Source organism: Castanea sativa, chromosome 11 (assembly GCF_040712315.1).
Source record: "Castanea sativa cultivar Marrone di Chiusa Pesio chromosome 11, ASM4071231v1".
NCBI lineage: Eukaryota > Viridiplantae > Streptophyta > Magnoliopsida > Fagales > Fagaceae > Castanea > Castanea sativa.
Window position 1 is genome coordinate 17,579,966 of NC_134023.1, and position 50,797 is coordinate 17,630,762.

General features: G+C 36.8%; 1 protein-coding gene and 1 pseudogene across 1 annotated transcript; one reads left to right on the top strand and one right to left on the bottom strand.

Moving 5' to 3' along the window:
• The first annotated feature begins 6,777 nt into the window (after positions 1 to 6,777).
• LOC142616164 (putative glutathione S-transferase parC) lies at positions 6,778 to 27,410 on the top strand (annotated as a pseudogene).
• On the bottom strand, positions 13,935 to 16,952 carry LOC142617294 (serine/arginine-rich splicing factor SR30-like; the record flags this gene model as incomplete). Its single annotated transcript, XM_075790078.1, has 8 exons — positions 13,935 to 14,148; positions 14,249 to 14,379; positions 14,460 to 14,516; positions 14,679 to 14,728; positions 15,307 to 15,502; positions 15,616 to 15,690; positions 15,825 to 15,890; positions 16,803 to 16,952. Coding segments are annotated over 8 exons (810 nt in total), but the record flags the coding sequence as incomplete, so codon positions are not given.
• Positions 27,411 to 50,797: the final 23,387 nt, after the last annotated feature.

Sequence of the window (50,797 nt, forward strand, 5' to 3'; positions counted from 1 at the left end):
TCGCATCGTTCAGTCTTTTCTTGAGTCCATTGACTATGACCTTGTTAACGGCCTCGGCTTGCCCATTTCCTTGAGGATAAGCTGGAGTGGAGTATCTATTTATGATGCCTATGTCACCACAATATTTCCTAAAAGCTCTACTATCAGATTGAACGCCATTGTCCGAAATAAGTGTGTGTGGTACCCCAAACCTAGTGATGATGTTCTTCCAAATAAACTTCTTGGAATCGACGTCCCTAATATTTGCTAAGGGCTCGGCCTCGGCCCATTTGGTGAAGTAGTCGGTTCCCATGAGTAGCCATCTTTTGTTTCCTACAGCCCTCGGAAATGGCCCTACTATGTCCAATCCCCATTAAGTGAAAGGCCAAGGACTGGAGAGAGGATTAAGGACTCCCCTGGGCTGATGAATGTTATGAGCGAACCTTTGGCACTGGTCACACTTTCTTGCATAGTCCTGAGCTTCCCTCTGCATATTGGGCCACCAATATCCCTGAGTCAGGGCCCTATGGGCTAGGGACCTTCCCCTAGTATGGCTTCCACAAATTCCCTCATGAAGTTCTTCTAAAAGCGCCTCTGTTGATTCGAGGTGCATGCATAACAAGTATGGTCCGGAGAAGGATCGTTTATACAATTTCTGATCCTCAGACAACTAGAAACGAAGTGCCTTTCAACGGATCTTATCTGCTTCATACTTATCCTCGAGAAGCATGTCGTTTTTCAGAAAAGATGTCACAAGGTCGATCCAACTAGGTCCAGGCCATATTAGATGGATACGGGCTGCACTTACAGTGGTAAGAGTTGGCTCTAACAAATCTTCGACAAGGATAATCCTAGGCAAACACTGAGCCGAGGATGTCGCTAAGGTAGCCAAAGAGTCTGCATGTGTATTTCCACTTCTAGAAACGTGAGACAGGATAAAAGAGCCAAATTTAGCTTGCAGATGTTTGACCTGGGCCAAGTATTCTTGCATTCTTGGATCCCTAGCCTCCATGGTCCTTGTGACCTGGTCAACCACTAACTGAGAATTCGAGAGCATATGAACTCCATTTCCGCCAATCCTATGTACCATGCTCATGCCGACCAAGACTGCTTCGTACTCGGCCTCGTTATTAGTAGCCAAGAATGCCAATCTTAAAGATTTTTCGAAGACAATTCTCTCAGGGGACACCAGGACAAGTCCGACACCAGACCCTCTCTGATTAACTGCCCCATCAACGGACAATTTCCAAGTCAGAGGTGCTATGCCTGTGATCACGCCAACTGATTTTTCATCCATGCGTGATTCCTTCACAGTTTCTTTTAACAATGGTTCGGCAAACTCTGCCACCAAATCTGCGAAAACCTGGCCCTTCACCGAGGTGCGTAGCATGTATTTAATATCAAAGGCTCCCAAAATAGTTCCCAACTTAGCCACCCTTCCAAAGTAGTCGGCACTGCGTAACACTGACTTGAGAGGTAGTTGCGTCAGAACTACCGTGGTGTGGGACTGGAAATAGTGAGGAAGCTTCCGCGTGGCATGAACTACGGCTAAAAGTGCTTTCTCCAAAAGTAGATAATGCACCTCGGCCTCATTCAAGGATTTACTGACGTAGTAGATCGGTCTTTACACCCCACCGTCGTCTCTTATAAGGACCAGGCTTACTGCATGGACGGCCACTGCCAAATACGCAAACACGACCTCGTCTACCTTAGGCCGAGAGATAATGGGTGGCCGGGAAAGATACTACTTAGGCTGTTGGAAGGCTACCACGCAGTCCTCGGACCATTGGAACCCTTTCCATTTATTCAAAAGTTGGAAGAAAGGCCGGCACCTGTCAGCTGACCGAGAGATAAATCTGCTAAGAGCAGCGATCATTTAGGTCAACTTCTGAACTTCTTTTGGATTCCGAGGCGGCTGTAAGCCTTGAATGGCCCTGACCTGTACCGGGTTCACTTCTATCCCTCTGTGAGTAACCATATAACCTAAAGAACTTTCCAGAACTCACGCCAAAAGAACAATTTGAGGCACTAAGGCGCAACTTGTATTTTCTAAGTAATTGAAAGGTGTCGTCCAAATCTTTCACGTATGAAGGTATTGTTTTACTCTTTACCACCATATCATCCACGTATACCTCAATGGTCTTCCCAAGTTGCAGTTCAAACATTCTAGTCATCATCCTTTGGTAAGTAGCCCCAGCATTCTTCAATCCAAACGGCATAACCTTGTAGTGATAACTACCTATTAGGGTAACAAAAGCAGTCTTCTCCTGATCCTCCATCGTCAATGGAATTGATGATAGCCCTGGAAGGCATCCAAAAAGCTCATTCGAGGATGTCCAGCCATGGCATCCATAAGCTGATCGATGCGTGGCATAGGGAACAAGTCTTTTGGGCAGGTTTTGTTTAAATTTGTAAAGTCCACACATACTCTCCACCTTCCACTCTTCTTCTTCACCATGACCGTATGTGCCAACCACTCTGGGTAGAAAATTTCCTATATAGCCCCAGCCCTCTTGAGCTTGAGCACTTCCTCTTTAACAGCCTCGGAGTGCTCCTTGGAAGAACGCCGAGGTGGCTGCCTTCTAGGAACAATGGTAGGGTTGACGTTCAAATGATGACAAATGAAGTTTGGGTCTACCCTGGAGCCTCATAGGGATCCCACGCAAAAACATCGATGTTGTCGTTTAGAAACTCTAACAACTCCATCTTCTCCTGGTATGGTAAACGCATGCCAACTTGAAAGAACCTTTCAGGATCATCCGCTATTAGAAACTTCTCCAAATTTTATTGCATATGGCTTCCTCTGCTGTCACCGCGTCGGGCGCATCCAAAGTTGTTAATTGCTATAAGTCTTTCACGGCCGAGGTCGAGGACTCTGTTTCGGCCTGATGCAGTATTGCAGCTGATATGCATTACCTGGCCACCGATTGGCTGCCAAAAATTTCTTCAATGTATTCCCCCAAAGGGAACTTAACCTTAACATGCAAGGTGGAGGAGACAGCACCCAAAGCGTCCAGCCATGGCCTGGCAAGGATGGCTGTGTATGGGGAATATGCACCGACCACAATAAAATCCACCTCAACCATTTCCGAGCCAGACTGCACGGGAAAACGAATCTGTCCTTTTGGTACGACAGCTTTACCTTCAAAGCTTATGAGTGGCGAGTCATAAGGAGTGAGATCCTCCAGTTTCAACCTTAGCCCTTTGAATAAATCAGGATACATGATGTCGGCGCCGCTGCCTTGATCAATCATCACCTTTCTTACATCATAATTCCCTATCCTCAGAATGACCACCAGGGCGTTGTCATGGGGTTGGATGGTCCCAACCTTATCCTCCTCTGAAAATCCCAAGACGGGCACATTCGTCTTCAACCTCTTCAGCTGGGAGCCCGCCTCATCGGCCTGGGTGTGTGAAACTGCCATCACCCTGGTGGGACATGAGTTAGTCTTACCAAGTGCAGCAAAGATAACATTGATCGTTCCCAAGGGCGGCCGAGATGAATTATTCTTCTGATTATTCGAGCTGGACTAACTGCCCTGCCCGTTTGGTTGGTACAGGTGCTGCTTAAATTTTCCTTCACTGACAAGCTGCTCCAAGTGGTTTTAGAGGGTCCGACAGTTCTCGGTAGTATGACCCACATCTTGATGGTACTGACAAAAGAGATTCTGATTCCTCTTCGCAGGGTCCCCCACCATCTTACTAGGTCATCTGAAGTAGGGCTCCTTACGGACTTTCTCTAGTAACTGGTGTACTAGTTCTCGGAACACAGTATTAATAGTCTGAGGTGTTGCCGAGCCAGCTTGTCCAGAGTAATCTCTTCTCGGCTTGTTATTGTGATATCTATCCGACCTGAAATCTTTTCTTTCCTGCAGGATAACCTTTGCCTTACCCTTTCCCTGTTGTTAGTCTTCCTCGACCCTTTTGTATTTGTCAATACAATCCATGAGGCGACGTACACTCCGTACGGGCTTTTTGGTCAACGACTTCCTCAAGTCATGATCAGTAGGAAGGCCTACCTTAAAGGTATTTATCGCTACCTCGTCAAAATCACCATCTAACTCATTAAACATCTCCCAATACCTGTCGGAGTATGCTTTCAACGTCTCGCCCTCCCTCATGGCCATAGATAATAGTGAGTCCAACGGTCGAGGAACTCTGCTGCATGTAATAAACTGTGACGTGAATGCTCTAGTAAGCTCCCCAAACGAACCTACAGACCCCGATTTAAGGTCGTTGAACCACCAAATAGCAACAGGTCCCAAGCTAGAAGGGAAGACTTTGCACATCAGGGTCTCATTATGAGAATGCACCGCCATTCTCTAGTTAAAGTGGCTCACATGTTCCACCAGATCAATCCGGCCATTATAGATGGTGAAGGTGGGCTGGGTGAACCTCTTGGGGAGCCTCCCATTCTCAATCCTATGTGAGAATGGCGATTTGGAGAGTTGGTGCAACGCCCGGCTCATACCATCGTTCCCCAAGCCCCTGGAGGGGAGCTTCCTATGCCTACGACCTGGTGGGTCATCCTCTTCACAAGAGGATGTTTTGCTGGGGGGCGACCATGACCTTGAACTGTAACTACTTCCCCGGATTTCCTTCGAAGAAGGATTAGATGAAGGTGACGCACGCCTCCGTCTGATGCAGCGCAGCTTCTTCTTAAGGTGATTAATCTCCTTTTGCATGGCCTTGGCATCATCTTCATGGGTGGTACTGTCTCCACCGTGAGTATGACTCGCTCTAGGATATTCGGTGTGAACGCTTCCCTCCTGATCCCTCTGGCGCTCAAGACGCTCGAAAAGATCCTCAGGTTGCGATCCTTGAGATTCTGCATGGTGTGAGCCTAAGCCTGACATGGTATTCCAGCTCCTCCAATACTAGATTTTCCACAGACGGCGCCAATTGTAAGTGCACAATTGCGCCTGGACCCAAAGACAAACGTGGGCTCGGGCCCAATGAGCCTTAAATAATAAAATTTGTAGAGTGTGGATTTGAAATCTAGTTTAGGGGTGTTGGAAATTTGATAAACAGACTAGAGTGTTACAGTATTTGCAAATAGCAAACAAATGTGACAAAGGAACCTCCTTGGACGTAAGCCGAGGCCGATTTGTGTATTATTTCTCTTTCTCTTTCAAAGGTTACAGTTCTAGTTCTTTTTCAGTTACCTCCCCGATCCCTCTTTCTTTACTCTCTTCTCTTCTTAAATACTTCTTCTTCTTCCCTCTTTGTCCACGTGTCACACAAATCTTATCCTTCGATCCCCCTTTCGTTACTCTCTTCTCTTCTTAAATACTTCTTCTTCTTCCCTCTTTGTCCACATGTCACACAAATCTTATCCTTCGATCCCCCCCCCTTTCCACCACTTTCCTGAAGTCTTTAAATAATAGTAGAAATGTTGAATTCTGCTGTTCAGGGATCACTTCCCCATTAATGCGGCTAGGGAGGTAGGTGCAGGGTCTTTAATATGGAGGTAGCAGCCTTTTTCTGAGATATTTCTCTCACACCGTCGTGTCTAGAGGGTACTTGGATCCCCCTCTTAACCAACATTTTTTCTAGAATTCTGCCTCTAATCTTCTTGGCTAATCCCATGGTCATCGCGGGTCTGTCCGAGGGGAGATTCGTCCTCGGACGGATCCTCGGACCTTCGCCTTGTAGGCCGACTTGCAGTCCTAGAGGCCTTTAGTCAAAAACGAATTGGCGCCTATCAATAAAGCCCAAGGCCCAAATACTTGCTCAGGTCCTTTTACTCTCCACACCAGTAATACGTCAATATGAAAAATACTTGGGGTTGCCAGCACTAGTGGGTTGAGCAAAAAAACAAAACTTCATTTATCTAAAGGAGAGAGTATGGAAGAAGTTACAAGGTTGGAAGGAAAAGTTGTTCTCCCAAGCCAGTAGGGAAGTTCTTATTAAGTCCATTATCCAAGTCATTTCAACATATACAATGAGTTGCTTCAAACTTCTCAAATGTCTGATTAAAGAATTGGAAGTTCTTATTTGCAAATTTTGGTGAGGATGTAGTGGGGAATCGAGGAATGTGCATTGGGTTCAATGGGAGAGGTTGTGTGAGGTGTAAGAGGTGGGAGGCATGGGCTTGAAAGAAATTAAAAAGTTCAATGATGCCCTATTAACAAAACAAATCTGGCAGATGATAAACAACCCGGCAAGAATCCCTTTGATATAAAGTGTTCAAAGTCAGATTCTTCCCAAACTCCTCTATCCTAGAAGCAAAGGATTTTGTCATTGGTTCCTACGCTTGGATAAGTATTGTCAATGCTAGAGATGTAATTCAGAAAGACATGGTTTGGCGAATTGGGAATGGTCAGTCAGTCTGGATCAAGGAAGACAAATGGCTACTTGTGAAATCCAGTAGTTTTATTATTTCACCTCTCCCTACATTTTTTCCCGAGACAAGAGTGAGCTCTTTAATTGATTCAGATTTGGGTTTGTGGAAAACAGACTTAGTTCAGTAATTGTTTCTTCCTCATGAAGCGTCATTGATCTTGGGGATCCCACTTAGTCTTAGAAGCCCAACTGATCGTGTTGTGTGGGCTTATTCTCCCTCTAGTATGTTCTCAACAAGTAGTGCCTACAAGCTTTTGGTTGCCTCTGCCACAGCTAGTAATGCTGGGAGTTCTAGATTGGAACCACAAAAACAATTTTGGAAAGGGATATGGCAGTTGTGTGTAGCCAACAAAATCAAGCACTTTATTTGGAGAGCCTGCAACAACGCTCTTTCAACAAAGTGCAATCATTTTCAGTGACAAATAACCATTTCAGATACATGTGAACTCTACAATGGTGTTCCTGAGCATGATTTGCATGCCTTTTGGCTTTGCAAGGAAGTGGAAAGTGAGTGGAGTGCACACAATTGATTCTAGCAATCTGTTTCCTCCCTCCTTTGAATATTTGTGATTTACTTAACCGTTTTCTGCAGGTTAATGATGATTTTAGAAAGGAGATATTTGTGGTTTTAGCACGGTGTTTGCTTCAGAAATTTGCTCTTTGGCGAATACTTTGCTTCAGAAATTTCTGGTGGTCCAGGAAGAAGATTCAAATGAGCCTCGGCCTGCAATTATGCATCAGTGGCACCCTCTAGAACCAGAAATGTATAAAGTGAATTTTGATGTTGCTGTCTTCAAGGTCACCAACTCAGCTGGAATTGGTGTCATTGTTCATGATTGGCGTGGTGAGGCCATTGGAGCTCTGTCAATGCCAATCTCGTTGTCCAACTCCATATCTAATATGGAAGCTTTAGCATGTCACCGGGCTGTACAATTTGCTGCTGAAATTGGTCTTCACAGAGTTACATTCGAAGGGGATTCAGTTATAGTGATCAACGCCATTTCTCAAGGGAGTGCTGCATTGTCTTCTTATGGAAATATTGTGGAGGATATTCAGGGGGTGTTTGGCAACCCTTTTGCAAACAACAATTTTCAGTTTTTAAACAACATTTTATGTATTTTTATACACTTTTTCACCCATACGTATTTTCACAAATATTTTCAAACAACAATTTTCAGTTTTTAAACACATGTACCAAACGGACTCTCAATTTTTAGTTTCAGTTTTCCAGTTTTTTGATTTCGTTCATGCGCACCGTACTTGTAATTTTGTTGTTGAAGCTTTAGCTTAAAAAGCAAAAAAAACTCGTTGGGGCTCCAGGTTTGGTTGGAAGTAATGCCTGAAGACATTGCCCCTTTAGTTGATTTTGAAGTTCCTTAGTTCTTGATCATCAATACATTTCCAGATTCATAGTTTGGTTTCTCAAAAAAAAAAAAAAAAAAAAAGGTGGTCCCTTACAATTATTCAAGATTTACATTTTTGATTTTCTTGTGCAAAGAATTATATCAATATATGTATCTATTTATGGCCAAATTCGTAATCAAAGTGTATCTTTATTTTTTCTTTTCTTTTCTTTCTTGTTTCTTTTTTGGCCGTTTAGCTCTAGTCCACCCTTCCCTTTCTTTTCCCATGGGAAAGAAGAGAGTAATATTGTGTGGTTCATGGAACAACAAAACTCCAGTCAGTGGAGTATTCTATATATACCACAATTTAAAAATCAATTTCTATAAAATAAATACTTGTGAATTGTAATAAAATGAATTACACTTTATAACAATTAGTAAGTTGACTGTGTAATGCACGGGTAATATTGTAATGTTTTATTATTATTATTATGTTTTAGAAAGTTATACATATATTATAGCATATTTGTTATAAAAATTTGTTTGTAATATGTTCATCATAAAAAACAACAATTATAGATTGCATGCACATATCCATTGTAATTATTCTATTTTTTTAATAAAAAACAACAACAACAACAACTTAGGATTAATATTGTATAACAAAATTTGATAAAATCATATTAATTCATTCCATATTATTGATTTTTATTATGTGATGTAATAAAGAGTTTCACTACAAAATCTTTTTTTTTTCTTCAATGATTTATTATCATGATATGGTGTCACTTGTAAAGCTTGTTGAGGGGTATGTTATCATTATTTGTTTCTTCATATTCAACATTTGAAGTTTGGTCTGTCTCTATTTGTTTAATTTTTGAGCTTTCATCACTTTTTCCTTTTGTTGCATTTGTGTTAATCACTAAAGAATTGGCACTGGAAGATTCTTGACTGAATTTTACAAAGTTTGGACCTCCGAATTTGTTGTCACTAAGATTTTTCGTAGGTATTTGTATTCATATTAAATTTTAGTGATATGATATTTTTTGTAAATGTTTTTATAATTTTTTTTTGGTTAATTTAGGAATAGTGTAGAAAAATGGTTAATATGGCATATTGGATAGTGTATTTTTCTTTTCTTCTATATTTTTTTGTCATTTGAAGGTGTATAAAAAATCTTAGCAACTTTGTTATTTTCAAAACCATCCTTTAGATTGAATACACTTGAATGAAGTAGGAAAATGCTTCTTCTTTTTTCCTGAAAAATTTTCTTCAAATCATGTGGGATTCCTTCTCCAAAATCAATTTGCATGTGAGGAATACAAAATATATTATGATCAATAGTTTTATAATAATTTAAATAAGTTGTACCTTAATTTTTTTTTAGCAAGATCTCCTGTAGATTTATTTAGGATTTTCTCAGCGTCTTAATTAAATATCATAAAAGTTGTTTTGTCAGTTGCATCAAAAACTTCAATTTGAATCTTATATCTCAAGTAGTTTGTAGTTGTATATCTAGTAGTTATAATGAGATGAATATATTATAAATATTTGGAGAGTATGTAGTTAATGTGAGTGCCTCTAACTTTGGAATAGAGAGATTTGTTTTTGTTTCACATTTTGCACACCAAAATGATCCTAATTATGGTTTAACCTTCCTTCCACAAAGCACGCACGATATATAATACCAATCCATTGTTGTATCAATCTTGCTTGTTGTTGCAATACCCTAACAATTCACATCCTACAATGAACTTTGAAGTTAATATGTATTATTTCTTAATGTAAATAATATGATGTGTTATTATTTTTTCATGTAAATGATGAGTATAATTTGAAATGATTAACAAAAATGTTTCATAAGATCCTATTCAATGCATTTTATCTCTGTTATTATCTTCGTATTCTTTAAAGATAAATCCTCTTATGAATTCTTTTGCATCTATTTTTCGTATTTCTTGTATAGGATCATGTTTTTTTACCATTTCTATCATTGATTTTTTTTTTAAAGAAAATATTATGTAAATGACATTTTGTGAGATAGTATATGTTATTTATTAGAATTTTTTTGTTATTATAAATTTTAAAAGTATGCACTTATCAATTATTTCAGCAACCTTAAGAATCTCAAGATTTATATATTTTTTTGTTGCTCTGATCGATGACAAAGAGAATTTTCCTAAATAAATTGCATAGAACATTATTAATTTACAAAAGCATATTGAAGAAATTTAGGGAAAAAAAAGGAATACATAATTTCATGAGAATGAGATTTTCTAAAGGTATCATCTATACATTGGGGGGGGGGGGGGGGAAGAGAACTTGTAAGTGGGTAAGAGAGTTTTAGTTTTGATTTACACATAAGAAGGGCCAAATTTGGGTCATAAACATGTAAGGTAATAATTGGACTTGGACCTTTCATAAAATTTAGTCTATTTTTAAAAGGTGGTCCATTTTGTAGAAAATTTGGTCTAATTGTCAAGAGCAGCCCATATTTTATATAATTGTAAAAATAAATTACCATGATCTATTTGATAACAGTAAAAAAAAATAAAAATAAACACTTAATAAAAATAGGTAAAAATGTCTAAATGCAAAATTGAAGTGTCATATAATAGGATCTCATGCAAGAGACCTCTTGCGGAAGTGCATGAACTCTCTCTCTCTCTCTCTCTCTCTCTCTCTATATATATATATATATATATATATATATATATATATATATATATTGATTGATGATTGATTATAATCCTTGCATATGCTGGAATATAATTAAAGACAACGATAATTTATCTTCTCTAAACTCTAATCAATCAGAGTGCTGTTGAGTGTTGACATCAAATTTTCAAAATAAAAATCACTTTCTTTCCTACAAATTCTATAACTTCAGGCCCACCACACCATGCACATATAATATCCATATAAAGACTGAAAATTTGTGTCAATGATATTTGCTCAAGGCCACATATATATATATATAGTCACTTAAAGTCAAAATTTAAAGAAAGTCCAATTAGAATTTAAACTGGAGTCTAATTTTACGTCATATATTCCATCTAACTTTTAAATATCACTTTTCCAATTTCCATGCAACTCACAAAGCCCATTGGCTATAAATCCTCGTTCTCTAGGTTTCTTTGAATTCAATAAAATATCACTTTTTTATAAACTTCCCCATTTGCTTTGATATCTCCAGCGGGTTTGGGTTGAGAGCCAGGATTGCGCTGGCTGAGAAGGGTATTAAATATGAGTACAAGAGCACTTGATGAATGACAAGAAGAGCCCTCTACATTTAGAGATGAACCCCATCCACAAGATCTCAGTTCTCATCCACAATGGAAAACCGGTGTGTGAGTTTCTTGTCACTGTTCAGTATATAGACAAGGTCTGGAATTATAAGTCTCCATTGCAGCCCTCTGATCCTTACCAGAGAGCTCAAGACAAGTTCTGGGATGATGTTGTTAGTACGAAGGTACCTTTTTTGCATTTCTTTTCATTCTATTTTTTTTTTTTAACATTTTTTGTTGAGTTTTTTAGAATCATAACATATCCCAAAGTTTTTGTTTTTCCCTAAACTATTGAGAGTGATTAAGGCATACCAAGAAAGTGAGTTGATTAAAGTAGAAGGGAAAAAAATTGGCAATTTTACCTCTTATACTGTACCCTTATTTGTTCTTATCATTTTAAAATTTTAAAATACAAGAATATCACTCTAAATTATAACTTGTGTTTTTTTGCACCTTACTGTCAATTGGGCTATAACTTGAATGAAAAAGCATGTCACGTGAGACTCACGTGACCTCTGCATATACGGTACCACATGATTAGACTGAATCAACCATCTTCAATTCCTTAAAACAAAATCGTTTAACAAATTTAACTCTTATAGTGTCACATAACCTTTTATTTTAGGGGATTGAAAATGACAATTCGGCTTTTTCATATGATGCATCTTATGCAGTGGTCACGTTAATCATATGTGACATGTTTTTCCGTCTAAGTTAAGAGACCACTTGATGGTAGGCTACAAAGTGAGACACAAGTTATAATTTAAAATGGTAATTATGTAATCTGAGATTTTTGGGTGGTAAGTCATGTAAATTAATGAGGATATAGTTTAAGGTGATAAATGTAAATAAGAGTATAATTTAGAGTAATAAAATAAAATAACAAACTAAAACAAAAATAACTTTACTAAAAGCAGTAAATTTTTTTTGACAAAAAGTATAATACTAGATAGAATACAAAAAAGAAACTAAATACATAATAGCGAAATGAGAGAGATAGAGAGAGAGAGAGAGAGAGAGAGAGATAGAGAAGGGTACCTCTAGAACAAAAAAAAAATGCAATTGTAAAAAAAATTAATGATCAAAATTCCTAGGCACCATCTTAGTCTCTTAAAATTCTCTCCTTCCAAATTGAACTTGTGTACTACCTATGTGGACGATGGAACAACTGACAATGAGTTCGAACAATCTATCACTCTCGGATAAGGAAGGTCTGGATTCATCCTGCTTGAAGATCATAGGAGGGGCGAATGTGTTATTGCTGCGAAATTCTTCACCTCACGATTCCTCCAAATGGAAGCAGTTGCTAGCACTTTCTGGCAACTTTGGAGGACAACAAATGGTTTAAGAGTTAGGAACCAAGGAAACAATATTGTATTGTTTGTGTTCAATAATCTAGCGGATGTCGGTAAAATTTTAAAAAGCCAACCTTGGAGTTTTGATAGGCATCTGAAAGTCATGCAACGATATACAAGAGATGCACCAGTGCATGAGCTAGCTTTCAGCAAAGTACCATTTTAGGTTCAAGTCCATGACATCCCTACTAGTTTTCTAACTAGGAAAGTTGAAGAAAATTTTTGCGAAATAGTGGGTAATATTCAAAGGTCCAACAGAGCGGTGGATGAGGATTGAGGTAGTTTTATTCGAGTGTAGAGGTAGAGTCATTACCTTACCCAGTGGAGAGAAGAGATGGATTAGATTCAAATATGAACGATAATCAAGTCTATGCTATTGGTGTGCACTATAAGAAACTTGGCTATTTTCAACGGTTGAAACCGTTGAAAAAAGTATTAAAAACTGCCGAAAAAAGTATTTTCAACGATTGGAATGACCGTAGAGAACCGTTGTTAAAAACCATATCGAGAAAATTTTTCTACAGCCTATGCAAAAGTTGAAAAAAGTATTATATATTTATCAACGGTTAATAACCGTTGAAATATATACACATAAATGTAGATTAAAGTATGCTTATTACTTTTATCCAAAGGCACTCAACCGTTGAAATAAGTATTTTCTCTTAAAAAAAATAAAATTTTGAATGCACTCTTTCACATTAATCAAAATTTAATAACCTGAAACAAACTGTAAAAATCAATACAACTCAGCTACTCTGCCTGCTACTCTTTACACTCTAAAATTTACATTATTCATCTACCTTTCAAAATAGAAGATTCTTATAACCTTTAACCTTCAAGACCAATTCATTGGAAATTTTAAAAACACAGGGACTCGCATCTGCCATCCAGACATCTGGGATCTATAGCTAGGTCCTCTTCAATACGCATTAGATCCCATTAATCACTAAGTTCTTTTGATGCTTGCAAAAAGTGTTGTCCATCAGTCATTGTTATAAGTGCCAAACCTGAACAAAAAGACAAATAAGGGTAATTCATTTAGGAAGAAAATGCACCTACCTAAAAAAATAAAATAAAATAAAACCAACACAAAAAAAGTCACATATTAGCAATTTACAAATGTACTTAGTATGTGAAGGTGAATGATTGGACTGAACTATCAACATTTTAAAAGAGATAATTTATTCTAATAACATTTCCAAAATTCAAATTCAAACTGACCATATCAGAACAGAGCGAACTAGCTAAAACTAAAAGAAAAACAATAAACAAAAACAAATGATTGTGCACATGCTTAACCAAAATCGTAGAACCACTCTATGAAGAACACAAACTCCCCAAAGATTGAGCAATTCACCAATGCTTATTGTTATCCATTACCGCATAAGCCTTTGCTTTTAGATCAGCTAGATGAACATTCATTGGTAAATAACTATGGATGTCTACAAAATCATCCAACTAAAATCCCAGAGAGAGTTATGAGGTTTATAGAGGAATTACCACCAAAATTTGAAGGAAAAAGGATGAGCCTGCCTCAGAAATATATCTAGCCAACCCCAATCAGTTTCACTAAAACCTATATGAGTCGAGATTAAGAAGCAACCCCACACAAAAACCAGAAAACATCACATAAATAATTAATTTTTAGAAGCAATAAGGACTTAAATTGAATTCTTGTGCATAAGCCTTAGGCATGTAAATCAAGAATCATTTGATTAGATAAATTGAAATTGGAGTGCAACCCCAAGAAAGCCCTAATGAGGAAGACAGAGAAACAAAATAGACCTTGAACCAGAGACTGATGGAGATGGACGTGAATATTTTCTCTTTGGAGATATGCTGCAAACAACATATAAAATCTCATTTCAAATCTTACTTCACAAAAACTATTTTACTAAAAAACCTATTTTACTTAACAAACCAAAAGTTAAAAGCTAACCTCTCACTCCTTCCACTATAGCTACAGCTACGACTAGGGCTTCTCGACATGTAAGGACTTCTAGAGTAGCTCTGTCTTGAATCACAGCTGCGACTTCTAGAGTAACTCCACCTCGAATCATACTCTCTCACCTAGACAAAGCAAGTAGATAAGTAAAAGCAAAATGAATAAAGAAAACCAGAATTCAGTATATCAAGAGACTGTCACATACCCATACGTAAGACCGAGAAAAAACATTCCAAAATTCAGAATCATCAAGTTTTTTGATCTACAAGGCAAGAGAAGAAGAGAACTCACAAAGGGAATAATGACGTTTTCCTTTAAAAGGATTCTCAACTCAAATCCAGTTCCAGTTGAAAAAGAAAAGTAGTGTATTTTAATAAAATAAAAAAAAGGTTTCTATACAATTAATAATAGTTTAGTAACTTACTGCATACTTCATGTCATCATAGTGTGCGTAATCCACAATTCTTGTCATGCCTACAAAGAGGGGAAAAAATAATTGAAAATGAGAACTTTTCCAATGCAATGGAAGAACTCTATATCCAAATGAAAACATATGATGGGATGAAGGCAATAAAATCTCTTTTTTCATCAATATGCCACACTACTTGGCCACTAACACTACAGATTCAGCCCATTCAGGACACTGCTATATCTGATAGACATCCAAAAGTCTAAAATAGAAAGGGACTTCTAATTTTAATTAAAAAAATTTATGTTTTATTAGTAGTCATTTAGAGGAGAACATTTAGCAAGGACTATAAAGCAATGAATACTGAAGCAACCCAATTTGCTAGATAATTTCCAATTTCCAAGTTAGTGCTGTGCTCACATCTAATCACCCATTATGTTTTAATCAGAATGATTATGCTCCAGATGGAATATCAGATCTCTTTATTTAGCTAGAACCTCTAATTCTTCACTATGCTGAGAATAAACCAATCACAAATTGCTAATAGCATAAAATAGTTCTTTGACCACCCAGTTTTTGTATCTTTGTTCATACTCTTGTATAATAAGGAAAAGAAAGGGACAAAATAGTTAATCAAACTTACCACCACGGTCACAGAATACTTGAGAGAAAAGGACATCACAGAATACTTTGTATAACTGAAAAGAGATGTATTGAAGGCAACACATAACACGATAGTCAGAATGCTTGGGAGCAGCTCGGCTACTGCCACTACCACCATAACTGCCATGATGATCTGCTGATGACGAATTTCCTCGCCCACCATGTGCAAGTTCAACCTTTAAATGCAAATAAAAAAATTCATGAGAAAATATTGAAAAAGCAACAAAGATAAATAGATAAACGCAAATACTCTGAAGTAGAAGTAAACATAAATAGGCTGTGTCACTACTCGTAAGCGATAACCATCAAAGTTGTAACCATCCCGGTAATAAATTTCATCTTCAGCATCACTAGAATCTTCATACTACAAAATGGCAGTTTTAATGAACTATATAAGCCCAAAGAAAAAAATCCATTCAAAATAAATTAAATAGACATCCATAATTGAACATTAATGCAGCTTTGTAAATACCAGAAGTTTGTACAGTTAGAACTGACCTCAATAAAAGCATAGCTTGGGGGTCTTGGGGGGAGCTTCAGATCAATGTCAACAATAGGCCCATACTGCATTTGGACATCAAAGACAAAAATACAGAATCAACAGCAAAAAACTCAATATAGCTTCAATAATCATAAGCCCTTCCTTTGCTTATCATTGTAGATTGGATCCCAGTTCTAAACAAATAATCATATTATATAATTTGAGATAATCTATTGCATTTTTGACAGTGAATCAATCCCTATTACTCCCAACTAGCTATGTTTTGTCTATTATTGATGAACATACAGCTCACATTACGCTTCCATTTCCTATGCTCTCCTACATAATACACATTAAATCATCCTAACTACTAGCGCCATCTAACTCTGCAACCAATCTCATTAAATATATTATCCTAAATTTCTTAAATCAAAACCATGTAGCACGCACGAAAACAACTCAGAAGCCAAAATCTCTCGGGCCCTTTCTGAAATTTATCACATTAAACCACTGTGGTGGGGTTTATGAGTTGAAAAATTTATCACCGTTTCTGAGAATAAAAGAATCTATACAAAGTGAAAGACTAAGGTCATTTCGAACCATATATGGCAACTGTTTCATTAATGAACTAGAATGAGAATAGTCACAATTCAATTAATAAATGGAAATTTCAATTAAGAACTAATCAATTTCTGATTAAAATATGAAATATTATTCATTCCGAGAGCCAATGCCAAAACGCAAGAAAAACCAATGGTAATTTCTAGCTAAAGCTTCATCGTTTGCCGAAATTCAAAGCAAAGACAATCGAATAAAAATTTAAATTCAAAATTACGAAACATTCATATCAAGCAAATAATTAAAATGATTGAAATCCATCTGAATCAAATTCCGTGAAAAAAAAAAACCTAAACATTGGAATTTGAGATCTAATTGATCAAATACAATAATAGGGGTAATCAATTGAGAGAAGTCGAGAGAAATAGAATAAATACCTGATCAGAGGGAGAATAATAGAAAAATTGAGTCGAGAATCTGTTTGGTTGCCTAGAAAATAATAGGAAAATCAACTGCCAAGACCTATGAGAGAGCAAAAGCGAGAGAGCAAGAGCGAGATATAGAGCAAGAGAGAGGGAGCGATTGAATTATGTTTGGTTGCCTAGAAAATAACAAGAAAATTGACAGCTAAGACCTATGAGAGAGAGAGCACGATAGAGAGAGTAAGAGTGAGATAGAGCGAAAGAGAGGGAGTGATTGTAGGGTAAATATATTTAATCGTAAAAAGCTCCGTGTTTTTGTTTTCAACGTTTTTAGCCTGTTGATAAAAAATAGTTAATTTCTTTTTTTCAACATTCATCCAACTGTTGATATAAATTAGCACTGTTTGATCAGTTTCAGTTGGATGAATTTCTCCCCACTTATTTACCACTTATATCAACAGTTATGCCAACTGTGGAAATATATATATGTGAATTTCTCACCACTTATTTCAACAGTTATGTTAACTGTAAAAATACATATATGAATTTTTCAACAATTGAGTGCAAATGTAGAAACTAAAGGCTTTTATCAACATTTTTTAGTGATTGTGGAGAAAAATATGTTGAAAAAACTCATGTTTGTTGTGGTGGTGGGTGCCTGAATCATGATGACAGGGACTGCGAGCTATGGGTTCAAAGTAATGGTAACTTAACATTGGATCAACAACAATTTGGCCCGTCTTTGAGAGCACCGCCATACAAATCATCAAGGAAGGACATGATCTTTGTCCCCAGTTACTATGAGAAGAGGGCAAGCAGATTGCAGGCACGGAGTAGGGATGAAGGTAGCTCTCATTATGTGGTTCAGGTTCAGTCAGGCACTACAACTCCGGCGGACACAGAACCAACAGTGGAGGAGAAAGGGGAGCAGGAAAATCAGATCGTGGAGGCAGTTACAGAAGTAATTGTGCGGCGAAGTTTAGGGAAGGAGATAGAAATGTTTGGGGCCATAATTGATAATCACTCAATGTCGAAAAATAAGGAAGTGATTATGACTAACATAAGGTGCAATGATTCTAATTTCCTTTCCAAAAAGGATGAATTTGATATGGTCTTTAACCACTCCAGCTCAGCTAAGTCAATTGATACAGAATTAATGGGGGCTATATTAGTGGGGAATAGCATTGAAGTGTCTAACATAAATGCTAATTCCATTAAGGCAGCAGAATTGGAGTGCAACCAAACTTCTATGATACCAACTCTAGCCGCCTCCATGCAAAATATGCACGTGCTTACCAATCTAAATGATGAGGCTAGCAGATCAACGGCCAAGATTAATGATCACCCAACAAGCACTAGGACTTGGAAAAGACTAATGCGCCAAGTTAACCTAGTAGGGGTTGAGAACAAGTGTGATGAAAAAATTAAGAGAAAGTTGAGCACATGCATGGTGACTTCCACAGACTCTCCAAGCAAAAGGTTGCAAGTGATGAAAATCAACCCTTGTTAGTTTTAATGGTGGAGGCTGCTGAGCAGCGCCGCCAGGAGTCATGAGTCTCTTAATATGAAACTATCGCAAGCTTGGGAACCTAATGACAAAGAAGGAGCTCGGTGCTTTAATTCAGGCAAAAGATCCCTCCATTGTATACATTGCCGAGACATGGACGGATGAAGCAATGCTAAAAAAAAAAAATGGAATTTACAATTTAATCACATGTTCTTTGTACCTCGGATTCATAGAGGTGAGGGACTGGTTTTGTATTGGAAGGAAGCAATGAAGTTGACAATAGAAACGTCCTCAAAAAATCACACCTTTGATGCCCTTTTGTGTAAGAGCCCATCCTTGATAGACTATGGACACTTTGTTGATGAAGCAAAGGAGTTAGCTAAGGATTTTTCAAATATTGAGTTTGGTCATGTACTAAAACGAGCTAATAGTTCAACCCACAACATTGCTAAACATGCAAGATATGTTAGCGAGTTTATAGTGTGGATAGAGGATGTTCTTCCACATCTAGTTTCTATAATTCAAGCTGATTTGGCTGTCTTTGAATAAAATTACAGTGTTGTTTCTCTAAAAAAAAAATATTAAAAAAAAAAACTGAATACATGTGTAATTTGGTACTAAGGCTTTGTTTACACTGGTATCTGGTGTGAGTGGCGTCCCATGTAAATGCGGTCACTTTTTCTTTTCTTTTGCTAATGCTACGTAGGACCGCAGGTAAAATATTATAGGTCAGTATTATTAGAGGTAAACTCCACTCATCTAAAAAACTGTTGTCTTTAATGTTTGAATTCTATTAGAATTTAATATTTTGTAGATCTTCTCATGGCGATCGATCATATTTGAAAGATTTTTATTAGACGTGATGAACTTAATTCCTCGTGCGTCATGTTATATTTTTAAGGGGTAAAAGTTAGGTATAGTTCTTAGTTTATTCACACACACACACAAAGATGTAAGCTGCCCAATTAAATTGAAAAACTTGACTACATTGAATATACTTGTAAGAGTATATATATTATTTGTGCTGTATTGGTGAATGCAGCCATGTGTTTAAATTTAATTGGAGAATTTATAATACAACACCTCAAGACACCTAAGATATTGTATCTAAGTTTTACCTATTTTTTTTCAAAGATTACACTAGTTTGTGACGTTAATTTGAAATCAAGAACATCTTATATGGGCTTTCCGCCCAAGCCAAAGCTTAAAGAAACATTCTTCTACCCAAAAAGAATTAATTTAAAATTCACTACAGTCATTGTTCATCCTATTATATAATCGGTGGAAAAGTGGTAGAACAATGTGTGTGGAAAATGTAGGTTTATGAAGTTGCAAAGAAGGTATGGCCACAAATGGAGAAGATTAGGAGGCATCAAACAAGGAGTACGTTCATTGAAACCTTCTAGATATTAGAGAGGCAGCTTAGTGATCATCCTTACTTTGGGGGTGAAAGATTTGGGTTTGTGGACCTTTCTCTCATTACTTTCTATAGCTGGTTCGATTTGGGTTTGTGGACCTTTCTCTCATCACTTGCTATAGCTGGTTCTATGCCTAATGGCATGTTTGGATGTTTAAAAAAGGAGGGAGAGTAGAGTAGAGGGAAGGGGAGTAATTCAATTACCTTGTTTGGGAGTTTTTTAAGGAATGAGGGGGAGGGATTTGGAGGGGTTTGGAGGGGTTTCAACTACCTCCAACCCCCTCATTTTTAATTCCCCCAAATTGGAGAGATTTGGAAGGAGAGTAGAGCACATAAAATTATTTATAAAGTAAATTACCTAATTTACCCTTATTATATTTATAAAATTACAATGTTAAAAACAAGGAGAAGGGCTAATTACTCCCTTCCCCCTTACTAATTATAAAAACATCCAAACAAGGTGGAGGGTAATCATTCTCCTCTACTCTCCTCCCCACTACTCCCCTCCCCTCTACTCCCCTCTACTCTCCTCCCTCTCTAAACTCCCAAACAGGCCATAAGAGATCTTTGGAAATTTCAGCATAGAGGCAGAGTGCCCCAAGCTTATGGCATGGGCTAAGAGGTGCGTCTAGAAGGAGTCTGTAGCCAGCACTCTTCCTGACCAGAAGAAGGTTTATGAGTATGTTGTGCAGATGAGGAAAAGGTTTGGTGTGGAGTAGACTAATGCTACGTTTGGAAGTTTTGAGAGAGAGGAAAGTAGAGGAGACCAGAAGGAAGGAGAGTAGTGTAGAAGAGAGTAGAGAGGAATTGATTATCCTCCACCTTATTTGGATGTTTTTAATATTAGGTAAAGAGGAAGGGAATAATTAGTCTTTTTATTTGTTATTTTGTTAATATAATAAGGGCAAATTTGGTAATTCATTTGATCAAGCATTTTTATGCTAGCTCCACTCTCCCTCCAAATCTCTCCAATTCGGGAGAATTAAAAATGGAGTCCAAATCTTCTATCCCACTCTTCCTGCTCTATTATGTACTCCACAAATAAAAAAATGTCACATGTCTATTTAATTTATTAAATGCTAAATTTATGCCTTCTATTATTTCAATTACCTAAATATGATGGGTTATTTATTTATTTATTTTACGAAATTGAAATAATAGAAGGCATAAATTTAGCATTTAATAAATTAGATGGACATGTGGCATATTTTTATTTGTGAAGTATATAGTAGAGCAGGAAGAGTGGAACAGAAGATTTGGACTCTTAAAAATGAGGGCTTAAAAATAGTTCAAACCCTTCCAAAGCCCTTCAAATCTCTCCCCCTCCTTCTTTAAAAAACATCCAGCCAAGGTAATTTAATTACTCTCCCTCCCTCTACTCTACTCCCCCTCCTTTTCTCAACATCCAAACATAGCATAATGGTTTGGCCTGAATCTAGAATTGCTAGTATAATAATATGGTTTTTGATGGCTGTGTAATAGTGTTTGTTTCATATGGGGCCAAGTTGAACTTGTTAGACACTTTGGTGTGTTTATTCTGTCATAAATAAGAGAGACACTTTAATGTGTCTGCTAAATCTTAGATTAAACTGTCTTCTTGCCATTTGGATTACAGAAAAATTTCGATGTATGTTTGAAGATCTGATCAAACTACCGTATATGTGAAATTTAAATGTAATAAACATATGTGATGGTTAAGATAAAATTTAGGCAAATAAATAATTAAGCACAAAGATTCGGATTTAACACCATGCAGTGGTAAGTAGCACAGACAAAGTTGTAGCACTAGCAACCAATTTAAGTAGTGTATGTCCAGTAAATCGTTAGAATCATGAAAACCTTGTGTTACCTGCGAACTCCAAAAGAGGCTACCTTCCATACTTGATGGGGGTTATGTACAATTCTACCTTACATACATTACCGTTTCTGGATCTTCATGGCAAAATTCACAGGATATACTAGAGGTGACCTGCTTATTATACAACATGATCTTTGTGGATAGTGCATTGTACCTTGCTCCCCATAAACAAGCCTAATTCTTATTGGGAACCTTGACCTGCCACAGCATCTTGAGCCTGCATTTAAAACTCGTTTTGCCTCTGATATACTTCACCATAAATATGAAACATTCCTTGGTACCTTTGCCTCTATAAGCGTACATGTAGAAAAGTAATGAGATTTTAGGACTATATAATAACAAGGCGAAACTACAATATTGGTCCCTTAAGTTTTAACTGAGCACAATTAGTCCCTCAAGTTTATAAAATGAGTTGGGTTAGTCCTTTTACTAACTGCCGTTAGTGATGTTACTTATGTGGCTAACGGAACGATGACTTGACATTTTTTTAAATGACATGACATTTTTTAAATTAAAGAATTACATTAACTAATTTCCACATCAGATTTTAAATTACAACCCATTTACAAATTTTTTTGTTTTTTTGTTTTTACCTGGTTACAAATTAAACTAAACCTACTTATAAAAATAAATAAATAAATAAACCCATTTGTCTCTTTTAATGCACGACGGCGCCAGGGAGAGAAAGGGGAAGGGAGCCTGCCGTGACACCGCCTCCCTCTGACCCGCCGCCGGTGGAGACCCAAGCCCTAGCCACCGCCGGTGACAGCCCAAGCCCTTGCTTCTCTCGCACAACCATCGCTGGTGGAGACCCACGTCCCTGCTTCTCTCGCACAACCATTGACCCGCCTCCCTCCCCCCATCTCAGCTATTGCACTTTTCCTGTGGAATCTCACCTCAATTTAGGTCCGTGTAAGATTTAGATCCAAAGTTTTTGGGATAATTTGCATCATAGTTTGGTGACCATAAGATTCGGACTTGGAGAATTTAACAACAACAATGATGTCAGTGCTCCAATAGATTTAGATAGATTAAAGTCAAAACAAATGCTCAAGGATTTAGAATAGTTACCCATCAATAAAAAAGGAAAAAAAAAATCAGCTGCGGAATAGTTAAAATTGTTTGTGTGATATGCTGGTATTTTGTTCTGTTTTGTGTTCCACTGAATACAGCCACAGTTTGATGTTACAAACACTGAGTTTTATTCTTTCCATGCATTATGGGCTGACTGGGTTCCTATTTTTGTAATTAGAGATGCATATTTCAGTTTGTTTTTGTAATTAGAGATGCATTGTTTCTTTAATCCTCTTATGTATCTTTTCTTTTAGTAAGTGTTTATTTCATTTCTTGAGCATTTGTTTAATCCTTGAGCATTTACTTATGTTCAAGAAAAATCAAGTTGTTGTTACTAAATAACAACTCTTGAGCATTTACTTAAATTCCTCTTATGTTTAATCCCTCTTTGATGTTACTAAATAACATTTGTTTTCTTTAACAAATGCTCAAGGACTTTAAGTGGATTAATCCTCTTATGTTTCTTTTCTTTTAGTAAGTGTTTATTTCATTTTTAAATTTTTTATGTTATTTATTTATTTATTTATTTTTTATCTTGGTTTGGCTGCGTGAGGCCTGTTCCTTATATTATCTTTGGCGCTATTTCTTTCATTTAGGAGTTGAATGAACCTGTGCTTTCATTCCATAAGTCTTCAGCTGAAAGTTTTCGAAGGCCTCAGACACTGCTTCCACCTGTATGTAACATTTGCATATAATTCATGCTATCCTAACCATATAGTGGTGGACCCTTTGTGTCTTTTAGTTAGTTAGTGATACACAAGGAGGAGGACCACATATTGTTTATTGTTTAAATTCTGTTACGGTCATGCACAGTATTAGATATAATTTCTTGCTTGTCAAATAATTCAGCCATTTGTCAAATAGTTCATTCTTTAAATTATATAATAACTTTTAAAAAAATAATAATAATTTAGCCATTTACAATATCACTTTTTAACAGTAAATTCCTTGCTCTTGTTGTAGGGATGGACGACTTTGACTTCACAATCACTCTTTACTATTGGGGGAAGATTAGGAATAATCCATATAGATACGAAGGAGGGGCGGTAAAGATATACGATGACAATAATTCCGATGAAATGTCACTTGTTGAGATATGGAATAAGGCCAAAAATTTTGGGTATGGTGAAAATGATGTATTTATGTATAGAGTGCCTACTATGCCATTTGTAGGTGGTTTAAAACCTTTGGAGAATGACGTTGATGTAATGAACATGGTGAAGTGTATTAGAGGTTATAATGAAGTGGAAGTTTATGTTATGTTCTTAGATGATTATGAGAATGCTATTGGTAATCAAAGAGACGGGGGAGGTGGTGATAATGAGGATAATTTTAATGAGGGAGATAAAGTAGATGGGGCTGTTAGTGAAGAGGATAGTGCTCATAGGGTTCATTTTGGATGTAGCGAAAGTGATGACGATGATATGTTTGCAAAGTGTATTAGTGGTGATGAAATAGCTTCTAAAGTAAAAGGCTTACCTGATGAGACCTTGTGTCTTAGAAAAGAAAAGCAAGTGAAACTTAAAGAGGGGAGAAAGGGAAAGGCTAGTGCATGTGGGGTTAGTCCTAGTAGGGTTGATGGTAGTGAGGTTGATCCTAATGGTGTTGGTCAGAGTGATGCTGGTGCAAGTGGTGTTGGTCCTACTAGGATTGATGCAAGAGGTGTTGATCCTACATGGGCTGATGCAAGTGGGGTTAATCCTAGTGCAAGTGCGCTTGTTGCATTTGGAGCTGATAGGGATGAAGATAAGTGGGAGTCAGAGACGTCTGCAAGTTTGGTTAGTTCATCTGATGATGAAACTAGGCATAGGTATCCTCAATACAATCCACCATAATCCTTCTCTGAGGTGCACTTTGAACTTGAGATGCAGTTTGCCACTAAAAAGGATGTTATGGATGCTATCAAACTCTACTCTATTTTCAAAGGGGTTCCAGTAAAGTTTAAAAAGAATGACAAAGTAAGGGTAAGAGTAAAATGCACAGATAGATGTCCTTTTAAGTTGTACTGTGGAAAGATGAAAGATGAAGATACTTGGATAGTGAAGAAATTGAATCCGGAACATAATTGTGGGAGGCGATTGAGGAATAGATTTGCATCTTCAAATTGGCATGGGAAGCATCTGGTGGATGATGTGAGGAATGACCCAAATGTGAAGATGTCTGTTATTAAAGACCGAGTTGCAAATAAGTTTAAGGTTCATATTAGTAGGTATCAAGCATCTAGGGCAAAAGGTAGGGCTAAAGAATTAGTGCATGGAACTTTTACAGAACAATATGCTTAGTTGGGGGATTACTGTGAAGAATTGTTGAGAAGCAACCCTAGGTCTACTGCACTAATCTCTACCAATAGACCTCAACCACACTTGCAACCAAAATTTGAGAGATTATATGTATGTTTGGATGCTTGTAAAAGAGGGTTTTTAGCTGCTTGTAGGCCTTTTATTGGTGTTGATGGATGTCATTTGAAGGGTGAGTATCTAGGACAGATCTTGACAGTAGTTAGCAAGGATGGCAATAATGGTGTTTACCCAATTGCATTTGCCATGGTTGAGGCAGAAACAAAGGACTCGTGGACATGGTTCATGAAAAGGTTGCTTAATGATATTGGAAGTTTAAGGGATGAAGGGTGGACCTTCATGTCTGACTAGCAAAAGGTAAATTGAACTTTCATTTTATTTTATTCTTTAAATTGGGATGATGGACCTTGCTATAAATTCACACCAAATTAATAAAATTCTAATACATCCAATAATTTTGTATTTTATGTCTTCGTTGTAGGGATTAACACAAATGTTTGATAAGCTCATGCCAGGTGTGGACCATCGATTTTGTGTTCGACATCTATATAATAACTTTAGTAAGGATCTTAAAGGTAAGCTACTAAAGGATTGCATGTGGGCAGCAGCTAGGGCCACTAACATGTCTGAGTTTCAGTTTGAAATGGGGAAGATCAAGAAATTAAACATAAAGGCATGGGAATGGTTGGTAGGAAAGGAACCTAGGTTTTGGACAAGAGCAGCTTTTAAAAGGAATCCCAGGTGTGATGCACTAACCAACAATGGATGTGAAAATTTTAATTCTCAAATATTGGAGTTTAGGGATAAACCAATAATCACTATGTTGGAGGAAATTAGATTGCATTTGATGGCTTATTATATTAAGAAGAAGGAGAAAATTGCAAGGTATCATGGACCTATATGTCCTAGAATCCAAAACAAGTTAGAGATTGAAAAACTTAATAGTACAAATTGGGTTCCAGTTTGGTGTGGGGATAGCAATGAATCAAAGTTTGAAGTATCAAAATTGCCTAACAAGTACGTAGTTGACATAAAGCAACGTACATGCTCATGTGGATCATGGGACCTAACTGGGATTCCTTGTGCACATTCTATAGCTGCATTGGGATATATGGGTCACACAATTGAAGATTATGTGCATCATTGCTATAGTATGGAGTCCTTAACCCAGACTTATAGGTCATGTATTTACCCTATCAATACTCTTGTATACATGAATTAACTCAGAATTTTGTTGATTAATCAAATCCTTAGATCAATGCAAGATCTTGATGATTGAGGAAAAACAACCACATAATTCACCAACTAGAAATTGAAAAACCCTAAATCAAGAATTTCAATTTACTATTGTGAAAGAAAGAGTCAAGATTTCAATTTGTTATCGTGCACAAAAGAAATCAAGATTTAAAAGGAAAAACCTGCTGCAGGAATCAAGAGAAATACAAAAGAGAGAATTTCTGCTTGATTTGAAGAAAGCACCAAAGAAACAAAGAAAATCGAACTAAGAAACTTAGAGAGTACCAGGTTGAAGACTCTCTGAATTAGTTCGGCTCTGATACCATGTTGAATCTCACACAAGCTCAAGGTCCTACAATGGCGGATTGAAAATCACAGAGAGAGAGAGAGAGAGAGAGAGAGAGAAAGTAGGAGAGAGAGATTGTGAATGAATGATTTCATATATGCATAAATATCTAGCCCTGTTCTTTATTTACTGAAAACAGAGGAGCGGGAAAAAAATAACAGAATAACAAACTATCTAACCAATGCAAAAATGACAAGTGGCAAAATTGTATAACTAACTACTCTATGTTATTTACTACTGCATAAACAACATGGCGTTCTATGCACTACCAAACTATGTACTACTAAACTACAAGTAGCTTAAGTAGAAAATAAAGCTCGAACTTCTTTCTTCTTTCTCTTCTTCTAACAAATAGTATGCAAATGTAATGTTGCCTTTGTGGAGAGGCCAATAGTCCCTCTCTATCTAATGCAATCAATATCATCTTTTACAGGTCTTCTAGCCCAGTAGATTTTATTTGAAATTTTTTATTACTGTTATTGTTCATCCTGTTATATAATCTATGGAAAGTGTTAATATATAGAATGTGTGTGGAATATGTAGGTTTATGAATTATCAAGGAAGGTATGGATCACAAAAGGAGAGGAGCAAGAGGAAGAAAAGAAAGAATTCTTCGAAACCTATAAGATATTAGAAGGGAAGCTTGGTGACAAGCCTTACTTTGGGGGTGAAACATCTGGGTTTGTGGCCCTCAGTCTTATCATCTTCTACACAACGTCCTATTCGATTGAGACCTTAGGGGGTTTCAACATTAAGGCAGAGTGCTTGAAGATTGTTGCATGGACTAATAAGTGTATGCAGAAGGAGATTATCGCCAAGACCCTGCTTGACCAGAAGAAGGTTTATGAGTTTGTTAGACAGTTCAGGAAAAGGCTTGGTTTGGAGTAGACTATTTAATGGATAGTCCCAAATCTGTAAGTGTTATATATTACTATGGTTTTGGATGGTTGTGTAATTTCATTGGTTACATGTTGCAATGTTTGAGAAAGGCGAAAATCAAACTACAAGGGTTTCAAAATTTGGATATCAATCATGAAAACTCACTTAGTGTGTAAAACACTCGTGAATGTTTAGACCCCAAAATTCCAAAGCAAGCTTATATTCAAACAATGTATGTGCGAATATGAAATATAAGCAATACCCAAATATGCAAACTACTCTAAGCCATATTTTAATCACAACTTAGCAGTAATTAAAAGCAAAGAGTACGGGGTAGAGAGAAGCAAACACAAGATAATATCAACACGTGCTATCGAAAAGGAAACCAAAGAAATCGGCGAAAAACCTCTTCGTCGCCTTCCAAGCGATAAAATGATCCACTAGAAAATTAGTTGGGATACATTAATAGCAATAGACCCTCCAAGCCTAATCCACCTGATATACCTAAGCCCTCCAAGCTTCTTGCTCCAATAGGGTTACGCCTAACTTTGTCTTCTCTAGCTTACCGGATTCCACAATTAGCCAATTGCATCAACCAAAATGAATTGGTTTTCTCTTGAACTGCTTCCCAAACTCCAAGAACCTTCTCATTGCTATGAATATGGTGAGGTAAGGATTTGGCTTAAGATCCTTCATGAGTATGACAATGGAAAGGGTGAGAGTAAGGGAATTTGGAGAATCAAATGTATAAGATTGTGGATGAGTCAATCTTGTTGTTTTCTAGGGTTTATCTCTCAAAATTATCTCTAAAAGCTCTCTACATTTCGTGGGTATAAGAGTATTTATAGTAGGGTATGAGAAGAAATTTAAAAAGTCATTTTTTAGCAAAACAGGGTACACTGGCGAGTCACTTATGACTGGGATGAGTAGCGAGTTCCAGTCACCAGATAATAGAATGACCAGACTATACTTTTTGTCCTGTAGTAATCTAGCTATCCTAACCCTTCAACTTCCTGCATGCTCCACACGTGTGACACATTCTAGCGAGTCACCACTCGCGAGTTAGTCGCGAGATCAAGTCGCGAGATGCCTTTTGATGCACACACTTAATCAATTCTTCACACTCTCTCACACACAACCCTTACATTATTCCCACTTAAATACAAGGTTTCTAAATGCTAAATTACAAGCAAATTTGGCATTGAATAAAACCAACACATAGTTGAATAAATTTAACTTTACAATCTCCCCCTTTGGCTATTTCGTGACAAAACCCTAAAACAGGGTCTAGACTTAAAAATGTGAGTTGGGAACAGTTGCCAAAACTCACTCACACCTAATTCTAGATTTATGAAGCTCTTGAACCATATGAGTAAGTTTCCTGAAAACAATATCACAAAATGCACTCATTAAGTTCATTGTAAGCGGAAATCTTAGAAAGCATATGGACCAAGCAATATACGATCAAGCAAGTATGAATATGAAAATGAAGCATAACTTGACCATACAAGAACAATCACTGTAAATAGTGACTATAATGAACATTCACATGGTGAATGAACATCCGGACATGCAAGCAAATAAGCTTAATGCAAAGTATCATTTGCATGTTCATCACTCAACTGATGCAAGAACACTAAAGGAATTGGATCAAGGATGCAAGATCCAACAAGGGCACAAGAGTACTAAAGAAAGTGCAAAATATTAACTAAAAGTACTAAGTTACATAAGCAAAGGTACATATTAATATAGTTCAAGTATACAACATAAGCTTAAACTATGAAATATGAACATAGACTAGTAATAGCAACAAAAGAAAAAAATAGAAAAGCTTGTTGTTTGATTTTCTTGCTTTTGCATTGGTTGCTCCCCCTTTGATTTAGCTTTCTCTCCCCCTATCATAGCTCTTCCCCTATCACGAACACCATCTCCCCCTTTTTGTCATGGAATAGTTAGTCATCATCTTCTTCTAGCTTCCTTTGGATTCGATCCAATTGAGTTTGGAGAGAGGTAAACTTTGAGTCAAATCGGATGTGCTAAGAGTGCATGATTGATGTGAGGCCGGATAATTTTGTGCTAATGTCTTGCACGGAAGCCATGATGTTATCCAACTTCTCATCATAGGAGTGTGAGCTAGAGCTTGTATCACCTTGAGGAGCATTACTCTCTTGCTAGACATTCTTTCAGCTATGGCCTATTATAGCATTGAGAGTTCTAATGTTGATTGGTCTTTGCTTAGGTTGAGAATACTCATCTTCCAACGTGGATACTCCTTTTAGCTTCAATATCTTTGTGATGAGGCAAAAAAATGGAAGACAACTTCTAGAGGCCGTCCTTTCAGCAGTTTTGACCAAAATGTGAAAGATATGAGAGCATACATCAATTTCTTCATCAATAATCAAGTCATAAAGAAATAGAGCCTGGCCAAGATTCATGTTTCCAGTGCTTGAGAGAGGATAGAGATTGTGAAACATTATTGTTGTGAGCAACCTCAAATCGGGAGATAAAGATGACAGACCAATTGATTTCCCATATGAAGACACAACTAAATAGCGTCCTGAAGAATGTCAAGATCCAGTTCCATGTCATCATACACCAGTGGTTTGGTAAAGACTGGTCGGTTGATGTTCAAAATGAGATATGAAGGCATTATAGTAGAGTCCTTTCCTCTCACCCAACATCGTAGCTTTTCCCCATTAAAGTGAGCATTCACATAAAACTCTTTCACAAGCTCTTCATAAGGATCTTCAAGATTCAATAGAAGGTAGTTCCAATCCTTAGAAGTGAACCATTTAGGAATGTTCGTATCAAGAAGAGTGGCTTGCTCAATAACCCGTTCAATTACCATGGGGGCATCTTTGAAGTGGTTCAAATATGCTTGATATGTGGTATATGAATTGAATCGAGTGTCATCAAAAACTCTAGTTGAAGATCAAATTTTCTTTGACTTAGGGTAGAAACTACTGAGGTCAATGACTAGTTCCTTCCCTTTGCTGCTACTTCCTTTCATTGCTGACTTTTTAAAAGAAGACATCTTCAAGCAAAGATCATAAAATAGCAAAGAGCAAGATGAAAACAAATGGCAACAAACTTGATTAGCAAAAAGTTAGTACCAAAAACATAAACTACAAATTAAACCCTAAAAACTCAAATTTAAAGAGCAATTAAAAAAAAATTGACATGTGAAGATGCTAAACATCAGAGCATGATATAATCATGACATTAGTCACTCAACATGTCAAAGATTGTGTGTGTGTGTGTGTGTGTGTGCATCATATGAAAAAGTGTGCATATAAGGCATGAAAACATGCAAGGGGCAAAATGTGAAAGCATAAAATCATTTGATGTTAAAAACAAGGAAACATGATTATCCCCTAAATTTATGTACTCAATGGAGTCCAAAAATACACACAAAAACATCTAAATAGACATTTTATCAACAATGTTATGCACACCACAACACAAAACATAGTATTAGTATAATGCATGAGCATGTAATAAAAACATGTAAAACAAGTATCATACCATCATTCTCAACAAAACCCATACAACAACTTCATTACAAACAACAAAAACCCCTATTCATCATCCATATTTCAATATCTCAACACAAACAACAAATTCATGAAAAATAAAGCATTAAACTTGAAATAGAGTGAAAAGAAATGAAAACCCATACCTTTTCTTGGATTTGGAGTGAAGATTGAAGATGAAAATTGAGATTTTTGGAGTGAAAATGGCGGTTTTGAGAGAGGGGGAGGGGGGGAAGACAAGGAGAAAAGCACGTGATGCAAGAGAAACTGAAAAGTTTTGAAAAACCATTTGAGTTTTAACCCTATTTATGCAAAACACGCGATTTTCGTGACTCAACTGACTCACGAGTGAGTTGCCAAAATCCCTTATAACCAGATTTTGAAAAATTTCTTTAAGTCTTTTTCGCAATTGGGACTTCCACTTGCCAGTGAGTCACGAACGCCCCTAGATGAACTCATGTCTCGCGAATGAGTCGCCAAAATGACTAAAACCCAGATTTTTGAAAAATTTTCTAAGTGTTTTTCATAACTTGAACTCTTACTCGCCAGTGAGTCACGAACCATTTTGGGTAAACTTGAGACTAGAGCTTTGAAAACTCGCAACTCGCAAGTGAGTCGCCAAAAGGTAGAGTTGAAAACCTTTTGGATTTTTTGAAATTTTTTAAAACAAAACACTTTCCAAAAACAACTAAAATACTCAAAAAAATCTTTTTGGGTTTGATCAACATATGCTTGAGTTTGTACATCACATTTAATGAGGTACAATCACACAAATAAATAAGGAATTCATTGAACATAGACATGTGTGATGTGGGTGGGTATCAAATTTGATGTGAGATAGTCTTTAGTCTAACGTGAAGCTTCAATGATCAATTCAACCAAGTGATACACAATTAGCACTAAGTAAAGTGACCAATCTCAATTGTAGACATGAACCTATATGACCTCCCACATAAACTTGATTACATAGAGATAGAAGCTTTTCATTTGGCTTCTTTTCTTTTGATCTTTACATCTATTTTAGAGATCAATGCCTGAAACTTTTGATATTTCAATTTGATGAGTAAACCTTTGGCTTTTGGGCACCATACGTTTAAATATATGTCGCTTTTCCTTTTTCTCTAGTCAAATACTGGTATGTGTGACGGCTTTTTTAGCTCATTGTCTCTTTTTGAGATTTGGCATTGGTTGAGCTCTATAAGCCAAAAAAAAAAAAAAGTGGGAAGAGATATAGGCACAAGTCTACGCATGTCTTAAGATCAACAAAACTATTGACTAATCATTCATGACAAGTTTGAAGATCTATTTACAATAATCACATAGATGTCAAGATGTTTCCCACAAAGATACAAGTGCATATAGAACAAGCTAAGCTCATTAATGCACAAAGCCATTAGTACGGAGGTACAAGGCTAAACATGCATGTGACAATACACAACAACATCGATCAAACTTTTTAGGATTTTATACTTTCTATGTGTTTTTTGATTTTTGACACAAAGCAAGTAAAGAATGATAAAAAACAAAAGCAATGCATACAAATAAATGCAAGATGTACAAATGCATGAATATATAGTATCTAATGCATGAAGGGTCCTACACAAATCGAAAGAATTAGATTAAGGACCAAAAGAGCAAAAACTCAACCATAGGAACCCTTCCTCATCCAAACGGAATGATTGTTTGGAATGAGTGTCTCATGAGAAGTGAGACGAGGGTTGGAAGAATGAGAACCGAAGATGCACGTAGACAAGGAGGTAAGAACATCAAAAACTTTCTTCAACAATTTACCGTTTTTCCTCAAAACCAGCTTAGCTTTCATAGCATAACTTCCAAAAAGCTCAAGTTTCTCTTTTATTTTGATTCTTTTAAGAGCATGAAACTTAGAGCAATGAGGTCTTAGAAGACCAAAAGCACCACAATGGTGACAAACAATGTGTTTAGGTCCACTAGGTTTTTTGGGAAGAGATCTAGCAACATGGTTTTGTTCTCTCTTCAACTTAGGACATTGAGGTCTTGCATGACCAATCACACCACAATGGTGGCAAGTTGGAACAAACTTAGATCCATCCACAACCTTTGGTTGAGACCTAAACGGAGGCTTTGGCTTAAGAGCCTTTCTCTCCACCTTTTGATTTCTTTTGTGTGGATGAATGTACACCAATTTGTCCTTTAAGGTTAACACACAATAGAGACAAAATCGGGTTCCACAACATGATTGCAACACATATTTTTATCATTTTTAGCGATAGGTTCAGCAATCAAACACTTGGCATGCATCATAAGAGATTCATTTTCACATTTTAGTTTATCAACAAGTTTGATAGACAAAACAAGTTTAGCATCCAAGTCCACATTCAAACATTCAAACTCTTTCATCTTTTCAAGAGAATTTTCAGAAAGTTTCTTATATTTCTTAACCAATTTGTTGGATTCATTGAACTTAGCAATCAAATCATCATTTTCACAAATAAACTTGCTCAAATTCTTACGAAACTTATTTTCCTCTTTCTTCAAGAGTTTTTCATTTGGAATTTCAACAACACTCATAAATTCAAGTAACATGTCATCACAATTATGAGGATTAACACTCATAAAGGCATTTTCACAAACAAATGACATGTTACACTCAACAACATCCATAAAAGCCTACAAAGCACTATCCATGGCAATGAACACAAGGGGTCAAGGATCACACTTAAGTATTTAAACCACAACAAGTATACCCGCTTTGATACCAATTGAAAACTCACTTAGTGTGTAAAACACTTGTGAATGTTTAGACCCCAAATTCAAAAATTTCAAAGCAAGCTTATATTCAAACAATGTATGTGCGAAATATGAAATATAAGCAATACCCAAATATGCAAACTACTCTAAGCCGTATTTTAATCACAACTCAGCAGTAATTAAAAGCAAAGAGTAAGGGATAGAGAGAAGCAAACATAAGATAACATCGGTATTTATTATCGAAGAGGAAATCGAAGAACTCGGCAAAAACCTCTCTGCCACCCTCCAAGCGGTAAAATGATCCACTAGAAAATCAATTAGGATACATGAATAGCAATAGACCCTCCAAGCCTAATTTACCCGATACACCTAAGCCTTCCAAGCTTCTTGCTCCAACAGGGTTACGCCTAACCTTGTCTTCTCTAGCTTACCGAATCCCACAATTAGCCCATTACATCAACCAAAATGAATTGGTTCTCTCTTGAACTGCTTCCCAAACACCAAGAACCTTCTCACTACTATGAATATAATGAGGTAAGGATTTGGCTTAAGATCCTCTCATGGTTATGACAATGTAGAGAGTGAGAGTAGAGGAATTTGGAGAATCAAATGTATAAGATTGTGGATGAGTCAATCTTGTTGTTCTCTAGGGTTTATCTCTCAAAATTCTCTTAGGAAGCTCTCTACATTTCGTGGGTATAAGGGTATTTATAGTAGGGTATGAGAAGGAATGTGAATAGTAATTTTTTAGCAAAACAGGGTGCATTGGCGAGTCACTCACGACTGGGATGAGTTGCATGTTCCAGTTGCCAGATAACAGAATCGCTAGACTATACTTTTTGTCTTGTAGTGATCCAACTATCTTGACCCTTCAACTTCCTGCATGCTCCACACGTGTGACACATTCTGGCGAGTCACCACTCGCGAGTCAGTCGTGAGATCTAGTCATGAGATGCCTCTTGATGCACACACTTGATCAATTCTTCACACTCTCTCACACACAACCCTTACATTATTCCAACTTAAATATAGGGTTTCTAAATGTTGAATTACAAGCAAATTTGGCACGAAATAAAGGCAACACATAGTTGAATAGATTCAACTTTACAAATCACGTCCATCTTTTATGCATCAATATTCTTTTGTATGGGATGCTACAAGAATGGGTAGACTTATTTATGCGTTTGTTTTTGTGTGAAATAATATTTTGTACTAAATCCCATCCCTCCTATTTATTTTTGTGATGGGACAATGCATCAATTCTGAATTAGGATGAATGAAAAGTGTTGAACTTTAGGGAGAAAAAATAAAAGAGCCTCTATATCAATAGAAGCAATGATTCAGAAATTTTGGTAGGGACATCAAGAAAAATCCAACAAAGCACACCGGGTCAAATGGAGCACTTTATGTTTATCAAAATAAGTTGGGGGGATAGGTTTTAGGGATTTGAGACAATTCAATGATGTTTTCTTAGCCAAGCAAGTGTGGAGATTGTTCCATAATAGAGACACCTTATTGTACAAAGTGTTTAAAGCTAAATACTTCCCAAATGGAAGCATCTTTAAAGCCAAGGTAAATTTTAAATGCTCTTTTGCATGGAAAAGCATTTTGCAAGCTAGGATATGGTTCAAAAAGGTGCAATTTGGAGGGTTGGAGATGGTTCATCTATTAATATATGGGAACATCAATGGTTGTCGGATTCTTCTAGCTGCAAAGTAATAACTCGTAGGGGTAACTCTCCATTACATATTGTGAGTGAACTATTTATATAAGGGACAAAGATTTGGAATGGAGCATTGATTGACCAAACCTTCCTCCCTTGGGAAGCAGAATGTATTAAGAGAATAACTGTCAGCAATTATAGTAACATAATGCACTCATTTGGTCACTATCTCAAGATGGTGAGTATTTTGTAAAAGCTGCTTATCAGATTCTAGCTTCTAAAACCTAAAATAATTTTCCAAATTTCTCTAGTGCTAAAAATTCATACAAATTGTGGAATAAAATCTAAAAAATTCAATTCCCAAAAAAAATTAGACACTTCATGTGGCGAGTGCAAAATAGTCACTCCTGACTAAGCAAAATTTATTCAAAAGGAATGTCCTTAAGGAAACTCAGTGCAGTCATTGTGGGGAGCACATAGAAGATTTTTTACATGCCTTATGGTTATGGGATCTGGTTCAATCAGTGTGGCAATTAGAAACCAAATACCTCCACTTCTATCAGAAGAAGTGTAGATCTTTTGCTGATTTGGTGAGTACAGTGTTAGAACAAGCTCCTCCTCTCATAGTAGCATTATTTTCTATGATCACTTGGTGCCTTTGGAAAAGACGGAATAGGATAAAAAAAAGCAACCAACATGGATTTGATAGAAGTGGCATCGAAAGCAAAGGAACTACTCACTGAATTCCTCGATGTTCAACAAAAACCTCTTAGAGATACCTAATTGAGGTGTCCGGTTAGGTGGAATCCTCCAACTAAAGGAATGTAGAAAGCAAATTTTGATGGATTGATCTTCTCTGGTACTGGTTTGATGATTCGAGATTATTGTGGGAATGTAATAGTAGCCCTTAGCCAAAATATTCTACAACCTCACTCAGTAGATCTGGTAAATGTTAGAATATGTGCCCTTAAATCCTATTGTATAATCCTATGTATGACACTATATATGACATTATCTTGTGAATAATAAAGTTGTTTTATTATTATCTAAAATAATGGTAACATGAATATTTGGACATTATTATATAGTACATGAGATGCATAGTATGTGATTTAATCACGGAAGATATAAATCACAAGTTCTTTGTAAACTCAGAATTTTAGTTCGTAGTCGAAGATGAAATTGGGCATTTCATCTGTGAAGACTATAACATATCAACTAAGGTGATTTGTCTTGATCATGGAAGTGGAGACTTCTAGTTGATATGTTGATATGTTTTAAGAGTTAAGATTTATTGAACTGGACCGTTGTGAGATTTATTATACTCCTAACGACTGTCAAATGAATAATAAATCTCACGACTTCTATTTACATCAACTCTTAATCCTGAGAGAATAATGAACCTGGTCATGAAGTGTAGATTGCTTTGATATATCAAAAGTGAGATCTAATGTCACGATCAAAACCTCAATATGTTGGGTAACCACATTTAGGGTTGAGAGAACATATATTCTCAAGATGGAGTTCATAATCTCTTAATGGAGATATAAAATATTTTCTTGAGATAAGTTTAATGGGTTTGGTTATTTAGAGTGTTAGGACTAACCACTTTAGTAAGAAGTTACTAAAGTATATATTTATGAAATTGGATTTCATAAATATATGATGAATAATTTAAAAGATTAAACTGGATACTCAATGATTAAGATGTAGTAATCTACAAAGTGACAGTCAATATTTATGACTTTGTATTACTACGAATATTTTATGAAAGGATTGAGTATAAAATAAATTCTTGGGATATATAATTTATAAATAAGGTCTAGAGTACAACTATATTTATATAGTGGTATTAAATATAGTTAATGGTAATTTTGGACTTGTCAAGAGTTGACAGAAAGGCCCAAAACCCATTGGAGCTAGTATCTTATTTGTCCATTTTGGTCCCACTCCAAGCCACATACTGAAGGCCAATTGGAATGACTCAAAAGGCTAGCCCAATTAGATAATCAATTATGTATAAGGAGAGAAACATACAAAATTTTGTAACACATGAAAGTCTATGAAATGGTGTGTATGTGAGTGTAAGCCACATACTAAAACCCAATTGGAATGACCCAAAAGGCTAGTCCAATTAGATAATCATTTATGTATAAGGAGAGAAACATACAGAATTTTGTAACACATGAAAGTCTATGAAATGGTGTGTATGTGAGTGTAAGTCACTCTCTTATTCTCCCTTAAACTGATTAAGAGCCCACACTTCTTGGGCGTTAGTGGAATTGGGGTAAAGATTAAAAGTGTTCCCTAGTACTTCTAATCTTTGGTTTTGAATTTCACCGCACCAATGTACGCTCTCTTGTTCTTAAATTCTAAAATTTACATAGTACATATTATCAATTGTAGATGAGGTGATTCTGCTAGATTTAAAAAGTGAGTTGATAAAATTAGAAGTAGAGAAAAAATTGACAAAGTAGAACCAAAAATAACCTTTCTAAAAACATTTTAAAAAGTATAATTTTGAATAAAATAGAATAGAGATGTAGTAGAATACATATATAATTTGAGAGTAATTCTTGAATACTCTTGAAATACAAATAATGATGCTCTCTGCTCTCATATTTATGTCAAGGTTTACCCATTAAATTTATGGTGGAGTCCACTATAAATGTGAGAATAAGGAATACTATTTCTCTGTACTCAAGGAGTACTTAAGAAACCAAGCTTTGTTCACATGGGTGTCCCATATATATGTGGTCACTTTTTCTTTTCTTTTGCAAGTAGTTCTGGTGCCACAACTCGCCCATGTGGCGAGTTGTGGTTAGTGAAAGGGTGTCTCCACATGGACCCATCGTCTTCCTCCATCAACTACACCTTGCCACATGGGCAAGTTGTGGACAAATTGTAGCACAAGACTTATTTTCTTTTGCTAGTGCTACATAGGCAATATATTATAGGCTAGGATTATTAGAGGTTCGTTCCATTCAACTAAAAGATTATTGTGGGAGAGCACAGGACAAATAGGGGTAGCAGTTTTTTGGCCCAGCAAATGGTATCAGCCAACCTTCTTCTTCTTCTTCTTCTTCTTCTTCTTCTTTTTCTTCTATTTTTTTAATCAATGGTATCGGCCAACCTTGTTTTACCAAGGAGAGTCCACTAGTCATGTTATGTTTTTGAAGAGTAATATTACATACAAAAAAAAATGTTGAAACTAATTTTTATATATTAATTAAGTTGACAAATTTTTATTGATTCTTATACAAGCCTATCATTGATCACTTGTTTACTTACCATGACAATTTGTCACATCAATAATGATTAGATATTTTGTGTCGGTAGAGTCTCTCTTTGAAGAGAGTCTAGTGTGATGTTATGTTTCTTTTTAAATAGAGTCCAGTAGTCATGTGGTACTTTAAAGAGAGTCCAATAGTATGTAATGTTACCATTAAGGAGAGGCAAGTAGTCCCTCTCAATCTCACACGCAATCAAGAACATCTTCTATGGTCGTCGTTGCAAAGATTTAAAGAAATATTCTTGTAGCCCAGTATACGTAATTTGAAATTCAAACTGTTATTGTCCATCCTGTTACATAATCTATGGAAAGTGTTAATAGAATGTGTGTGGACCTTAATTAGTCTTATCTCTTTCTACACCAGGTTCTATTCGATTGAGACCTTATGGGGTTTCAGCATTGAGGCAGAGTGTCCTAAGATTGTTGCATGGGCTAATAGGTGTATGCAGAAGGACATTATCGCCAAGACCCTTCCTGACCAGAAGAAGGTATATGATTTTGTTAGATAGTTCAAAAAAAGGCCTGGTTTGGACTTTGGAGTAGACTATTTAGTGATAAGTCCCAAATCTAGAAGTGCTATGTTATTATATTAGTATCCCCACATGAATTAAATGTAAAATTAACCATGTGTTTATAAGCTCTTAGGCACTCTCCTTTTGCAAGCTAGTTTTCAAAGGTGAGTTATATTCATGGGTTTGTAACATTTGGTATCAAAGCCAACCACCAAGTTGAATAATTGGACGTAACTCATTGAGTATGAGATCAAATAAGTTGTGGCTTTGTGGTTAGATCTCGGAAGAAGCGACCAAGAGGCTTTTGTTTGTGTCTAAAATAATTTTTTTGTGATAAGAAAGTGCATCAATTTAGAATTAGGATGAATAAAAAGTGTTGTGCTTTAGGGGGAAAAATAGAAAAGTTTATGAGCACGCACTCAGGTAGCATGTGCTTAGAAACTAATATTAATATATTAAAGTCTCAAATTAATGATCCACAAGCCTCGACTTTTTTTTTTTTTAATAAATTAGTTAGTTAAAACAATGGGAGGAAGAGAGATGTGAACCCAAAATGTCTCTGTTGGATACACTAGGAAATATCAATCGAACTTAAAAACTCTTAGCAAATATATAGATATATACACACACACACAAACGATTGGAAGCCTAAAACTTGAATGCTTGGATTTTACACCCAAAGATATGCTTTTATTTCTAAAAAATGTAGAAGTGCATAACATGGGCATCAATATTAGCCAATAAATTAAGAATATATTAAGTATCAAAGATCAAGATTTAGAGGGATATGTTTGAACAAATTCCTACTATTTTAACAGTATTGTGCAACTATAGATGAACCCTCAAAAAGGAAAATTTTAGAACAACTTTCTTTTCTTTGGTTAAATGATTGAAATAATGGTGTTGTTTATCTTGCCACTTACACTCTTGTAGGTATTTTTTTTTATTTAATTAATGTGTTGGAGTTTATCTTTGTGAGCTGCTGAGCTGTCATGATGAAACATGACGTGAAGAAACTTCTAGTGCATAATTACTTAAACCAATAGAATTTTTTGTCCTATCAAGGATCTTAAATTTAAGTATCAATTTCAAATTTGTGCACTTGCTATAACAAGAAGTTAGCCAAACGATAGGATAATTAAATAAGAATTAATCAACTACAATAGTATAAACAAAAACAGTTAAAAGTAAAACCAATAAAATGGACCAACCATGTAATTGTAAGTAATAGTTAATGTGAAATTTCCAGGTCTCTTACAACCTTTCATGACAATTGAACTATTGGATACACCAGGAAATACCAATTGAACTTAAAAACTCTTGGCAAATATATATATATAGACACACAAACACTTGGAAGCCTAAAACCTGAATGCTTGGATTTTACCCCCAAAGATATGCCTTTATTTCTGAAAAATGTAGAATGCATAACATGGGCATCAATATTAGCCAATAAATTAAGAATATATTAAGTATCAAAGATCAAGATTTAGAGGGATATGTTTGAACAAATTACTACTATTTTAATTGTATTGTGCGACTATAGATGAACCCTCAAAAAGGAAAATTTTAGAACAAATTTCTTTTCTTTAGTTAAATGATTGAAATAATGGTGTAGTTTAATCTTGCCACTTACACAATTGTAGGGATTTTTTTTTTTAATTAATGTGGTGGAGTCTATCTTTGTGAGCTGCTGAGTTGTCATGATGAAACATGACATGAAGAAACTTCTAGTGCATAATTACTTAAACCAATAGAATTTTTTGTCCTATCAAGGATCTTAAATTTAAGTATCAATTTCAAATTTGTGCACTTGCTATAACAAGAAGTTAGTCAAACGATAGGATACTTAAATAAGGATTAATCAACTACAATAGTATAAACAAAAATAGTTTAAAGTAAAATTAATAAAATGGACCAACCATGTAATTGTAAGTAATAGTTAATGTGAAATTTCCAGGTCTATTACAACCTTTCATGACATATTTGGTTAATAGACTACGGTCATTGTTACAAATTCATATGGACTTTGGACTTTGGATTGTTCACCCATACTTGGAACTGAGATGGAGCATTTTTTAGACCAAAAGGCATTACCGTCCATTGATAGTGGTGGTCTGGAATGCAAAATGCTGTCTTGTATCTATCTTCTGGATGGATTCCTAATTGCCAAAATCCTGCTTTGAGATCAAACTTCGAAAATACTTTGGCATTGGAAAGATGCTGGAAAAGAGCACTTTTGTTTGGCAGTGGAAACTTGTCATCAGCAAGGAAATGATTAAGATCTTGGTAATTGATTACCAATTTGAGCTTTCCTCGAACTTGTTCTGCATGCTTGTTAACATAGAAGGCTTCACATGCCCATGAAGAAGTTGTGGGTTCAATGAGGTTTTCTGAAAGAAGGGTAGCTAACTCCTGCTTAGATAGGGACAAGTGTTCTGGATTCATACCTCTATGACTAGCTTTTGTAGGGTTAACATCTTCATTCTTTTTGAAGGGGAGGGTTATGAAAAAGGCTGGGTTTTTCCACAGAGGGTTTGGGTTTTTGAGGAGGAATTCTGAGTGGGTGGCTGCACAGCATTCATTAATAATCTGGGCTTTCAAGGAGTCAAAAGGGTTTATTGAGAACAAATGTGGTACCTGGGTCCATGTGAGAAGGTGCTGTTTATGCAAGAGGCCTTTTGAGGACCATCTGAGGCTGGGTATTTGGTGAAGGAGGTCAAATCCTATGAGGAGGTCTCTGCCTGTGAGGGGCGATCCAAGGACTTGGTGTTTAATGGTAAGGGTTGGGAATATTCTAATGTGAATGGGTTTGCTTTTCTGGGTGATCAAGAATGTTTCTCCATTGGCTACTCTGAACATCTGATGATGGGGTAACCAAAAATCTTCTAGTAAAATCTTAGGATGAAGGATTGTTGCTGCTACTCCTGTATCAAACAAAGCTATTACTGGGATGGGTTTGGAATATGTATCAAGGAGGATGTGGACTTGGGCTATTGGTGTAGGGCCAATTATTGGGGCTATAAGAGGCTGAGATGTGTATATGGTTTGGATTTCTGGGTCTGAATCATCTGTAATGCTTGAATCTGATTCAAACCTGGCCCTGATACCAAATATAGGGAGAAGTAGGAGAAAGGGATGAAGCCAAATGTAAAAGACTAGAAGACAAAGGAAACTAGAATACAAAGAAAGACTAAACTACAAAAACTAACTTAATTCATGAAGTAGGAAGCTATGGGAGGAATTGGTGGAATGTGAATAAGGACAAGGGACAACTACAAGACGAACATAGGAGGGTGTAAGAAGATCATGGAAGCTTATTAATTGCGTATATTGCTAAAATACTATAGAAAATGACTGCAAAATATGGAATAGAACATAAAACAAGATACAACAAACTGAGAGATATAATTAGATTGAACAAGTTTTTTACAGGACTGGAAGACATAGACTGGGAAATATTACATATACTGGCTAACTCTCATTCACTCTCTCCTCTACTTCTGCTCAACTAATGATACAGACGGCCTATTTATAGGCAAACATTTTACAAGAAGACGAAATAATTTACAGTGACTAAGTGTGAATTTTGATTTCTTGCTTTACAGGTGTTGGAAGCTGATGGAGGACGCAGTGCTAGCTGGCTCCTGCAGAATTATGCTCTGACAACATGAATCATGGAACTGGAGTAAAGGACTAGTCATCATGCATGGAAACTTGAAAGGAGTGTGACGGTAAAATAGGAAGGGAGGCCAAGACAAGAGTGGGTCCAAAGTGGGTCCCACAATTTTCGTTTTTTTTTTTTTTTTTTTTTACATATATCTTTTGTACATAATTTCTTCTAATCATCTCTTCCTTGGAACCATTCTTCATCAATATCCGCATCTGGATCATTGTTAGGGTAATAAGGATCATCAAAGTCAAAAGGACTGGGCATTTCCCAATGGTGTTGATAGGGCCATTGCTGTCTGCAAATGTCTGGGTTAGCTGGTACAATTTCTGGAAGGATTCCCTGGTTGAGAGATTCTGCCATTGAAAGTGAATAGTGACAGGATATCCATGATACATCTGTGTGTCTGTGAATAGTACCGTCGGCATTTGTTACCCAATGAACATCTGAAGGGTGGACAATTCCTTCTGCTCGAACATTATTCTTGGAGTTCAATTTTGCTACTAGACATGTTGAATTGATCTTGTGACCAAACCGGGGATGATCTGTTTTGTGATACTTGAACCATTGACCATCATGAGCATCATTTTTCAAAATTTCATGCCAAAATTTGTTAAAGTAATGATTTTCATGAGGAAAAGTGTATGAGTAGAATCGTGGCTCAAAATGAATGCACAAGTAGTACTCATTGAGTAAGTACCACATGTAAAGGTAATGTGCCACATTCCAATATATTATCCAAAATGCAAATGGGGTTTTCCATGGTTGTTCAATATTTGGGAAAATGGCAAGGAAATGGCTTTGGTGTTGTTTAAGGTAATCATGGAGGACTCGAATGATTCTTTTGGATCTGGCTTGGAGGGTCAGGGTTTTTATTTGGTCTTTTATGTCTGGGGGAAGGGTTTCTATCATGTTCATGATATCATTAGAGGATGAAGAAGGGCCTGAGGATGAGGATGGATCTGTTATTGGATATACACATAAGGGTGGAGGGATTATTGTGGTATGGAGGACTGGAGGTTTTCTGGAAAGGTAATCAGTGATAAGGTTATCTGTACCTTTGATGTGCTTGACTTGGAAGGACCATTGTGAAAACCAATTTGACCATCTGAGTAACTGGGGATGGAGGAGCATTTTTCTTTTGAACTGGAGCATTTTTGGGAAGGAAGACATATCCATTTCTACAAGAAAATTGTGACCAAGGAGGTGAAAATGGAACTTTTCAATACCATGTTTAACTGCCAGAATTTCTTTAAAAGTGGAATGATAATGGAGTTCTGTAGGCTTGAATGTACCGCTTTTGTATCCGCAAAAGTTTCTTTTTCCATCAATTTCTTCAGAGAGAGCTGCTGCCCAATACTCATCACTTGCATCTGTTTGTAGAATTCTTTTTCCTGTGCCTGGAAACTGCAAAGGAGGAAGCTTTTCTGCCAATTTCTTTAATTGTTGGACTGCTTCTGTATGAACTGAATTCCATGCTGGAGGAGATTTTTTCAACAACTTGGACAAACAATCTCTGTGTTCAGAAATTTTTGGAATGAAATCTGACATGTAGTTAACAATTCCAAGAAACTGTTGGATCTGTTTGGTGCTGGTGAGTGTATCTGAAAATTCACTGAGAGAGACCGCTATGTGAGGCTGCAGAGTGTACTTTCCATCTGAAATGTTTACTCCTAAGAAATCTATAGAGGATACTCCTATGACCATCTTCTTTTCTGAAAGCATTATCCCCTGAGCTTTTACTAAATTATAAAATTCAGTAAGCAATTTTTCATGGGAATCTGCATTTTTTTAGAATAGGAGGATATCATCTACATAGATCAATGCATTTGACAACAGTGGTTGAAACAAAGTTACCATTGCTTTTTGGAATTGAGATGAAGCATTTTTTAGGCCAAAAGGCATTACCGTCCATTGATAGTGGTGGTCTGGAATGCAAAATGCTGTCTTGTATCTATCTTCTGGATGGATTCCTAATTGCCAAAATCCTGCTTTGAGATCAAACTTCGAAAATACTTTGGCATTGGAAAGATACTGGAAAAGAGCACTTTTGTTTGGCAGTGGAAACTTGTCATCAGCAAGGAAATGATTAAGATCTTGGTAATTGATTACCAATCTGAGCTTTCCTTGAACTTGTTCTGCATGTTTGTTAACATAGAAGGCTTCACATGCCCATGGAGAAGTTGTGGGTTCAATGAGGTTTTCTGAAAGAAGAGTAGCTAACTCCTGCTTAGCTAGGGACAAGTGTTCTGGATTCATACCTCTATGACTAGCTTTTGTAGGGTTAACATCTTCATTCTTTTTGAAGGGGAGGGTTATGAAAAAGGCTGGGTTTTTCCACAGAGGGTTTGGGTTTTTGAGGAGGAATTCTGAGTGGGTGGCTGCACAGCATTCATTAATAATCTGGGCTTTCAAGGAGTCAAAAGGGTTTATTGAGAACAAATGTGGTACCTGGGTCCATGTGAGAAGGTGCTGTTTATGCAAGAGGCCTTTTGAGGACCATCTGAGGCTGGGTATCTGGTGAAGGAGGTCAAATCCTATGAGGAGGTCTTTGCCTGTGAGGGGGGATCCGAGGACTTGGTGTTTAATGGTAAGGGTTGGGAATATTCTAATGTGAATGGGTTTGCTTTTCTGGGTGATCAAGAATGTTTCTCCATTGGCTGCTCTGAACATCTGATGATGGGGTAACCAAAAATCTTCTGGTAAAATCTTAGGATGAAGGATTGTTGTTGTTGCTCCTGTATCAAACAAAGCTATTACTGGGATGGGTCTAGAATATGTATCAAGGAGGATGTGGACTTGGGCTATTGGTGTAGGGCCAATTATTGGGGCTATAAGAGGCTGAGATGTGTATATAGTTTGGATTTCTGGGTCTGAATCATCTGTAATGCTTGAATCTGATTCATCTTCTGAGGTTGAATAAGCCATGACTACCAAGGCTTGGGGAGAATAATCATCATCAAGGGAAAACAGTGATTCAACATCTAAAAATGGAGTATCATCTGCATGAATCTGGGCTTGCTCCAAAAGCTTTGCTGCTTTTGCTTTCTTTGGACAATTTTTTGCAAAATGACCGGGCTTTCTACATACAAAACAAACTTTTGAAGTTTTGCCTTTGAACTGTTTTCTTCTGAGAAACTTCCGTTTCTTTTTTTTGAAAAATTTCTTCTTTGGATGAGAATATTTCTTCTTCCACGAGTACTTCTTGTAATGATCTCTTCTCTTTGTTGGACAAGAACAGGTTTTGTCATAACACTTGATCTGCAAATCTTTCCTTTTGCAATTTTCTTTAAGCTTGCTATGGATCTTGTCAATCTCTGAAAGAAACTTTCTTTGATTGCAAAGTTTTTCCAAAGCAATGAGGACATGCTGATAGATTTCTCCAAGAGAGGCTTGCTGCAAAGTGATTTTTTGAAGATTCATCATGCGAAGAGTTTCATCACCAAGTGGTTCTGGAAATGAGTTCAAAAAAGTGTGCTTGGAATTCGCATCATCCATGCCATTGAAGGCGTAGTATCTGCTAGACATTCTGTCAAAATGTTTTTCCAAATCTTTTCTATCAAAAGAACAGCATTTCATCAGTAAGAATTCATCTCTGGCTACTTCAGTGTAATGGGCTAATGAACCAAGAAATTCATTATGGAGGATCGTGAAAAAATCCTCGAGTGTGTTACTCTAGGCTGCTTGTCTTTGCCTATATTCTCCAAGGTTAATCCACCATTGTCTCAGTCTGCCTGTGAGTCTTGCTACAAATTTGGCAATAATCTGGGCAACTGTATTGTTTGGGGCTTGAAGTTCTGCTGTACACCATGAATACATGTTGAAAATCTCATCATGCCATTTTGAGGGAGGACTGTTATCAAGGGTGAACAAGTGCTTTGAATCTGTGGTTGATGAGTAGGTTAATCTTGTATGGTGAAACTGGGGAAAATGGTGAGGGTACTAGTATGGACAGATCTTTATACAGTGATTGACGAGGTTGGTATGGCATGTAGACTTGCATTGGAAGTGCTTGGGTAGCTGCCTTTTGTGAGTTTTCCAAAGACTGGAGTTGCATCAATAACTGCTTTTTTTCTTTTTCTTTTTGCCCAATAAGTGGAAAGGAGACAGACAAATCTTTTACTGTGGAGGCAATTGTTTCCAATTCTTGTTCAACTGACTGTATTTTCTTCTTCAAATCTTCAATGAGAGAATTTGAGGATGAGAAGGTATGACTTACTGCTTTAGTCAACTTTTGTTGATTGTCAAGAATCTTCGAAAGGACTTGGTTCTGTGCTACAGCATTTTCTGCCTGCCAATTGAGAGCTGCTTCAGCTGAGGAAACTTGTTTTTTACTTCCATCTGGATTGGTTCCAACAGGGTTTTTAATTTTCCAAACATGTTTAACATTGGCTTGTGGGTGGTCAAAACTTTCTAAAGGAGGAAAATTTTGTGAGTATGAGGGTGATGCATGGTTAAACATATAACAGGGTAAAGGCTTTTGTGTGTGAGTTTGACTGGGAGGCTTGGGTTGACATTTTTGTATTTGGGGAAGGAATTTCTGGTAATATGGGATCAAAGGTGGATTAACCTTGGAGAATACTGGCAAAGACAAGCAGCCCAGAGTAACACACTCAAGGATTTTTTCATGATCCTCCATAATGAATTTCTTGGTTCATTAGCCCATTACACTGAAGTAGCCAGAGATGAATTTGTACTGATGAAATGCTGTTCTTTTGAAAGAAAATATTTGGAAAAACATTTTGACAGAATGTCCAGCAGATACTACGCCTTCAATGGCATGGATGATGTGAATTCCAAGCACACTTTTTTGAACTCATTTCCAGAACCACTTGGTGATGAAACTCTTCGCATGATGAATTAAGTTAGTTTCACTCTCCTTTGATTAGTATACTTGAATTATTGTCCTGATTAGTATGCTCTGTGATTAACAGTTGCCACTTATTGTGGATCCTCTGTGATAATCACATCAGAAAACGGGATTTGATAATCAAGTAGAAAACTAAGGAGTTGTACTAAAAGTGTCAAAGAATTATTTTTCTTGAGTTATCTAAGTGGACGTGAGCCTAGGAGTGACGTTTTAGTCCTGTCAGATCTTAGGAAAATTGTTCTTCATTTTAGAAACTATCATGGCTAGTTCATCATCTTCAGCAGTCACATCCACAACAGTCTCAGATACCATTACTACTTCTTGTGATCTTTCCCTTAGAAAATCTACTGCAAATAGATTAGACTATTTATATGAAATATCCCATGTCCCTGAAGATAGTAAAATACCTATTACAGATTTCCCTATTGTAAATCCCTATACTGTGTTTGATAAACCCCAAAAAACCTTCAAAAAATCCATAAAAAAATTTTTAGGTCCTTCTCATCCTTCTAGTGTCAAAGAATATGTTCAAGCCTCAAAATTTGACCAGTTTAATATTCCAGCCAATGAGAAAGAAAACTTCATCACTCTTGCCATTCCCAGAGAATTTGTCATCCCATGGCAAAGACAAGGTTATACTCACCTCCATTTTGGTGCAGTAAGGCTCGCACTCACTTTTCATGGCAGAAAAGGACTCCCTATAGCTTCTAGAATTGCTCTTCTTGATTCTAGATTTATGGAATATCACAATGCAGTTATAGGAACTGTCCAAACCACATTCAATGCGGAAACAGTCTTTGTCACCCTTTTTCCCAATTTCAACATGTCTCTCAAAGACCCTCACCTTTGTGATGCTCTTAAAGTCCAAGTCCAGATTACAGGAGCTTCTCAAGTGCATGATACTTTTGCAGCTACACTTCACTATCAGCTTGCCTACAGACTCCAAAACCATGCTTTTGACATAGCTATACCAGAGATAGCCCAGTCCAATGATGCTCTTTTGATCCAAGTTGATCCAGGCATGACGCCTATGTGCACATTTGTTCCAAGACAGTTGAATAAAGACCAAATGAAAAAGCTCTTTCCAGAGTCATGGATTACAAAATATGAGACTCTCCATCAGGCATCTCAGCCAATCCAGTCCAACACTCCTTTCTTCATCAGAAATCAAAATGGTGATGTTGAAGTTAGGTTTATGACAACCACACCAGAAAAAGAAGAAGTGACAGTCTTTCCAACAGCTATGATCCAACCAGTTTCATATGAAAATCTTGATGGTCTTCAGATTAAAGCCTTTAGAGAAGATGGAAAACCTGTCTATGAAGGAAAATCATCCACTGGACACATATGGTGGGATGTTTGTGATTGTGAAGAATGTCGAGAAGAAGAAGTATTTGAAGAAGATCAGAAAAGAAGAAAGAAAAAGTCTTCACAACAGCTTCTTAAAGAAAGATATGAAGCAGGTGACCCAGAAGTTGACCTCCTTGGAGAACCTTCAGGAAAGTTTGACTACTATGTCCTTTATCCCAGATCCAGAAAACAAAAACCTTCATCCTTTTCCCCATGCAAAGAAAATCATGATCAAAACCAACAAAGTCAGAAACCACCTATGATCCCATATTACCAGAAAGTCCTTCCCCAAATACAAAAATGTCAACCTAAGCCTCCCTGTCAAACCCACACACAAAAGCCTTTACCCTGTTACATGTTTGACCATGCATCACCCTCCTACTCACAAAATTATCCTCCTTTAGAAAGTTTTGACCACCCACAAGCCAATGTTAAACATGTTTGGAAAATTAAAAACCCTGTTGGAACCAATCCAGATGGAAGTAAAAAACAAGTTTCCTCAGCTGAAGCAGCTCTCAATTGGCAGGCAGAAAATGGTGTAGCACAGAACCAAGTTCTTTCGAAGATTCTTGACAATCAACAAAATTTGACTGAAGCAGTAAGTCATACCTTCTCATCCTCAAATTCTCTCATTGAAGATTTGAAGAAGAAAATACATTCAGTTGAACAAGAATTGGAAACAATTGCCTCCACAGTAAAAGATTTGTCTGTCTCCTTTCCACTCATTGGGCAAAAAGAAAAAGAAAAAAAGCAGTTGTTGATGCAACTCCAGTCTTTGGAAAACTCACAAAAGGCAGCTACCCAAGCACTTCCAATGCAAGTCTACATCCCATACCAACCTCGTCAATCACTGTATAAAGATCTGTCCATACTAGTACCCTCACCATTTTCCCCAGTTTCCCCATACCAAAACCTCTAACCACTAAACATGACACATCCAGCCCAAAATCCTTTCAAACCATGTGGAATTTTTTCCAGTACAACAAACCCAATACCACCACCTCAACTAGAATCTCAACCCAGATCAGAACCTCAAGCCAAACCACAAAAAGAGCCTCCTCCCATCAAAAAAGACAAAGAACCCTTATACCAACCAACAGATCCAACTATTGGTGCTTCCTCCAGACCCCCAGATATGAACATGTTGGCCATAAATTCTGATCCTCCAAACCCGATATCATCATTTCTCAGAACTTTAACTCTTCAAGAACCAACAGAACCTTTTGTCCTCCCAGTCATTGATGACACAGATTTAGACTTATCTGGCCTTGATCTAGATGAAGTCTTCATGACTGAGCCAAAAGTAGAAGAAGAAGATGATGTCCTTTGTCCTAAACAACCTCCACCTCCACCACCAATATTCCCTACACCACCTGTCATCCCTGATCACCATACAAGATTAACCTACTCATCAACCACAGATTCAAAGCACTTGTTCACCCTTGATAACAGTCCTCCCTCAAAATGGCATGATGAGATTTTCAACATGTATTCATGGTGTACAGCAGAACTTCAAGCCCCAAACAATACAGTTGTCCAGATTATTGCCAAATTTGTAGCAAGACTCACAGGCAGACTCAGACAATGGTGGATTAACCTTGGAGAATACAGGCAAAGACAAGCAGCCCAGAGTAACACACTCGAGGATTTTTTCACGATCCTCCACAATGAATTTCTTGGTTCATTAGCCCATTACACTGAAGTAGCCAAAGATGAATTCTTACTGATGAAATGCTGTTCTTTTGAAAGAAAAGATTTGGAAAAACATTTTGACAG